This window comes from Erpetoichthys calabaricus, chromosome 10, assembly GCF_900747795.2.
Source record: "Erpetoichthys calabaricus chromosome 10, fErpCal1.3, whole genome shotgun sequence".
Taxonomy (NCBI): domain Eukaryota; kingdom Metazoa; phylum Chordata; class Cladistia; order Polypteriformes; family Polypteridae; genus Erpetoichthys; species Erpetoichthys calabaricus.
In genome coordinates this window covers 129,480,103-129,552,191 of record NC_041403.2, presented here as the reverse complement: position 1 = coordinate 129,552,191, position 72,089 = coordinate 129,480,103, and the positions used below count along the sequence as shown (strand labels likewise).

Here is a 72,089-nt window from a genome sequence, read left to right as displayed (position 1 = left end):
ACTGTACGCAGTACCATTGCTAATCTATTACAACCAATGCAAGTAATTAAGAAAAAGCCAAATTAGAAATTTTGAAATGATCAACGTTTGTAGCCTGGCACTTCTCTATTGGGAAAGCATTCCAGATTTTGTTGCATGAGTACAGAAAGCTGCAGCTTTCTATGGTTGATCTTGGAATAAAAAGCAATGCAACGTTTGAGAAAACAAATGTTGGGAGCAGACACTCCAAAATACAGGCAGGGTCTAAAATACTCAAAGCCTTCTAATTATTTAATAGAACCTTGAAATCAATTCTATGTGAGACAGGCAGCCAGTGTAATGAGACTGAGACAGTTTTCAGAAGAACAAAAAAACAAAGTAGTCCAATACCTCGTGATCACTTGGCAAAGGCACAGCAGATCAGAGCATTAGGTTGAGATGGACAATTCTAGAAGTGCGGGCAGGAGGACCAGCCACTACTTCAACAGGTCTCCTTCCTTCTTCTTTAACTGCTGCCCCATAACACGGCCAGACTCTTCTACTTCACTGTAACTGTTAAAAACATAAGCACAGTAGATATTCACTCACGGAGTTCAAACATTAATAAAGTGTACCCTTACTTCTTGTTCTGCCTCCTTCCTTGGTTCACCTGCAGATCAGTTATTACCAAAGTAAACCATCACAATAGATAACATTCTGCTTAGAGTAAAGTCCAACTACTACTAATAATAATTACTGTTTTTTGTTGGATTTTGAAAGAACCCCAAATTAATTGTCATTATACGTAGCATCATTTTTTTTCTTTTACATTGCACATACACTAGACATTGTGTTACAATCTCTGTATATCTGAACTTCTAATGTGCTGTGCTCAGGTGTCATTACTTACATGAAAACATCTTTGTTTTTCTGTCCTGCCTTAGTTTTGTTTTAAGTTAAAATTAAGTCTCGGTTCTTTCAAAATCCAACAACAAAGCACAGTAACTTAAGAAAATAAATGTTATTTTGCAAAACGGAACAACATCCCTGTTTAGTGACTGCTGGTACTGATTCACCTCAGTCTTCTGTTTGTGAGGATTCACACTCTGAGGCTTTCCTGTCTAAAATTAAAAAGCTCATGTTAGTCACTGAACAGAGTGAGCAAACATACAGTACAGTGTTCAAGGCAGCAAAATATTACAGATCAAGTAATAAATATTGGGAGGCTTTGCAGAAATTGTGCACAAATTACTTCTGAAACTGAAAGCCTCAGTAGTCTTACCCGTAGAAATAGCAAATCTAACATGAACTGCACATCATTTCAAATTGGAAATCTTAAAAGCAGAAGAAAAGAACATCCAGTTTTGTCTCAGAATTCGGGTACACTGGCATCTGTTCAGCCACTTGGAAGGCTGGTTACCACCAGGCATCCTGTAGGGTCAAGAAATAAAATACAATGAAGGGGCATTGTATTTCTAACTGCAGCAATAAGAAAGAAGTTATTTCTAAGGACCAAGCCTTCTCCATTATATTCAGTTAAATGTGTGTGTGTACTCCTCCTAAACCAGCAGCTTAAATGATAAGCTAATGACAAATGACAACAGCAGGTGCCCAGCCTGTCATTGTGCCACATCAGACGCACACCACACTTCTCTTATGGCTTTGGATATACAGTAAATTTTAAAATTGCCTGTTTTCTGCCATAGAATTTTTTCTACCAAACAAGGTTAAAGAAATCCATTTCAAAATTATGAATAAATAGTACCCAACTAACAAATTAATTCATAAGTATGACAGTAATACATCGCCAAAATGTAGTTTATGTACAAATGAAGACAAATCCCCTCTCACATTTCTTTTACTTCTGCTCCTATTCCAAAATGTTGTTTTATAAAGATTTATTTCTGTTACTGTCTTGAATGACAAACCAATATCTCAATGTTTAAGTATTGTTCTTCTTCTGTATACAATTTTGAAGACTAAATGTTAGAAAATGGTAAACTGTGGTTTCCTTGCTTCATAAATTTCCTATTCATAAGTGTAAAGTTCAGAATGTTAGACCCTCTGTTACATCTTTCTGTATGGACATTAATATGCTAGAAATAGCTTTTAAAAACGGAAAACACACAAAAATAATTAAAATCTGTAAGATTCTTATCTGCTTCATTAACAATTTGTAATGCTATTATCTGCATCTCGCTTTCTTGTAATAACTTAGCTGTTGCCACTCTTGTATGTAATTTAGCCTTCATTATTATATATTTGTTAACTTTATTATGGAAAAACTATTGTGATGATGTAATCTGATATCAACATAATAAAAAATACCGATGGCTTTGGAGGGCACATTTTACACCGGTCGAGTGTCAGTCGTGCTCTCCTAATTCTATTCCGAATTCGACACCTCGATTATATTGTTTTGCTTAATTATTAGCATTCACTCTTTAAGATAAAAAATGTGAACAAATGTTAAAAGAAACACACCACCAAATGCTAATAGGGTATTATGAAATACATACATTAACCCAAATATGGAAAATGCTGCGACTTTCACATTTAAACCACGAGATTACGAAGGTCGTATTGCAACTAAAAATGAAAATCCTTATTGCCTTTTTCTATACTAATAAAAGGCAAAGCCCTCACTGACTGACTCACTCACTCATCACTAATTCTCCAACTTCCTGTGTAGGTGGAAGGCTGAAATTTGGCAGGCTCATTCCTTACAGCTTACTTACAAAAGTTAGGCAGGTTTCATTTCGAAATTCTACGCGTAATGGTCATAACTGGAACCTCTTTTTGGTCCATATACTGTAATAGAGTGCACCTCGATGGCCGTGGGAGGCGGACTTGCGTATCGCGTCATCACGCCACCCACGTAATCACGTGAACTGACTGTGAACAAAGTACGTACAAAACAAGGAAGAGCCCCAAAGAGCGCTGAAGAAAACATTCATTACACAATTGAGAAGGCAGCGAAACAATAAGAAGCGAGCGAGTGACGCATACAAGCATATTCATAAGTGCAGCTACTGCGGAAACAAAGCACGGTGTAAACCGTAAGTTTAAATTAAGTTTATAGAAACGCTCCTGCTACCGTTTGCAATACCATATTCGCGACATACAAGTTTAATGAGAAGACACGAGGTATAAATGAGTCTTTGGATCACTTTGTAACGGAGTTAAAATTGCTGTAGTGAGAAACTTTTAAGTGCCGGGTCTTAGCTAACATTAAATTAAGCCGTGGACATCACAACATCACACAAGAGAGCGGCTCACGTGAACTGACTGAACTTTGAGGCAAGATTGCTTTTCTCCTGTACAACTATACATTGCATTCTCAACAGTAAGCTTGCACAGCTTGGTCATATTACAACCGGAGTGCTGAACTGACAATGTGGTATACAAACAGAACTATAACAATCGTAATAAACGAACAAAAAAACAGCAGACAACCCGTGGCTTAAATAAAAAGGCTGCTTCCGTTGGCGAAGCAACGAAAAAGGAAGACCTTATATGGCATTCGTTTATAAAACAGCGGAGAGGCTGTGTGAACTCAGCTTCACAAAAAAACAGATCCTTAACAAATTGTTATTGGTATATTTTCCTTCAATTTAAAAAGGTTTTCTTTTCTTCTTAATAAAAATTTAAAAGCAGTACTTCGCCGGTGCGAAGCGCGGGGATTTCAATGACTGACGCATACAGATATATTCATGAGTGCAGGTACTATGGAAACAGAGCACCGTGTAAACCTAAAGTTTAAATTAAGTTCATAGACCTACAAAAGGTTGCCATTGATTTGAGGCAAGATTGCTTTTCTCCTGTACAACTATACGTTGCATTCTTAACAGTAAGCTTGCATGGCTTGGTCATATTCCAACCGGAGTGCTGAACTGACAACGTGGTATACAAACAGAACAATCGTAAAAACAGCGGAGAGGCTGTGTGAAGTCAGCTTCACAAAAAAACAGATCCTTAACAAATTGTTATTGGTATATTTTCACTCAATTTAAAAAGGTTTTCTTCTTAATAAAAATTTAAAAGCAGTACTTCACCGCTGCGAAGCACGGGGATGTATATATATATACATATAGATAGATAGATAGATAGATAGATAGATAGATAGATAGATAGATAGATAGATAGATAGATAGATAGATAGATAGATAGATAGATAGATAGATGTGTATGTATGTAGATATGTATATATGTGTATATATATGTAGATATGTAAATATGTATATGTATATATATGTGTCTGTATGTGTATATATATATTTATATATATATATATATATATATAGATATGTGTATGTATGTATGTGTGTATATGTATGTGTATATATATATGTTGATATATGTATATATATGTGGATGTGTATATGTATATATATATGTATATATGTAGATATGTGTATATGTAGATATGTATATATAAGTATATATGTTTATGTATATTGTGACAGATTAAGATCTCCGTGACCCCTTGAACCCTCAGACTAGACGTCAGACACCAGGTAAAAATCCAAATAATATATTTATTAATATAAATAAGTGCACAAAGCACCCTCCTCTCCACAATACTCAATAATAAACAGTAATAATCAATAAACAATAATCCTCCACACTCCCAGACACTTTGCTACCCTTCCTCCCAGCTCAGCTCAGTGTCTGGGATTTCCCATCGTCCTTTTATACACCCTGACCCGGAGGTGTTCCTGTCCAATCCGTCCACAGTTCCTTATCCCTTCCAGGTCAGAGTAAAGAGTCCTTTTCTTCAACCCGGGAGCACATCGTATCTTCCTGTCACGTGACCATGACGTACTCCCGGGTTATAGGGCACATAAGAGCCTCCGAGTCCTCCTACAGCGACTCCTGGTGGCCCCCGAGGTATCCAGCAGGGCTGCGTATAAAAACTACATAGTCCATGAGGCCCTGCTGGAACTCGGGGGACGTTCACGCTGTTGGGAGAGCTCCTCCTGGCGGCCTGGGGGTGAGAACCGGAATCGAAAGCCGGCAATCCACCACAATATATATGTTTACATAACCTCTTTAACACAGTACTTCTCCGCTGCGAAGCGCGGGTAATTTTGCTAGTCCATTATAAAATTCACAGACACACATATTTCATTTTGCTCCCTCTTCATTCGATTGGAGTTAAATTTTTCAGGCGACAAATATTCTTCCAAGACGTTATAAAATTCAAAAGTTGCCATCTTTTCCAGTAAGAAGTCCACTTACCGACGGAGATAAACGGCAACACAAAAATGACTCGCAAGTACAATTCAAACCTGACGTGTGTCGTAAAACATTAGACATGCGCAATACAAATCGGGCAGCATCATGAAATCAATTTTTATTAAGCAGTGAGCACGTGTGCAAGACAAATCGGATGGGGACTCGTGTCGCCAAGTAAAAAAACACAGATCGGGCAGGGTCGTAATAGTAAAGCTCTGCGCATGCATGTGCGGCTCAGGTTGCCTTTGTGCGCATGCACCCGCAAATAAGGCAGGCACAGCAGATCGGGTAGGGACATACACCATGTCCTTGTTCATGGGATGACAATGAGAGAAGCTGGACAAAGAGTCCAACCCAATTTGAGCAGATTCTCTGTGGCCAGCATCATCAGAACATTCAGAGAAGAGAACAGGTAATTGTTCCTTGCTGTACAACATTTGACATACAGTACAATATACTGTAAGTACTGTAATGTTCATTACAATGCTGTTCTACTGGCTGTATATGTTTATAAGTGCATTGTTACCTCTGTAGAATTGAGGCACAACCAAATGAGGGTGGAAGGACTGCTCTTTTCTCCCAACAACAAGAAGCACTCATTGTTGACATGGTGCTTCAAAATAATGCTATCCAATTCCATGAAATCCAGCAAAGAGTTATTGTAGACAATGTCAACTTTGATGGAATCAACAGTGTGACTCTGTCAACTACTGACTGTGTCCTCCAATGCAACAGACGTAGCATGAAACAAATGTACAGAGTACCTTTTGAGCACAACTCTGCAAGAGTCAAAAATCTAAGATATCAGTATGTGCAAGTAAGTGTAACCTACACACACCTTCAGCACTGATGCTTCCAGTCCAATTCTATGCTCATACGCCTACTGTTACTGTAGGCTAGTAGTTGCAGTTGCTACCTTTACAGTACTGTGAACTATATTGTAATGTACATAAATCTGGAGTGCATATACTGTAAATATGCTAATGCAGAGGTATGTCTTTTCGTATCACTTACTGTACTAAACTACTTATCTGTTTCTATAGAGAGTGTTTGCACTGGAGTCCATGGAAAGGCCCCATGAATACATTTTCATAGATGAAGCAGGGTTCTATCTAGCAAAAAGGAGGCGGAGAGGCAGGAACATAATTGGTCAACGTGCCATTTTGGAAGTCCCTGGCCGGCGTGGTGGCAATGTCATCCTTAGTGCAGCCATAAGTAACTGGAGGGTTCTACATTGCCGAACATCTCCTTACATTTCTGGGTGGTCTACAGGATATTATGGCTGCGCGTGAGCAGCTTGATCAGCAAGCAGCACATTCTGTATTTGTCATAGTTTGGGACAATGTGAGCTTTCACCGTGCTGTCCTAATACATGAGTGGTTCACTGACAACCAGCTCTTCATAAAGGTCTTCCTCCCACCTTACAGCCCCTTCCTGAATCCAATAGAGGAGTTCTTCTCTGCGTGGCGGTGGAAGGTCTATGCCTGGCAAGGGAAAATATTGCCTGTGACATGAATGAAGTCCTCTGGCCGGACCCTGCACAAACACATGATGTTGGAGAATGAATCTCAATCACAGTGATTGTGCAGTCATGTGCTTGTCATTTACTTTTTTTTCTATTTTTTGTTATGAAAGTGCTGAATGTAGGTATCAATTTTCCTACAATCATTTTTGCTAAATTCATTAACAATAAACATTCTCTGTTACCTACATGCCCTGGATGGTGTGTCCTATATTATTCTATGTAGTGTCTAACAAATGCTCTGTGGTGAATATATTTATACTTGCTGTGCGTATGATCTGAACACATTTTTTGGTTTTGAACACAGGATAACTGGTTTTGAGGTGATAATTTGATTTTGATAGGAAAGTCTGGGGTTTTGTGAATGTAGTTTGAATTTTTGGATTTGTGTTTAAGGTTTTGAGAAATGATGAGACAAAGTGCGGTTCAGCAGACCTTCTATGATGAATAAAAAATTTGGATGCCGTTTTCCCTCGCCCGGACGCGGGTCACCGGGGCCCCCCTCTGGAGCCAGGCCTGGAGGTGGGGCTTGATGGCGAACGCCTTGTGGCCGGGCTTGCACCCATGGGGCTCGGCCGGACACAGCCCGAAGAGGCAACGTGGGTCCCCCTTCCCATGGGCTCACCACCTATGTAAGGGGCCAAGGAGGTCGGGTGCAGTGTGAGTTGGGTGGTGGCCGAAGGCGGGACCTTGGCAGTCCGATCCTCGGCTACAGAAGCGTGCTCTTGGGACGTGGAATGTCACCTCTCTGAAGGGGAAGGAGCCTGAGCTAGTGCGCGAGGTCGAGAGGTTCCGGCTAGATATAGTCAGGCTCACCTCGATGCACAGCTTGGACTCTGGAACCAATCTCCTTGAGAGGGGCTGGACTCTCTACCACTCTGTAGTTGCCCCTGGTGAGAGGCACCAAGCGGGTGTGGGCATACTTATTGCCCCACAACTTGGAGTATGTATATTGGGGTTTACCCCGGTGCACGAGAGGGTAGCCTCCCTCCGCCTTCGGGTGGGGGGACGGGTCCTAACTGTTGTTTGTGCGTATGCACCGAACAGCAGTTTGGAGTACCCACCCTTTTTGGAGTCCCTGGAGGGGGTGCTAGAGGGCATACCTTCTGGGGACTCCCTCATACTGCTGGGAGACTTCAATGCTCACGTGGGCAATGACAGTGAAAACAGAAAGGGTCTGATTGGGAGGAATGCCTCCCCCCCCGATCTGAACCCAAGTGGTGTTTTGTTATTGGACTTCTGTGCTCGTCACGGATTGTCCAAAACGAACACCATGTTCAAGCATAGGGGTGTTCATATGTGCACTTGGCACCAGGACACCCTAGGCCTCAGTTCGATGATCGGCTTTGTGGTCGAGACATCAGACTTGTGGCCACATGTCTTGGACACTTGGGTGAAGAGAGGGGCGGAGCTGTCAACTGATCACCACCTGGTGGTGAGTAGGCTTCGATGGTGGGGGAGGATGCCGGTCAGGCCTGGTAGGCCCAAACGTGTTGTGAGGGTCTGCTGGGAACATCTGGCAGAGTCCCCTGTCAGAAGTAGCTTCAACTCCCACCTCCTGCAGAACTTTGACCACGTCCCGAGGGACGTGGGGGACATTGAGTCCGAATGGGCCATGTTCCGTGCCTCTATTGTTGAGGCAGCTGACCAGAGCTGTGGCTGTAAGGTGGTCGGTACCTGTCGTGGCGCCAATCCCCAAACCCATAAGGAGTCCTACTGCACCCTTTTGTCCTGTTGGACTCTGGAGGCAGCTAATAGGTACCGGCAGGCCAAGCGGAATGCAGCTTTGGTGGTTGCTGAGGCAAAAATTTGGGCATGGGAGGAGTTTGGGGAGGCCATGGAGAACGACTTTCGGATGGCTTCGAGGAGATTCTGGTCCACTGTCCGGCGTCTCAGGAGGGGGAAGCAGTGCAGTGTCAACACTGTATATGGTGGGGATGGTGCGCTGCTGACCTCGACTCTGGACGTTGTGGGTCGGTGGGGGAGTACTTCGGAGACCTCCTCAATCCCACTAACATGCCTTTCAATGAGGAAGCAGAGCCTGGGGACTCGGAGGTGGGCTCCCCCATCTCTGGGACTGAGGTCACCGAGGTGGTCAAAAAACTCCTTGGTGGCAGGGCCCCGGGGGAGGATGAGATACGCCTGCCGTTCCTCAAGGCTCTGGATGTTGTAGGACTGTCTTGGTTGACACATCTCTGCAGCACCGCATGGACATCGGGGACAGTGCCTCTGGATTGGCAGTGGGTGGTGGTGGTCCCCCTCTTTAAGAAGGGGGACCGGAGGGTGTGTTCCAACTACAGAGGGATCACACTCCTCAGCCTCCCTGGAAAAGTCTATTCAGGGGTTCTGGAGAGGAGAGTCCGTTGGATAGTCGAACCTCGGATTCAGGAGGAACAGTGTGGCTTTCATCCTGGTCGCGGAACAGTGGACCAGCTCTACATCCTTAGCAGAGTCCTGGAGGGTGCATGGGAGTTTGCCCAACCAGTCTACATGTGTTTTGTGGACTTGGAAAAGGCATTCGACCATGTCCCTCGGGGAATCCTGTGGGGGGTGCTCCAGGAGTATGGGGTACCGGACCCCCTGATAAGAGCTGTTTGGTCCCTGTACAACTGGTGTCAGAGCTTGGTCCGCATTGCCGGCAGTAAGTCGAACCCATTTCCAGTGAGAGATGGACTCCGCCAGGGCTGCCTTTGTCACCGATTCTGTTCATAACTTTTATGGACAGAATTTCTAGGCGCAGCCAGGGTGTTGAGGGGGTCCGGTTTGGTGGACTCAGGATTGGGTCACTGCTTTTTGCAGATGATGTTGTCCTGTTTGCTTCATCAGGCTGTGATCTTCAGCTCTCTCTGGATCGGTTCGCAGCTGAGTGTGAAGCGGCTGGGATGAGAATCAGCACCTCCATATCCGAGGCCATGGTCCTCAGTCGGCAAAAGGTGGAGTGCCCTCTCAGGGTTGGTATCAAGATCCTGCCCCAAGTGGAGGAATTCAAGTATCTCGGGGTCTTGTTCACGAGTGAGGGAAGAATGGAGCGTGAGATCAAAAGGCGGATCGGTGCGGCGTCTGCAGTGATGCGGGCTCTGCATCGGTCTGTCGTGGTGAAAAAGGAGCTGAGCCGTAAGGCAAAGCTCTCAATTTACCAGTCGATCTATGTTCCTACCCTCACCTATGGTCATGAGCTATGGGTAGTGACCGAAAGAACGAGATCGCGAATACAAGCGGCTGAAATGAGTTTCCTTCACAGGGTGTCTGGGCTTTCCCTTAAAGATAGGGTGAGAAGCTCAGTCATCCGGGAGGGACTCAGAGTAGAGCCGCTGTTCCTCCGCATCAAGAGGAGTCAGATGAGGTGGCTCGGGCATCTGATCAGGATGCCTCCTGGATGCCTCCCTGGTGAGGTGTTCTGGGCACGTCCAACCGGGAGGAGGCCCGAGAGAAGACCCAGGAGACACTGGAGGGACTATGTCTCCCGGCTGGACTGGGAACGCCTTGGGATTCTCCCAGAAGAGCTAGAAGAAGTGGCCGGGGAGAAGGAAGTCTGGGCGTCTCTGCTCAAGCTGCTGCCCCCGCAACCCGACCTCGGATAAGTGGAAGAGGATGGATGGATGGATGGTTTTGAGAAAATGGGTGGAGGTTTCAAAAAATGTGTTTTAGCAACTGGGAAAAACTGTAATGTCTTCCTAAGAAACTGATGCTTGAGGTCTTCAATATTGAACTCATAAGCATTTGCCAAAAGAAGAACATCTTCCTCTCTGAGAAAGCTAGAATAAGATGGATTTACAGTAGTTGGTACTAGAAAAATACTTTTCCAGTTTCCATTTCCCAAATCATGCTATCAATAACTGGATAATACAATTTGATTTGAAAAGCATATTTGCTGTCTAGTTCTCATGCTGAACAAGGCTGGTGGTGGCAATAGCAACAACAACATTTATTTATATAGCACATTTTCATACAAATGATGTAGCTCAAAGTGCTTTACAAGATGAAGAAAGAAAAAAAATATAAAAATAAAATTAGGCAATACTAATTAACAAAGAATAAAGTAAGGTCTGATGGCCAGGGAGGACAGAAAAAAAAAACTCAAGAGGGCTGGAGAAAAAACGAAATCTGCAGGGGTTCCAAAGCCACGTGACCACCCAGCCCCAACTAGGCATTCTACCTAACATAAATAATCTCAATCAGTCCTCATGGTTTTCAGGCTCCACATGAAAGAATTAGACAATGATGGTCATGTGGACTTCTGGCCTTCAATCCATCAATGTAGGGACTGCACGGTGCTTTGATCGGGGGGTGGTGGAGCAGATCGCCACCACAGAAAATCTGAAAACCTGAAAGAGAAAAAAAAACAGAAAACTGGAAAGAGAACAGCAGGGAAAGTAGGGGTTAGTACGAATTTCAGAGCCTCAAAAAAAAAATTAAATGCATATACAGAATATCAGGGTTAGACTAAAATGAAGCTATGATAAAGCCATGTTAAAATAATGAGTTTTTAGCAGTTTTTTTAAAATGCTCCACTGTATTAGCATGACAAACTTCTGTCGGTAAGCTATTCCAGATTTTAGGTGCATAACAGCAGAAGGTTGCCTCACCACTTCTTTTAAGTTTAGATCTTGGAATTATAAGCAGACACTCATTTGAAGATCTAAGGTTATGATTTGGAGTGTAAGGTGAAAGGCATTCTGAAATATAGGATGGAGCGAGATTATTTAAGGCTTTGTAATCCATAGGCAGTATTTTAAAGTAATTTCTAAATGGAACAGGTAACCAATGTAGTGACATCAAAACTGGAGAGATGTGCTCAGATTTTATTTTCTTAGTTAAGATTCTAGCAGCTGCATTCTGCACTAGTTGTAATTGATTGATGTCTTTCTTGGGTAGTCCTGAGAGGAGTATGTTACAGTAAACTAGTCAATTAAAAACAAAAGCATTAGCTAATTTTTCAGCATCTTGCAAAGTTATAAGGGATCTAACTTTTGCTATATTTCTTAAGTGAAAAATGCTGTCCTAGTAATCTGATTAATATGTGATTTAAAATTTAGATCAGAGTCAGTAATTACCCCTAAATTCTTTACCTCTGTCTTGACTTTTAATCCTAATGGATCAAGTTTATTTCTAAAACCCTCCTTATATCCATTTTTGCCAATCACTAAAATTTCTGATTTCTCCTTAATTATTTTGAGAAAATTACTACATATCCATTCAGAAACACAAGTAAGACATCAGGTCAGTGAGCCAAGAGAGTCAGGGTCATCAGGCGCTATTGATAAATACAGTTGTGTGTATTCAGCATAGCTGTGGTAGTTCATGTTTTGCCTTGAGATAATTTGACCTAATGGAAGCATGTAGATTGAAAAGAGCAGTGGACCCAGGATAGATCCTTGTGGAATACAATATGGACAATTATGTGTCTTTGTATAATTACCACAACTAACAAAGAGTTTTCTACCTGTCAAGTAAGACTCAAACCAATTTAAGACATTGCCAGAGAGGCCCACCCACTGACTTTAATGAGAATAATGTGATCAATGGTATCAAAACACAACACAATCTTTGAGTTTTCCAGTTACCTTCAGTGACCACTTTGAGAAGTACTGTGTTGTAGAAATACCACTTCTTTCACATGTGTCAATTACAGTATATCACTCCAGATCTCATCAAATAGGCATTGCTGCGATAATGTGTCATTGTGTCTTTCAGTAACTGAATTAAATCAACAGCCTTAGAAAGATCAAGTGATTTTGACTGTAGCTTGTCTGAGAAAAATTTAGAATCACTTAAAAACTTTTTTGAACACTGCAGTACACCCTACAAAATTCAAATTAGTTTGACCCTGTATTTCTTGTGCTTCAGTAGCTCTCTCTGGATTGTTCTCACATTGAATTTCCTCAAGCACTTTAAGAACAGTCAGCAGTGTGTCCATTACATTGCAACAGGCTATATGTCTGCAAGCCCAGAGTGTATCGTTAAGGTACTGAAGCTCCCTTGGTGCCCCTGTGAAAAACTCACACTACATTTCCAATAATTTTTGATGAACAGAAGAGGGTCCATACATGAATGTGTACCGTTTCTCCAGAAAAACAAAAACACTTCCAGCATCAGGTACACTTCTTACTGTGTCAACTATCACCAAGTTTAAGCAATATGCACTGCAATTGACATAAAATGTAAATTTGGTAACATCTTCATCCTAGATTGGACACCTGAGTGTACCCCACTCATAACTGCTGGTCTATCGTATCCTTGAGCTATAAGGTTTTCTTTATAACCCAAACCATTTCTCTCCAAACAGCCAATAATTTTAGCACTTAATGCACCATCACCCAAACTTTGTGCCTCTTGAAACTCCAGGAAACTGTCATAAACCTTACCATTGTAATAGTATCTCAGGACAAATGAGATCTGCTTTTTTTTAACATCTTTTGTTTCTTTCATGATGACTGAAAACTGTGCACTCTCTTTAACTTCTTTAACTATTTCGTCTTTAACCATGTCAGCCAAACATGCCAGAATTTCATTTTGTATAGTTTTACTGGTATACGTTTAATTTTTGACTTGCTGTTCAAATCTCTTTTTGCTTTTTCTTCTTATTTTACAAAGCAGATACACAACTTTTAACATGTATCTGAAATGGGATTAAAATATGTATTAATTGTACAGCATGCTTACTATATTTGGAATTTAGCTTATTTGTAAGGACAAACCATCCTGGGCTAAAGGGAGCATTATACTTCAGACAGACAAGATGTCTTTTTACCCATGTGCACCGATGGAAAAATACCTAGTGATTGCATCCTATATAAAGCAATGAATGGTATCACTTTAGATTAGGTGTCCCTAATTTTTCTGTCCTTACCATATAATTACCTGTATAATTAGAGTAACTAAGTGTTAATACCTTGCATTTACTGTGCAATACAATGTTATGCAGTGGTTAAGCACTCAATTGAAATTGTTATTCCACAATTTATACAAATACATACTTATAAAAATTGTGGAATAACAATTACAATTGAGTACTTAATTATTGTGTTACACTGTATTACATAGTAAGTACAAGGTAATAACACTTAGATTCAATTACATGGTAAGTACAGTGTAATTAGGGACAATTAATCTAAAGTGATACCCAATGGGTATTATTGTTAAAGGAAAAACGGGCAATATTATACAAACCCATGCAATTTATTGAGCTAAGCAAGCCAGAATGCAGTGTGTCATCTTTGAAATCATGTAGACTTAATGTTTTAAATTAAAATGGCACATGGGTGTGTGTGTGTGTGTGTAATTTTAATGTTTATTAAGTTTGAAAATCATTGTTAATCTCATCTTTTCACTGTTTTTATGTATATCAACACCAGTAACAGCAGATGTACAGAAAATGCAGTGTGCAATGACAAATATTTGTAAGTGTTAGGTTAAAATGAAGTTCTTAAATCATGAGTATAAAACAAGAAAAATATATCCATCCATTTTCCAACCAGCTGAATCCGAACACAGGGTCACGGGGGTCTGCTGGAGCCAATCCCAGCCAACACAGGGCACAAGGCAGGAACCAATCCTGGGCAGGGGGCCAACCCACCGCAGGACACACACAAACACACCCACACACCAAGCACACACTAGGGCCAATTTAGAATTGCCAATCCACCTAACCTGCATGTCTTTGGACTGTGGGAGGAAATCAGAGCACCCGGAGGAAACCCACGCAGACACAGGGAGAACATGCAAACTCCACGCAGGGAGGACCCGGGAAGCGAACCCAGGTCCCCAGATCTCTCAACTGCGAGGCAGCAGCGCTTCCCACTGCGCCACCGTGCCACCAAGAAAAATATATAATAAACAAAATGAAGTATAAAATACTGTAAACATAAAGCATAGAATTACAACATGTAGAAGTAATATAAAAAAAGGACTGGTGTTATTGGCTGGTGTTATGTCAACTTCGGATTTAGTTCTTTTTTTGAGTATACCACTATCTTTAATGATAACTTCAGCTAAGCACCTAGCTGCAAATCACACACACCTCAAAGACCCAGAGGAAAACAAGAGAATTGACGAATTATTTTTAACATTACCTCATTCTTTCATTTGAGACAGATGATCTCAATTTCACAAATTATGCGCCATCAAATTTGTAGCAGCGAAAAAAAAGGATGAAGAGACACAAGTAGTGTATGGAACAAACCATTGTTCTGTCATGTGCAAGTTTACATAGAAGGCTGAGCGCAGAACATGCTTTACGTCAAAAGAATTTTGATGACACTTAAGTTATTAATTACAACTTTTATGTTTACAATGGGGGGGGGGAATGAGCTGGCACATAATTTTGTTAGGGTGGCAAATGCCACCATATGCACCCCCCCCCCCCCCCCATAAATCTGCCCCTGTACACAATTCTGAAAGCGTGAAGCTCATGTACAGTATTAACAACATGACTTCAAACTGCTAAACTCCAAGGACAATTCCATTGGTCTCGCTCAAATATCATTTTAAATCAATCAATTGCATCATTAAGCACACTTTGTTCACCTACAAACATTGGCCTTCAAAATGCAACACCCTGATTATCTTCAATTGGCAGAACAATTCAGTCATGTGTCACAGTATAAAAGAGGCCTCAAGTAACTTATGCAGGTTTTAGGCAAAAACATGGAGCAGCAAGAACACAGAGGAAGAAGAAGAGTGAGAGGAAGAGTGACATGAGGTGAGTCATAGCAGGCAGCGGAGGCCATTCAGGATAAGGAGGAAGAGGAAGGCAAAGGTGCACCAATATTTCCAATGAAACAAGTGCAACTTTGGTGGACCATGTAATCAATCATGGCCTAACCTTGACTGAAGCTGGGCAGTGACCACATCCATATTTGAGCTGCTTCATGGTAACCTCAGTTATGTGGGCCTTTAGAGAAAAGAACAGGTAAGTAACATCTTGAGAAATTTTACTGTACTCTCTACAATATTTTTTTTTTTTTTTGTTCTTTATTTCGCCTTATACAATTTCTTGTATTAGGAATTTGTTAGTTTTCACATACCCCTTGGGGTCAGAGCGCAGGGTCAGCCATTGTACAGCGCCCCTGGAGCAATTACAGGTTAAGGGCCTTGCTCAAGGGCCCAGCAGAGTAGGATCTCTTTTTTGGCAGTGATGGGGATTCGAACCGGCAAACTTCGGGATGCCAGCGCAGATCCTTAGCCTCAGAGCCACCACTCCGCCAGTATACAGTATACCATAACTTTAAAGTTTCTATGGATATGTAAAGTGCGCACAGTAATAGTGTAAGTTTTGTTTTACATTTACATAGCTATACAGTAAAATGTTTACTATAATGCGTGTTTACACTTCACAGAACGGAAAGAAAGATGGCCAGCAAGATGTGTCAGAGGCCAGAAGTTCACAGATGAATAAGAGACCACCATAATCAGCATGGTTTTGGAAAATAATGCCATCACCTGTGGGAAATCAGAGATAGAATCTTAGAAGATAATGTCCATTTTGCAAACATTGACCTGTCCACAATCAACTGACTTGAATCAGCACCAGCTGAGGATGAAATGGGTATATTGTGTTCCATTGGAGCACAACTCTGACAGAGTGAAGGAGCAATGATACCAATATGTGCAGGAGAGAACATCATTCTTTCAGTAGTCTGTATAGACATGTTACTATGTACCTCAGGGTTCCTGTATGTAGGCCTTTTGTCTGATATGCTCATTCTCCCTTGGACTTGATACCAGTGCTGAACCCTATGAATATATATTCATTGACAAGACAGAATTTAACCTACAGAAGACCAAGCAGTGGTGAGGGAGCATCATTAGCAACCATGCCATTATCAATGTCCCTGGGCAGCATGGTGGAAAGGTTACTATGTGTGCTGCTATTGGTTAGCATGGGGTTATATATCACCATGCACAACTTGGTCCTGATAACACTCCCTGTTTCCTTACATTCCTTGATGAATTCAAAATATCCTCATTCTCCCATAGGAAGAGGAACCAGAGAAGCCCACCTTCATTGTCATTTGGTGATAATCTAAGTTTTCACCGGGCCAAACTGTTCCATGACTGATTCGCCAACAACTCATGTTTTGTGGTGCTGTACCTTCCACCATATTCCCCATTTCTAAATCCAGTAGAGGAATTCTTTTTACAATGGCGGTGGAAAGAGTATGAACGCAGACTTTACATGTGTGTGGCACTACTTCCAGCAATGGAGGAGTCATGTGACATCTACACTATGAATACCAGGGATAGACCTGTCATGCCAGGCTTTTTTTTTCCCACTGCTTGGTCAGGGAGAACATCACAGGTGATGTAGATAAGGTCCTCTGGCCTGACAAGGATCAGAGATGGGATGCAGAATGATCTGTTTCATTGCATTTTGAAGTTTTTGTCAGTTCAGCTGAACTGCAGTAATATGTGTCTTGCAGCAATGAATAAATAAATAAATCCACCTTCATTCCTCCCACTGAAAAGGGAATGCTTCCGACTGAGTGAATGCTGGCGCGCCTGACTGCCACTACTCTCCAGTATAATTTGGATTGCAAGTCTTATTTGTTCTTTTTTTCTGTGGAACTGAAAACTGAATAATTTCAACTGCATCAATTTAATCTTGGATTATCCAGTGTTACCTGATTGTTGGATTATTGCTTCTTTTATTTTGGGTTGAGTTTCTGCTTGGACTGAGCTCAGGTCACAGTGTATGTTTCAGTGTCATGATACAGCTTTGCAGATTGCCGACATGGACCCTTCTTTTCTGGATTGCTTTTTCTCCATTGCTGAATTTGGAAGCTTCACTGTTTCAATACCAGCAGCCGAATATTTCCATTTGCTTAGCTCAACCACTGCCAGCACTGCAACTCCATCAAAGCAATGCATATCATCGTCATCCAAAAAACATCCACAGAGAATCTTGTTGGACCTTCAAATACAATGACACCAAACAAATTTGCTCGTTCTGGTCTGTAAACTCTTCCCCCATTTAGGAACTCGGGTCGGACTATTGACTGCAGCGTACTAGCTTATCTATTCAGGTCGACCAACTCCGGGCCCAGAAAGAACAGATTAACTATCAGACTTCTTGACATCTGTTCTATGTCCAATAAAGGTCCTTTAATCTGTGATCTTGTGGAGGATCATAAATTTGATTTACTTTGTGTGGTTGACACCTGGCAGCAAACTAAGAATTTTATACAACTTAATCAGTGTTGCCTGTGATATTGTATAATGAGAACTTTAAAGTGGCTATTCTGTCCTTGCTGCTAAATGCTTCTTTTGCATCAGTAGCTATAAAAAAATAATGGTTCTTCATCTACAATGCTGGCTACTATATATCAGCCACCCAAATTCAGTAATGATTTTTTTTTTCTTTGAACACTTCTGATGGTAGTGTTTTGAATTTATCACATCAGTGTTTATTTGTTGCTCTGTAAGACATAAAAATAGTTTGTGTATTGTTTTGGTAGAAGGAATCAGATTTTGAGAAGACAGAACATGTGTTTGAGTTCTGTGTTTCATTTTGCAAGAGATTTGTTGAGTTTTGACAAAGTAGTTAACTCTTTTCAGTTTGTGTTTAGAGTTTTGAGAAACTAAGCTGCAGTTTCTGGAAATGTGTTTTAAATGTTTGGGGAAAAAATGGAACAATGTCATCAATTATTGCTTGGCCATGACAGAAGAAATTCAACATGTACAGCCCTACTTGTCTCATTTTTTTCTGTGGCTTCCATAATTTGCCATTTAGAACTCAAAATAGGTACAGTAACCAGGGTCTCTTGCACATGTACTAAAAAACTGTTAGTGTGTAGACATTTTGATACAAAGTACAAGTATAAGAAGATTTTGAATATGTCTGCGCAGTTTTGAGAATTATTAGACTTTTACTGTTAGAGTAAAACTATAGCAGCAAAGTACAGTGTAACATTCTATACTTAAAACTAAATGCAGTAATATTTTACAGAACATTACTGTATAGACTATACAAAAATGTATTACATCTGTGAGATGAAGATTTCTGTAGAAATTCAGAATGTAAACGTTTTACTAACCAACAAGGCTAACTGATGAAGAGAAATGAAAAAGGAAAAGGCTATTCTTATGAATAATGATGTCTTTGCTGACATATGCATTTCAACTGCAAATGATTCTTAAAAAAGCACTCTGTAAGTATGAAACAAATGTATATAATACCATTTCAAAGAAATTCTGACTGGAATAATGAGTTAAGGCATCAGTCAGTATGTGTAGGTATATCCACAAGTATTTGGTGTAAACAATTATGGATCCCCAATTTATTTACGCTACAATTTCCATACAGTATCTTATATCAGGTTACTAACAGACACAATCTAATGAGTTTCTTTGATTCATTACAGATACCAAAGCTAGATATTCTTAGTGCTGTGGAACTGGATAAACCTCTGACACTTTCAGAATTAATAGATGAATTAAACTCACTTCAAAGTGGGAAAGCAGTTGGCCCTGATTCTACCCAGTGGAATTTTATTGAAAAAAAAAATCAAATAAGTTAGGTTCACTATTATTAGCAATGTTAATTGAAGCTAAAGACAACAAAATTCTACCTCAAACTTTTCACAAAACATTAATTACTATATTTCCTAAGAAAAATAAAGACTTACTGCAATGTGCATCATACAGACCAATATCACTTTTGAATAATGATATTAACATACTCTCGAAAAACGTTCTAGCCAGAAGGATTGAGAAAGTGCTTCCTTCTGTAATTTCACAAGACAAAACCAGATTTATTAAATTAATATAATATAGTCATCCATTAAATCTAGCACCCCAGAGATGCAGAAAAAGAATTTGATATGGTTGATTGGGACTACCTATTCACCACATTGCACAAATTTGGGTTCAGCCCAAACATATGTGCATGGATCAAACTACTTTATACAAGTTCAGCAGCTGCACTTTGTATTAACAACATTATTTCAGACAACATAAAACTAGAATGTAGTACACGATGAGGATGCCCCTTAGCACTTGTGTGACTTCTATTACTGTCTGTCCATCAAAGATAACATGCTCACTGTGACAGCTGTATTTTAGTTTGTTTTTTTTTGTACCGTGCATAAAATATTGTTATACATATTCATGTAGTTAGTATGCTATGAATTTTGATGCAAATATTTGATTTGGAATTAAGGTTGTGTAGTTCTGAAGTGTTTCATTTTTCTTACAATACATGAAGATTTTTAAAATTGTCACTTTTTTCTGAGAGTTAAAAGTCCTTGTCTGCCAGTGTAAAGTGTAAAGTCCAAGTTATCAATAATAAGCAATGTGTTTCCCACAGAATATTGTCCTTGACAGAAGTTTCAAGGTAAGGAAGCAATACTCACTGGTCATGAATGATAGCGACTACTGGAATTTGATGCTATCGCTGAAGTGCAAGTGACTTATCATTTTATTCATATCTGCTGATACCTATTTCCAGAAACAGTTTCTGTGCTTCACAAATTTTTTAACATGTTTCTCAAAACTGCACAAATATTTTAAAAATCTTTTTAGCAGCTAAAAAACAGAGTTGGCTGTGTGCAACACATATTGAATGCAATGTATGCAAGATCCATCCATCCATCATCCAACCCGCTATACAGTATCCTAACTACAGGGTCATGGGGGTCTGCTGGAGCCAATCCCAGCCAACACAGGGTGCAAGGCAGGAAACAAACCCTGGGCAGGGCGCCAGCCCACTGCAGGGCACACACACACACACCAACACACCAAGCATGCACTAGGTACAATTTAGAATTGCCAGTGCACCTAACCTGGATGTCTTTGGAAAGTGGGAGGAAACCAGAGTACCCGGGGGAAACCCATGCAGACATGGGGAGAACATGCAAACTCCATGCAGGGAGGAAGCGAACCTACTGTAGGTCTCCTAACTGTGAGGCAGCAGCGCTACCCACTGCGCCACCGTACTGCCCAGGCATGCAAGGTATGACATTGTACAGTGTCCTTTGTCACACATGTGCACATGGGATGCAGCTAAATGGACCAAAACAAGGTAATTCCAGACCAGGCCAGGAGGTGGTGGGGTGCACTAAACCTTCCTCTTTTATCTCTGCAGACAGGACACAGGAAATTATGCCTGATTCCGGCCTGATGACATCACTTCTACCTGTCTGCCTTAAATTCAAGACAACTTCCTCTTTAACTTCACTTCTATTTTGGACTCAACTCTGTACACATCTGTGCAATTTATTTTGTCTTTTTGCAGCCAGGCTTCAAGTATACAGGTAGCTGCCTCAGACCTTTCATTGTGTGTCAAGACTGTCCTTTTTCATACCTTAGATTTGTCAGCTATATGTTTACTACATGGCGGCACGGTGGCGCAGTGGGTAGCGCTGCTGCCTCACAGTTGGGAGACCTGGGGACCCGGGTTCGCTTCCCGGGTCCTCCCTGCGTGGAGTTTGCATGTTCTCCCCGTGACTGCGTGGGTTTCCTCCCACAGTCCAAAGACATGCAGGTTAGGTGGATTGGCGATTCTGAATTGGCCCTAGTGTGTGCTTGGTGTGTGGGTGTGTTTGTGTGTGTCCTGCGGTGGGTTGGCACCCTGCCCAGGATTGGTTCCCTGCCTTGTGCCCTGTGTTGGCTGGGATTGGCTCCAGCAGACCCCCGTGACCCTGTGTTCGGATTCAGCGGGTTGGAAAATGGATGGATGGATGTTTACTACAATTTGGGTAATAAAAAATATTTTAAAATACAAATTTGATAACAAAAAAATAAAGAATTTTTGAATGTTTAACAAAAATGAGTTTTCCTGAAAAAAATTCAGCCTACAGTTCATGATAAAAAAAACTTCATCCTCAAAGGAGTTTAATTAAATTCATTTTGTTGGCAAATGAATGCAACATGAGAACTATAAAAATTAATCTACAGATACAATACAATAATAACCATATACAGTACAGTGCATAACACATTTTCTATCTATGCTAAACTCACTTGTCATGCTTTAGGCTTGTTGGCTTCCACAAATACTTGACAGGGTGCGATTAGATAAGTGAAAATCGGGGTTTTTCATATTCATATTAGGTATCAGTGGCTCAGGCTGTTGCACAGTTGTGAAGAGAATGAGCCATTCAGCCCAACAAGTTAATCAAAAACATCAAGTTCAGATTTGGAGGTTCCTAAAGTTCCACTCTGTGCATGAAATGTGCCCTTAACAAGTTTCCAGCTGTGACTCCATGTGACGAGGCGGGTTCACTCCATGCTCCCATTCAGCTTCTGGGAGCCCTTGAACCCGACACCGTCGGTAATGTCACCAATGAGCTAGGCAGTGAGGCATAACAATGAAGCAAGGGGATGGTGCAAAAGTGCCAAGTGCTTTTATTAAAACCAGCAAACAAAAACAAAGTGTCCAAATTAAAGTGCAGTGCATCAAAATCTTTAAATAAATAATCCAATAAAACAAAGGTGAAATCATGGAGGTTAAAATCCATTACAAAAAAACAATGGCTGGAAGCAGTCTTTTAAAACACAACCCGGTGCCTTTCTATTGGCCTTATGCGGTGAGCCATCCTCCTTCCGGTCACTCCCACTCTTCAAAATACTCGAGTAGTATCGACTTGCAGAGCCACAGCACCATACGTCACCGGAAGTGATGTAACTTTCATTTCAGGACTGACTTCATAAAATTACTTTTGGAAGGTTTTGGCAGGTCTCGGCAAAGCCCGGAAAGTAACGTTGGGTCAAAGACCCGTTCAGAAATTAAGCGATAAAAATGAGAAGGAAAACAGTACATCAAACCAAATAATACGCATCATTGTGAAGTTCAGAGGGTTTCTGCCATCACGTCGTGTCATACATCAAACTAAACAATACGGATTGTTTCTGTGAAATACACTATTAACATATACGCTGTGTTCGGGTCTGTGGGAACCATTTAACATGTCAACAAAATTAAAATCATCAAAATCTATGTTAGTTACATTTTTTAAAATGTACAATGCATGTGTGCAATATTGTTCTAAACCAATTTAGAATAAACATTTAAGCCAATCTAATATTTTTAAACATGTATGTGAAGAAAACGGCAATACATATTCTACACTGAATTATGCTATATATTAATTGCCTTATACAGAACTACTCTAATTTTTGTCACATATTATTATAAACGATAGGTCATCAAAAGAAAAAAAATAAAAATACTAATAACACAATTTATTTATATAGCACCCTTCATATGCTCAAAACTCAGAAAGAACAATAGGATCTATATAACATTGGCTACAAATTATATCTTCACTAAATAAAGATAAATACAGGATATACAAAACATTCAAATAGAATAAAACACGATAATGCAGACTAAAATACAACATATAATACTACAAAAAAATCTTGAACAAATAACATAAATTGTGATAAAAATTCAAACCCTGAGTAACTGGACAGATAGAGGAGGTAAACTGAAAGAAAGGGCAGAATGTCAGGTCTGTTTAATGTCTTCCTAAACAAACGAGTTAAAAAAAAAAAATGAATGGTGTCAGCTGAACTCATTAATTTTGAGAGGTCATTCCACAGTCTGGGCGCTATACAGCTGAGGGCCCTGCTGTCACCCACAGAGTGCAGGTTAGTGTGGGGCACAGAATGAGAGGACCTTAGTGGACAGGTCAATAACAGAATTTGATATTCAATCCTGTAAGACACAGGGAGCAGCAAAGGTGCAGTAGGATGGCTGTGATGTATTTGTTGTTGTTGGTTCGTGTCAGGACTCTTGCAGTTGAGTTTTGAATTAGCTGGAGCTGTACTCTACGATTATATTATAAAATTAAGATAACTTAATTATTATCTTATAAATTAAGGCATGAGGGTTGCCCTGGACATGACATAAGATACATGGTGTCTGAAAATGCGTCCAAGGATTTCTTCCCAATACCTAATGGCAGTCAGGGTGTCGTTGTCTAGCCTGTAGAGGTCTGTGCGTCCCTACTTGCATATGCCTTCCCTGACCATCACTGACCCACCACCAAAGCGGTCATGCTGAACGATGTTACGGGCAGCATAATGTTCTCCACAGCTTCTCCAGACCCTTTCACGTCTGTCATACGTGCTCAGGGTGAACCTGCTCTTATCTGTGAAAAGCACAGGGCACCCACCAGTGGTGGACCTGCCAATTCTGGTATTCAATGGGAAATGCCAATCAAGCTCCACAGGGCCCACTAGAGGACGTCAGGCCCTCAGGCCACTCTCATGAAGTCTGTTTCTTTTTGTCCAAGGTCAGAGACATTCACACCAGTGGCCTGTCTACTGGAGATAATTTTGTAGGCTCTGCCAGTGCTCATCTTGTTCCTCCTTGCCCAAAGGAGCAGATACCAGTCAGTCCAGCTGATGGGTTAAGGACCATCTACGAGGGGCCCTGTCCAGCTCTCCTAGAGTATCTGCCTGTCTGTCTCCTGGAATCTCCTCCATGCCCTTGAGACTGCTGGGAGACACAGCAAACCTTCTGGCAATGACACGTATTGGTGTGCCATCCTGGAGAAGTTGAACTACCTGTGCCACCTCAGCATGAGGCCATACCTGGTCCCTACAATCAGTAGTGACACTGACCATAGACAAATGCAAAACTAGTGAAAAAACAGATGGGGAGGGAAAAATGTCAGTGGCCTCCACCTGTTAAACCATTCATTCCTGTTTTGGGGGTCCTCTCATTGGTGCACCCCCTCTAGTGCACCAAAGCAGCTGAAACTGAAGAACAAGCCCCTCTGCTACTTAACTGACCAGATCATTCGCCCAAAAGTTTCATTGACTTGATGCTATACTCGGATTCAAAAGTGTTCCTTTCATTTTTTGAGCAGTATATTTTAAAGTAATATTGTGGTTTTATAAGTCACTACACAGAATACTGAAATACACTCAATGATAGTTTTGGATATCCCCACACTTTGGTCCTTCACAAATGCAGTAGTTTACAAACATCGTATTTTAATTTCTCTTTGAGAAGCATGAAAAATAATTGTGTTGAATCTCAACTTATGATTACATTTTTGCTACATATGTACTATTGAAGGACTTTTTTTTAAATCAGTGTCACTTTATTTTAACAAGCATTGTAAATAACCTGTTTACTCTTTACCCTCAGATCACTATTTGTTTATCAAGCAGAACTGAATATTTTCATTTTCTACACAATACTTTAATAACTGTACAGTTCAGCAGGCTAAAATAACACAGTGACGACACACAAACACATTCACTATGCATACATACTACAGGTGCCATCATTGGTTCCCCTGTGGACTGGGCTGTAGATGCTGGGGTCTTTGGCACTTGTCGTCCCAGTAGCATGTGAGGTGTCACCAATGGTTTACCTTGCTCCTCAAGATGGCTCTGTCTCCTCCCTGTTCCAGTCTCGGTTCGAGATGACAAAAGTATTTTTTTCACTGCACCACCATGTTCCCATGTTTAATAACATGCTTTGATTCCTATCATCATAAAAATGATATCAAGTATACATCTCAGTATTTTAATTATTCAGAGCGCTGTAATATCATGAATGTAATGGATTCTGTGTCCTGTCGGAGGAAGAGAAAGTCCATTTAAGAAGCATGTAGTGATTCACACACATAGAGCACACAGAAGATGCAATACAAAACAAAGCATTTAATGTGCTACTTTAGTTACGATTGTATTTGAGAAACTAGTAAATTAAAAGATTTTAAGATGAAGTTTATGATGTTCTACTTTAATGACAAAATAAACTACGTGATTGAAGTGGAAATTTCGAGCTTAAAGTTGGCATTTCGAGCTTTTTTCTCACTGTGTCCCCATTTTTTTTTCTTTTCTCTGTACCCTAATAAGCTTTCATATGACACTCAGATGGTGGACTACAACTCGCCTTTTCACTGCAACTTTGATATCTGACCACTTCTTTTTTATTTCAGGCACCGTGTGACCTTGTGAACTTGAGCTTTCAAGTTTGTCCGACACTCTGTCACTCGATCAACTTCCTTTTGTTGTTTATACCACTGTTTAAACCAACAAATAGTTAAGTTTTCCTTGCCTCCACTTGGTATTCGCTGAAATTCTTCTATTTTCCCCCATGCTTTTGCCAGTCTTTTCACAGAAGGCTGGACTTAAGGGCTATTTATATTGGTTTGCATATTCAAAGAAGCGTAATTCTGGGAGGAGTTGGGGCAGGACAGCAGGCGCATGCACATGTGTTACTGTGATTTATGTAGCGGAAGAACGTGGAAGTTGGCATTCGCACAGATTTATGCATCTGGATTTTTTTGTGCATACAAACATTTCCACTTTTGTCCGTACGCCATGTTATAGTGTGAATTCTACGCATGGCCTTATACATGAGGCCCCTGGACTTTTTCTAGTGCTGCAATGTTGTTTTGTATATTAGTGAGACCAAAACTGAACACTGACTTCCAGGTGAGACCTCAATAATGCATTCTATAATTTATGCATAACCTCCTTGGATTAGTACGTCACACATTACATGTCAATAACTGGGAGTCCCAAAGCACATACGTCACATAAATAGTTCCATAATTGCCCAATTAAGAGACATTAGGTACAAAGCACAGCAAAACACAAGTAAACACTCCACTCCCTAGAACAGTGATCTCAAACTCCAGTCCTGGACGGCCACAGAGGCTGCAGGTTTTCATTCATTTCATTTAACCCTTTTCTTAACTGGTGACCAGTGTTTGCTAGTAATAAACTCCTTTTCCTTTCATTGGAATTGTTTTTTTGAGATTTGTTCACCTATGAATTGCTTCATTTCTTTCTTTAAATGGCACCCTAACAGAAATGAAATGTGGAGTCCAGAAGGCCAACTAAGTCAGGGCCTCAGCCTCCCAACAACCAATTTCACTCCAACCAGTTGCTTAATTCCATGGCTTGTTGCTACTCTCTTTGTGCAATATCATACATACAAAATTGCTGATTTTCTCTTTTCTGCGAGTACTGTTCAAATGTGTCTGCGTGGGTTTCCTCCCAGAGTCCAAAGACATGCAGGTTAAGTTGATTGGCGATTCTAAATTGGCCCTTGTGTGTGCTTGGTGTGTGTGTGTGTGTCCTGCGGTGAGTTAGCACCCAGCCCGGGATTGGTTCCCTGCCTTGCACCCTGTGTTGGCTCCAGCAGACCCCCCCGTGACCCTGTGTTCGGATTCAGTGGGTTGGAAAATGGATGGATGGATGTTCAAATCTTTTGAGAACCGAGTAGATTATCATTCCTTAAACCTTCATCTTTATTTTCAGATACTGTATGATGGACACAGTTTGCTGGTCCTGTTTTGGCTCTTTTTGTATCTCATTATTGTTTGGCTGCTAATTAAGGTAAAGGAAACAATTAAGGAGTACGAGTCTTCAAGAGCAAGACAATTAAAAGCAGCAAAAACAGGTCACTAATTAAGAAAAGGGTTAGAATGAAAACCTACAGCCACTGCGGCCCTCCAGGACTGGAGTTTATAACCAGCGCTATACAACACTCAAAATGAACTTCCAGGAACAATGGAAGACCCTACATATTTATAGATTGTAGAGCAACTACTGGTGGTGATTGGCAGGTGGTCCTGTCTTTTGGGGAATCATCCACAAAACATAAGGAACACAAGATGGGATTTGGTAACAAAGCAGATAATTACAGGATTATTAGATAAATGGCACAAAAATGGTCAAAAAAAAAAAAACTGAACACCATGTAATCAGGATATACAACCTAGTACTGTATCCCATTACCACTCTTGATCTCTTCAGTTAACTGTTTGGCTGTTTATATATATATATACAGTGGTGTGAAAAACTATTTGCCCCCTTCCTGATTTCTTATTCTTTTGCATGTTTGTCACACAAAATGTTTCTGATCATCAAACACATTTAACCATTAGTCAAATATAACACAAGTAAACACAAAATGCAGTTTGTAAATGGTGGTTTTTATTATTTAGGGAGAAAAAAAAATCCAAACCTACATGGCCCTGTGTGAAAAAGTAATTGCCCCCCTGAACCTAATAACTGGTTGGGCCACCCTTAGCAGCAATAACTGCAATCAAGCGTTTGCGATAACTTGCAATGAGTCTTTTACAGCGCTCTGGAGGAATTTTGGCCCACTCATCTTTGCAAAATTGTTGTAATTCAGCTTTATTTGAGGGTTTTCTAGCATGAACCGCCTTTTTAAGGTCATGCCATAGCATCTCAATTGGATTCATGTCAGGACTTTGACTAGGCCACTCCAAAGTCTTCATTTTGTTTTTCTTCAGCCATTCAGAGGTGGATTTGCTGGTGTGTTTTGGGTCATTGTCCTGTTGCAGCACCCAAGATCGCTTCAGCTTGAGTTGACGAACAGATGGCCGGACATTCTCCTTCAGGATTTTTTGGTAGACAGTAGAATTCATGGTTCAATCTATCACAGCAAGCCTTCCAGGTCCTGAAGCAGCAAAACAACCCCAGACCATCACACTACCACCATCATATTTTACTGTTGGTATGATGTTCTTTTTCTGAAATGCTGTGTTCCTTTTACACCAGATGTAACGGGACATTTGCCTTCCAAAAAGTTCAACTTTTGACTCATCAGTCCACAAGGTATTTTCCCAAAAGTCTTGGCAATCATTGAGATGTTTCTTAGCAAAATTGAGACGAGCCCTAATGTTCTTTTTGCTTAACAGTGGTTTGCGTCTTGGAAATCTGCCATGCAGGCCGTTTTTGCCCAGTCTCTTTCTTATGGTGGAGTCGTGAACACTGACCTTAATTGAGGCAAGTGAGGCCTGCAGTTCTTTAGACGTTGTCCTGGGGTCTTTTGTGACCTCTCGGATGAGTCGTCTCTGCGCTCTTGGGGTAATTTTGGTCGGCCGGCCACTCCTGGGAAGGTTCACCATTGTTCCATGTTTTTGCCATTTGTGGATAATGGCTCTCACTGTGGTTCGCTGGAATCCCAAAGCTTTAGAAATGGCTTTATAACCTTTACCAGACTGATAGATCTCAATTACTTCTGTTCTCATTTGTTCCTGAATTTCTTTGGATCTTGGCATGATGTCTAGCTTTTGGTCTACTTTTCCGTGTCAGGCAGCTCCTATTTAAGTGATTTCTTGATTGAAACAGGTGTGGCAGTAATCAGGCCTGGGGGTGGCTACGGAAATTGAACTCAGGTGTGATACACCACAGTTAGGTTATTTTTTAACAAGGGGGCAATTACTTTTTCACACAGGGCCATGTAGGTTTGGATTTTTTTTCTCCCTAAATAATAAACACCATCATTTAAAAACTGCATTTTGTGTTTACTTGTGTTATATTTGACTAATGGTTAAATGTGTTTGATGATCAGAAACATTTTGTGTGACAAACATGCAAAAGAATAAGAAATCAGGAAGGGGGCAAATAAATAGTTTTTCACACCACTGTATATTGTGACAAGTCCACTAGGACTCCAAAATCCCTCTCATATGGTGTACAGTACTTCCAATATTCACACCTCCCTGTGTATTTAAATAACATTTTTAATTTATACATTTTACATTTAATACATTAAATTTTAACTGCCAAAAATCTGCCCAAGTTCCTAAGTAACAATTGAACTCCACCTGCAAACCTGACCAACTTATTTATTGTATTCTTATCCAGATTGTGTAAATTAAAAGGAGCAGTGGTTCCAATACTCACTTGCGAGGGATACTTTTTTTATATATACACACATACATACATACATACATATACACACACACACATATATACATATATACACACACACATATTCATGGCATTCATAGTCTGTGTCACAATCTGATTGTATGGGGTGGTTACCTACCAGATAACGCTTGTGGTTGGCCAGCAATCTGCTAATATCCGCCACGGTGCACTCAGTTTGTGAGAAGCAGATCATAGAATGGTTGAAATAGTTTTACTGTCAAATAAATGCAAAGAGTACGCGACACGTGTTTCGCCCTAATTCTGGGCTCATCAGGCGTACACACTCCACTGCACTCCCTCTCGGGAATCGAACCTCGGACGTCAGCGCCAGAGGCGATGCCCCTAACGTTGCGCCACGGCGTGTGGTTCGTTTATTTGACAGCATGTAGATCGGGGTAATTACATTCACGGCATTCGTAAACACGTGTCGCGTACTCTTTGCATTTATTTGACAGTAAAACTATTTCAACCATATATTATAAACATGATCCAATTCTAAAAAAAAAGTTATCCTCACACGAAAATTAGCTTGCAATGCAAAGAGTTGTGCCCAACTACAGACTACACCTTTAATTCCCCATTTAAATGTTTGTTCACTTGCCACTGCAGTTCCTGCTGGATTAAAATGCCTTCCATAGCAAGTCTAACGATTTATTGGATAAAAACCACGCTCAACAATTTTTTCACAGAACTTTAATTAAAATTGCAGCCCGACCATTTCAGCTTTATACTGTTTCAGATTTTAGACAGCCAAAAGGCAATGTAGGTAATATATGCCAAATACAATCCATATAGGCCATACTGATCATCAAATCTGTACCAATACAGTGAAGACAAAAATGGAAAGACTAAGCACAAACCACTAATTAAAAATGGATAAAGCCTCTGTGACATCCCATTCTACCACCTGGACAAAAAGGGGTACTGTAGACCTTCCATTCCATGGCTCTCTTGTATGGGCAGCACACTGTTTGCACAAGTGTCTCACAGCACGCAGGCACAGGCAAAACATTAAGGCCACACAGTGGGTATATCAGACTTGCTGAGCTGGTTGTTGGACCATATCACTTTTAGATAATCATGTATTGACTTTTTTTCTGACAGCTAACTATGGTGCCTGAGAGAGCCAACACTGTATGAACTTCTAACAGCTACAACCCCCTTGTGTCTTTTTCTTCCATTCTGTTGTGGTACGAAAAACACGAGACACCAGACAGACCAGCCTCTCTTCTGTTTGCATGGTCCAAAAAACTCTCATTCCTCGTCACTGCATTATATGCATTGGCTGTCAACCATACAGAGCTCAGCCTTACAACTAAATATAAAAATCAATTGTTTTGTGTCAAATCGATCTGTAGGACTAAACTGACTGAGTCATCGGACATGTCACATCACACAAGGAGCCTTCTTGAGAGCACCATCGCCAAATACCACAGACTTGTTAAGATTATGTAAGGCTACAACTTAAAATCACTGGAAAAGCTGCATAATGTGATGAATCATATTCTGAATCTGGAATGAAACCCACCTCTTCATACAAGGTCATTATTGTATAGTCACCACTGATATCCTCCAGAGTATCACATTTTTATACACCGTGTTTTAATTTTAGGTTAACTTACTACTGTATAATCAAGTGTCAAATGCATTATCACTTAGAAATTTACAAGGAGCTATTGAATAGATCTGGCAAGGATGAGGGCTCTCTCTGGGGTTCAAGTTATACTACATTAGCTTTAGACAGCAATTTCCACTTTTTTCTCATGCTAATTTTTTTTTTTTTTTTAAACTAAGAAATTTTCTCCACACTTCCACCTTGTATAATGCAGACTAGCTCCATTTTATGTTTTAAAATGTCCAGAAACATAACCCCTCAAATGCTTCCTGGCTCCACCACCCACTCTTCCCCAGACTCCCACCACACCTCAACCAACTGTTTGTTTCAGCAGCTTTACTCTGAACATCCTTGGGCCTCATTTTGTTTGCTGTGAAAAGCACATGAACATAATACTGTAGCTGCTATTACCCCCTTAACTTTCTATCAAAGGTCAATACATGTATGGAGAAACTAGGCTTTTCCTTTGATTAAAAAAAAAATTTAATGAGTAAAAAATTATAGGTCAGAGAGACACAGTAATGCTTATTGTTCAAATGAGATCTAAAGAAAGCTGCCAATTAAATCTAACTAAAAGAGACAATTTGATCACAGCCCCCTATGTAATAAATACATTAGAATGCGATTGAGAGGCTGCGATTATATAGTAATCATGCTTACCCTTAAAATAGCGAGGTATCAAATACACTATGAAGTGCCCACAGTTAAAACCCTCCGCAAATAAACTGCAGTCTTTTAAACTATAACAAGAGTTCAAGCCAGCCAATGATGAGGCAGAAGTAAGAGTATTAAAAAATCCTTCCTGATGCTAATGCATTTTGAATTAATTTTGAGACACAGAATAACTTCAAATCTCCAAAAACAAAATTAGGCCATTTCTGTAGATAAGCAGAAATGTAACGAACTGTATCATTACTTACAAGAAACCATATTAGGTGATTTTAAGTTATAAAATCTGAGAAAGCAATCTTTACATAATAATCTTAAGAATTAATCTATCCTGCCTTCCATTAATCACACACACTAACCAATTAAGGTTCATTAGGTGCAAGGTGAGAACAAACTAGCCTTGAACTGTGGTGCCAGGCCTTTAGACACCTACAACTATAGACAGGTGATATGCTATTGTGTTGATTTTTTTTTTTTTTTTTTTTTTTTTTTTTAAAGTATTAATCAACTGCTGCCTATCCAACAAGCAATGGACAAACTGTGTGCCGTTCAACGCAAGATGGCAGACCATTTGAATTTTTCCACTTTTGGGGAAACCACAAATCGGCTACATTCTCATAATCAGGATGAAGGGTCTCAAATACAATTTTTGCTTTAATGCGACACAAAAGCTAGGTGGTCTTACATCAGATATACACCAGATTCATGTTAATGTAACATGAATGTGAACAGTCAAATCGGAACTCACTTTTGCCTTTTTGCCTGTACACATGGGCTTAGCGTTGCAATCAGCAGCCAGCACCATGGCAAAACAGCAATAAAAACAGCTGTGGTAAGACATTGTTCCACCATTTCTGGGTCCTTTTCTCATACCCCTAAATCTCTTGGTTCACCCATAACTGAAAACAAAAAGTTAGCCATCTGGGCCGGCCACCCCCCCCCCCCAACAATGTACAGTTCACTATTACTTTTGTATCCATCACATTTTGCTCTAGTGGAGACATTACCTACTAGCGTGTCCACTTAGTTTTAACACCCAAGGTCGTCTTACAAATATGACTTTAGCTGGTGGCGACACAGATGACTTGTACACTTAAACATCAATGAGTGCATGCATGTCATTTCGGAGGACAAATGTGTTAGTTGGATATAGGTCACCCACACTTAGGAAAGTCCTAATTTAGCAAAAAAAAAAAAAATCTGAACTGAGCAGTAAGGCTTATGTAAATGTATATTTGTAGTCTGCTGGTTTTCAGGGTTACAAAGCAGACAATAGCCAAACAGCCTCTCTGGCTCACAACTGATCTTAACACAGTGATCCAACCCCAAGCCTCATTGTACAGTCATGGCTTCTGCAAAAATCAGCTTCTAGCAAATTTGGTACAAGCATTCATTTCTACAGTTGACATCTTCAACCAAGTCATTTACATACATTTGGCCCAAACAAACCTCACATATTGAGCTATCAACATTTAATTTAAACCCTGGTCTAATTTGACTAAAAGTAGCTCACATTTAAGTTTTAAAATGTTAAACACGTTAACCATATAAAGCAGATATGTAATATAAAAATAAAGCAAAAATTCCAAGTTATAAGATGCTGTGAAGACTTTCAAACCCTAGCCATAAGTGATAGTCATTAAACAGATGTATGTAAAGACTTCCCAAACACCCATCTTGTACTACATTTCTTGGATGCTCTATTCTGTATTTAACAACTTCACTTGTGCACATTCATTAATGTTAAAGTAAAAACAGAGGCTGTTAACAGTTAAAAGCAGGAAAACAGCACTAAATATTGGAATATACTGAAACTTTCCATTTGATGCACTTGTATTTAATCATTTTATAAGCTAAATTTATAACCTTTCATTTAATTCTCGGACAAATGTTGAACTGTAGTTTTTTTATTATTAATATTTAAACATTTGCATATAATGTTCAGAACATGAAATCTCCAACTTCTCAAAATTGGCTGGTCCAAATAGGTCCTTCCAGGTTTACATGGCACAACTCTGCATTCAAAACATCCACGACTTGCCATTCCTCATCATCCACTCTGCCAAACCAGACCTCCAGTAATTTTCTATTGTATTTGTTGCTATACTAATCTAGATTATGTGCAACACCTCAGATTTATCAAGGGACTTTTCAATTGTGAAAAGTGGCCATGTTGTGGTGAAACAAGAATTACATCTCATACATTTAAAAAAAGTTTTAAATCAAATGAAGGGGGCTGCAGTCAATCTGTGTGCATCTAAATAAATTCAAAACCATCAATGACAATACAATGCAAAACAGTACACGCCCAACTAAACTGATTAACTTCATAGAAAACATGAAATTAAAAGCAGGCAATTAAAGTTACCTTTAAACAATTAATGGCATAAACATTTTCTACACAAAAAAAAAAAAAAAATAGTTGGTGATGTACAAAAATTGTTAATACACCCAAAACAATTTAAAAATGAAACTGCCTTTAGGAATACTTCTGTGTAAAACACTGTAAAACAACTAAATGGTGGTAAAGACTTACTCCTTGCAATCAAGTGTACCCTCCTGGTCAATACTCAATCGTCTAACCCAGGGGTGTCCAACTCTGGTCCTGGTGGGCCATAATACCTGCAGGTGTTCATTCTAACCCTTTTCCTAATCAGCAAGCAGTTCTCACTGCTAATCAACTCCTTTTTCCTTCATTTCAATAGCCCTGTTTTTAAGGATTCAGTCCTCTGAATTGATTTCTTTATTAAATGGCAGCCAAACATATGAAATGTGAAACGAGCCAACAGACCAATTTCACTCCAACCAGTTTCTTAATGAGAAGCCAATTCTTGTTGTTAATTAAAGATGTTACGGAATATCATGACTTCTTGCTCCCGATTTCCTGTTTTTCTTCTATGACCACTGTCAAGATGTTTTGGTGACCTGAGCAGACCAACATGACAGACTTTCACCTTTATTTTCAGGTTAGCTGATCATGTTGTGGCTTGTTTTGTGTCTCATTATTGACAGGTGGCTCATTAAGGGGAGAGAAAAAAAACAAAAAAACTAAGGGGTCCGAGTCACATCAAGTAAAACTAAAGCTAATGTTAATCAGCAGCAAAAACAGCTAACTAATAAAGATGATTACAATGAAAACCTGCTGCCAATTTGGCCCACCAGGACTGCAGTAGGACACACCTGATCTAACCTGTATCAAGTCTAGGAGAAAGAGTCAAACACTCCGCATGTCAAGAAAAGCCGCTGGATTTCTTTATAGTTGACATATCAAAACCCAGGTCGGGGCCTCTGGATTCTTGTGGGATGGATTTATAACCATCTCAGAATGATCACTGGATGGAGTTTTCACTGGGTAGTCAAGCAGTGCCTTGCAGAACACAATCTCAATATACAATTGCCAATTACTATTAACAGACATCTTTGAAATTTTGGAGAATGACCAATTTACCCAAAACAAAATCCACTCCAACACAGGGAGAACATGCAGATTTCACACTAAAAACAGATCATGATTTTAACCATGGACTCTGAAGCCAGGAGGCAATTGCATGTACCATTAACACAACTGATGTTTTATATGTCTAACTTGGATATCACATCTGTGTAAGGGAAATTCATAATCACTCATAACATATCATTGCAGTAATTGCTTCAGTGCATATGTTCATAATTGAAGCAAAGCTAATGAAATATGCCTGTTAATACTAGAAAATGACTTCTTGGGAAATCGTTCTAAATTGTTGGTCCTGCAAATTCTTGAATGGCTGCAATATAGTAAACCATCCATCAAATTTTATTAAAATTTTGCAAGTAAAAAAAATAAAAATATACAGAATGGTGAATGTAGCTTGTGAAGCCCACTAGTCCCACAGTACAACAAATAAGGAAACTTGAGTTTTCCTGTAGAGTATGAAGAGCTCCTTAGTGCAATCTTAACTTAAGGCCTAGGCGGACGCATGCCTGGTGGAGGTGGTCCTAAAAAAAAAAATAAAAAAAAAAATAGATTTTACAAACATTTATTTAAAGTTTCATCTTGACTAAACTTTGAAAGTTTGGTTACAGTCTAGTAACATTTAGAGTAAGCAGACTTGAAGTTTATGCTACAAAGCATCTGCTTAATTTAAATAGACATTTTTAGCAATCTAATTCAATGCAACTGAGTTATTAGGTCTTTACAGAAAAAAATATCTGATTACCTCGCATTCCAGGTGGTGGAGGCCTCATTCCTGGAGGAGGCATTCCCATTGGGGCACCTCTACCAGGAGGCATTCCCATTGGTGGGCCCATTGGTGGCCTCATGCCAGGTGGGGGACCCATCATTCCTGTGAAAAAGGGAAGATATAAAATGTCTTATTTTCAATTAGTACAAAGAATCCAGGTGTCTACAGTTTCATCTAAACTGGAAGGAGATTAGATTTCAGGGTAACTGAAACATCTATCAAATTCAGGTCTAAAGCAGTAAGTGATGCCATCACTGATTTAGTACACTAAGAGGACTAGTATTTTGACTTCAGTATTGATACCAGCTTTTGGACCCAATGCTGGTATCATAACATTACTAGAGCAAATTAACTTCCCATAACACCATTCCAAACCACCACCAGCCCCAAATCAGGTAGCACAACTGTGAGCTTACCCAATGCACCACACCACTGCATATTGAGCTAGATAATCACATGTCTCCCTGTTCTGGCACGAGCTATGGTTTGAATTCTTCAGCATGTAAGAGAAGGTAGAGGAGAGGGTATGGTGGTAGGGGACTGTTTCACAGTTTATATCAAACCTCACTGCCTTGCTACAAGCAGTGGTTCCATTATGAATTCTGTAGCGTTTTTTTTTTTTTTTTTTTTTTTTAAATCAAGGATTACCATAATGAAAATGGTGTCACAAAGACAAATGGAAACAAAAATAAAAATTATTCATGTTTCCTTTCAAGCATATTTCAAATGTGATTACCAAGATAAAAGGGGAACCAAACCTATTACAACAATACCCCATTAATCCAAAACCATTTATCAGGAGCAGGGTCATGGGGTAGCTGGTGTCTAATCAAGCAAGCATAGGGCACAAGGCAGACACCTCTTCCTGCGTTAACCTGAAGGAACCCCAACTTGAAGCAGTCACTTTGAGATCTGTGTCTATAAAGCCTACTTTTTGCCTTTTCAATGAATTTATTAACTTGTGGTTATTTTCAGTTACACAGTATTCACCTGCAGGTGTTCCAAATCTTATGCTTTTTTGTTTTTTGTTACAACACATACAATACAGGGATTAAACCTATTACTATTACTACCTTAAAATCTATCAGATGGTTGTGGCGAGTGCCCTCTTCTACGCAGTGGTGTGCTGGGGAGGCAGCATTAAGAAGGATGCCTCACGCCTGGACAAACTGGTGAGGAAGGCAGGCTCTATTGTTGGCATAGAGCTGGACGGTTTGACATCCGTAGCAGAGCAACGAGCACTCAGCAGGCTCCTATCAATTTATGGAGAATCCACTACATCCATTAAACAGTGTCATCTCCAGACAGAGGAGCAGTTTCAGCGACAGACTGCTGTCACTGTCCTGCTCCACTGACAGACTGAGAAGATCATTCCTCCCCCAAACTATGCGACTCTTCAATTCCACCAGAGGGGGTAAACGTTGAACATTATTCAAGTTATTGTCTATTTTTTTTTTTTTTTGCCTGCATTTTTTATTACTCTTTAATATTTTTTGCTGCTGGAATATGTGAATTTCCCCCTGGGATTAATAAAGTATCTATCTATCTATCTATCTAAACCAGGGAACAGACTCTTGAGGTATATCACTATCAGTGGAAATGCTTAGTGCAAAATTTAATAAAGCTGAAAGTTATTGCAGAACAAGGATAGGAGGATTTCTGAAAAGATAGTATGAAAGGTCACTTATCCAGGACCATGTGTCAACTAAGGAAGGAAGTAGTTAAAAAATGTAATTGATGCCACTTGCTTACATGATCTTAAATTTAACATTTTTAAAATGAGCTCCACCACTAACCACATTTTTCTACATCAGTTCACAAATTACTAAATGAAATTTGGGGTATAAAACAGTTTAAAAAAAATGCTTTCTTTTTTGAAATTAAGCTTTTTTTCTCTTTTATATGGGCAATTGAATAAATCTTGAAGATGAGACCAGTTTGAAATATTTCAAGTATACCATCTGAGGTTGTTTAATGTCTACTGCTCATTTCATATTTTCTGGTGTTCTTACGGTTCTCGGTGGTCTAACAAACACATATCAGTTGATGGACATAGGACCACTTCATACAGTGAGACAAGGAATTCTTCTATGCCAAGGCACATTAAGTTTAAAGCAAAAATGTTCTTTGCACCTCTGCAACAGATTTGGATTCAACATAGGCCATAATAGCCAGAGATGTTGATCATTTCCACTGAAAAATTGATTTGCATATAACACTGGCCCCCACACACAAACCACTTGACCTTTATAAACACCCTGAAAATAGTCATATCCTAATTCCTCGCATGTTTTCATTTTGACATTTCAATCTAGCACCAGGGAGTTCCTAATCTCTATCCCTTTCTTTTAGGGCGTCTGTGGTCAGTCTGAGAATTTGGCAACCCATAGTTGAACAAACACTGCACTGATGTATCAAAGTGGGTTGGGGGTGTCCCCCACAGAGTCAAAAGAAAGGAACAACAAAATGTTGAGCACAAGGTCTTTCAAGGCTATTTACTTCTGGTACCATAATTCCCCAACTGATAGTAATAGTACCATTACAAAAATTGGAATTTTCGGTACTTTCAGTAACAATATATAACACAATCCTCTCATATCCCAAACAAGCAATAAGTCAATCACTGTCAAGTTTTTTAATGACTTAAGGGCAAGGAAAGGTAATGGGAAAAACAAACGGTCATCTCACAGATCCTACCATTAACAGTGGTTCATTCAACGCTTTCAGTGTGAGTAAGACTGCAAACTCTACCCAAGCACTTAACACTTTAAAAATACCAACTTTATTATCTCAAAGCTGTCACTCCACCCATGTAAGATTACCAGGTAAAGTTCACCCTAAACAAGATGCGTATTAAGAGCTGCTACACTTGCAAAACCAGACAATTACGAAAACTGCAATAAAAAAGCACAGTAATTCCAATCAAGTAGAAGCTAATTCAGTTGTTTCTGCTGCAAACTAATGCCCTGCCCACCACAGTAACATTTAAAACCCCCAGACAACGCAGTTAATGCAGCCAAACTGACAGAGCAGAAAAGTTCACATAATTGGTTCCACAAAACGTTTAATCCCTGTCACTGCAAAAGAGACTGCCTGTAACAACTCAATGACTACCTCTCAAAAACATGTTAATTCATCTCAGTATCCACAATGTGCTTGAAGTTTGCCACCTGCAACTTACGTGAACTCTAAAAATTATTATTATTTTTTTTTAAATGAAGTGTTCAGACGTATTTAAAGCACACAAACACCCATTATGTGGAGGGAACGAAGTGGCTGATCTTTTGCCGTGCAATCACTATGTCTGGAAGAATGTGGAATACAAATTTACAACTCTGTACAAAATCAGACCAGTATTATTTTAGGTACTTCTCAAACCTTAGTACATACAAAATCAACTACATTAAAGTGTACAGAATGGTCATTTTTATTATAGCATTTTAAATAGGGGGGGGGGGAACCATGTACATGATATGGGTCAATGGACACCTGTCTTGTCAGTAGACCACATAATTCTGACCAAGAAAGATTTACAGTACCATATGTATTAACAGTTCAACACATGTATTCAGCCAAATATGGAATATCAGTTTTCTGTTAAGAGAAAAACATGCTAGTTTCTAGAGTACTTCAATACTCAAGACATCTCTGAAGGAATACCAACTTCAATATGAATTTTTTATGGAGCTACCTCAATTTTGATCATAAATGTTGAAAAACAGAACATACCTGGAGGGGGTGCCCCTCTGGCCATTGGTGGAGGTGGAGCACCACGACCAGGTGGATACTGTGTTGGGGCCCCAGCAATACTGGCACCTGCTGCTGCAGCTGCTGCAGCTACTGTACCACGTCCCTGAGGAGTCATCACCTAATAAAGAAATACAATGAGCTACATATAATGAATCTGAAAGGAATTCAAAGCTTCAGATTAGATATTAGAAATAGCAAAAGCATTACAAAAAAGGAAAACAAATTGCCATATAAACAATGTTTCTGAAATCTTTGCTAATAGGTCAAAGTGTGTTAACAAATAACCACAAAAACTAAACAATTGTTTACAGTAGTCACATGTGACCAACATTAGTTGAAAAATTCATATTAAAAATATTTTCAAAAGATTACAAAGATCACTGTTCAGAATTGCATAATATTAAGAAGCACTACACACCTGTTGTGAAGGTCCTCCAACACCACGCACAGGACCTGCAAGTCCTGCTGGAGCTTGAGGCATTGGTGCTCCTGCTGGTACTCCTCTACCAGCAGCCCTTCCCACACCAGGGCCACCAGCAACACCAGCAAGAGGTACTCTAGCAATTCCAGTCTGTAAAGAAAGTAATGATTATCCAACAGATCAAGTCCTTTTTATAACCTATTCACTCACATATCCAAAACAAAACAGTCTTGACTCATTTATTCAGACTTTACTATTCAAGAGTGATCTGACTGTACTTGATATCTACAAATGAAGGGGTATGCAGGCAAGATATTTAATGTTTTATTCTAAGCATATGCAAAGTATCAAAACAGTTCTCCTGTCTAGACTTGAGCATGAACAAAATCTCAAAGTGATATTGACTGGTTTCAAATCACCTTACAAACCAAGAGCAATAATAATTATTTCCGCATTTCTTTTCCTTAACCATTTATCTTTTTTGCCCTATTAAACTCTAATTTAGGCATGTTTACATGCCTTAAGTGTTACTCCTTTGGCCATGCTCTCCTTCGCAGGGGTGGGGTTTGATTTGCTTTTCAATCCTATTTTTTGTAAAAATTGATCTATTTGTACGGAATGATTAAAATAAAAGAAATACATACATTTCATGTGTGCTCCGTGTCTATAGCGATCTGTGCAAATGTAAGATGAAATGAGAGGCAGAAATTGAACACAACTTAAATGTTTTTCATATTTTAGTAAATTGACAAAATGTAGACATGGAGTATAATGTGTGAAGACTGAAGTGCAAATATCAAATACTTTTGCAAAATGTACAAGTTCAAGAACTTAACAGAAAACTAAATCCAGTTAGGGTACGACACTGACATGACAACACATGACATGACAGCTTGGGTGGTGCAGCGGTAAGAACTGCTGACTCGTAATGAAGAGGTCACCGATTTGATTCCAGGCGTGACTGTTTTGAGTAGTGAGCTGTTTTTTATTGTTACTACAGTATTATACAATAAAAAAACAGACATTTGATTTGATCCTGTAACAGCTGGTGTAAATTTATGGCACTTTTAAAAGGTTATTTATTTATTTTTATTTTTTTTAAATTCAGTTTATTTTCAGTCACATTCACACTCCCCCATGATCTGACACTGCTGTTTTCAAATAAAAACATGCCATAACAGAGGAAGGAACTTGGATGTGGATGAGGGCCCCACATTGGAGAAAGAACAGAAGTCCTCCCTGCAAGAAATGTCCACTCACACAAACAAGAACGCAGCTGCACCAAGCGTAAAGGTGAAAGATGGCACTGTTTGGATGAGTCGGGTGTCATCCTGCCAGCCAGTCTGCCCAACATGTGTCCCTAGTCAAAACAGCAAGGTTTTACAAAGCTTGCCAAGATATCAGGCAAAGTCCTGTTTGCGATGGTCTTTATATGAAAAAACATGTTAATTATATAAACACCATATTGTATGTTTACTTCTATTTACCTCCTACAGCATAAAGTCACAAGCAGACTGCAGTGCGACACAAGCTTCCACCTGCAGCTAGACACCAGTGCGTGAGCAACTCCGATGATTTATGTGACCAAAAAAAAGTCTGCATGCATTCTTGTAGCATTGCTTGCATACTGAAGTGTCAGCACTGCACTGCCCGTGAAGATTACACACGGGAAGCTCTGCAGTCTACTTCTGACTTTACGTTGTAGAAAGATAAGTACCTTGTAAAATACCCTGGCAAGCTCTGTAAGCCTTGCTGTTTCAAAAATGGACATTTATGGGGCAGACTGACTGGCAGGATGAGACCCGACCTTTTACTGCATCCAAATGGTGCCATCTTTTGACTTTACGCATGGTACATTTGCGTTCTTGTGTGTGAGTGGATGTTTCTTGCGGGGAGGTCTTCTGTTCTCTTTCTCCAGTGTAGAGCCCCCATCCACATCTGAGCTCACCTCTTATAGCACGGCTGTGTGAAAACAGCAATATCAGATCGGGGGAAGCACGAACGAAGTACCATAAATTTACACCGGCTGTTAGACTCAAATCAAATGTATATTTTTATTGGATAACTAGATGTGTAAGCCCATGCCGTAAAAGCCCAGGATCCTAGAAACTATTGAAATCCTCAAAAAAAAAAAAAAATAAAAAAAATAAAAAAATTATGTACTCTGGGCCAACATGCTCATCTCACTTGTGTGCTAGCGGCAGGAGGAAAAGTAAAAGGGGTACAGTCTTGCCGATGTGCTCGCCTCCCTTGTGTATTAGCAGCTAAGAGAGTTTGTTTCCTCGGAGGTGGAGCTCTTACCCCGACTCCATCTCCCACTTCCAGGACAGACAGAAATATATACTTCCAAGCGGAGACATTTATATACAAGATAGTAACAATAAGAGCAGCTCACTACTCAAAACATTAATTCTGGGAAGGGGCCAGCATCAGAATTCGTCACCTCTTGATTATGAGTCAGCAGTTCTTACCCCTGCACCTTCCAAGCTGTACTCAAACCCAATTTATTTTTCTTCAGTTATATTCTTGAATAAAAGCGCATTTGTTTTGTTATCCATGTACTTTTTGTTTAAGCAATTTGATATTTGGACTTCAGTCTTCACACAAAATACACTTAATGTTAATTTTGCTGTTAATACTATAACGTGAAAAAAACGTTTTAGGTTATATGTTCAACACATGTTGTTGTAGATACAGAACACACATGAAATGCATGCGTTCCAAATAACGCTATATTTTTTGCCCTATACAATTCCAGGGCACACACAGCAGAAATAAGGACTTGAGCTGGGAAAACTCCCCCACCCAAACCCTTGCCATCCCCATACGAATTTTAACTGCAGGGGATGGGTGTTTTGGGGGCTAGGGTATTGGGACAGGCAGGCTCCTTGCGCCTGATCGACACATTCACAAAACAAAACGCTGATGGAGATGAATTTAAGGTGGGCCGGAATTACAATTTTTGTAGGCTTCAGGGATTCTAGTGTTAAAGAAAACCATCTGACAATACCTAAGTTTGACTGCATCTTTACTACAAGTGAAAAATTGTGACATTCTTGACTATACTATTTTGGAACCACTTCAAACAACATCACTAACCTGAACCTAACTACCCCCAATATAATCCTACAAACTGTAGCAGAGAAGTGTAACACTATAATCAAGAAGGCCCATCTTCAACTCTACTCCAAGTGCCATTACACAAACTATAAAAGCCAAAGTACTTCAGAAAGAAAATATAGATTATGTCAATACATAAATTCATATCAATACCCAGAAGCCCGAACCTCAACATTTTATCAATACTTTAAAACCCTGACCTGTGGGATCAAAGAGGTTTATTTATTCTTCTGACCTGGTTCACTGGCAACAAGTGTTAAAACCTATTAAAGAATGCTACCACTTAGTCATGGACTTAAAATATGCAGTTCTAGAGATTTCTAGACCACATCCAAGGGATGGCGACTCTTGAGAAAGCTCTATTATGTAGAGGGATAATCTTTTGGTTTCAGCTGTAAATTTAGGCTGACGCTGTGATCGTGCTGAGCATGAGAATAGTGAAAAAAAAAAAAAGCCAACTTTTTACAAAGTACCATAAATTTACACCCAATTGGACACGGTTTGTTTTCAAGTATTGCATTAGTAAGACGATGTTTTGCGATTGGTACTATTCAGCTCATACAATGATTTCTTCAAAATGTCATATATTTGTCTTTTTTCCCCCCCACTGGCGCTGCATTGACATCATGCACCAGAAGATGTGCAACTTATTTAGTGCGAGCAGGAACACCAGGGTGGCCGGCTGCTTATGCTACAACATGCTTGAGCTGTCGGCGATCAGATGCACATGTACCATGCAAGGGCATGCACAGGCCCACTGAGAAAAGAGTGTTCTTTGCTCACCTTGCAGAGGAACTTCATCATGACAATGTTGCAGAAGAGGATGCAACATTGACAAGCTTCTATTCCAAGACAGCTGCTTCCCCCAGAAAAGCAAAACTCAGTCAGTGTCCGGTGCACCTTCAATGTAATAGAAACCATAGCATACAGAGAAGTGTGTACATTGCAACAGGTACACATGTCGTAAATGTAGGAAGGATGGTCCTCGAGTGTGTGGGAACTGTTAACATTTGAATTTGATGATTACATATAGCGCAGATCTGACCCCTCTGTATGTCCTGGAGTACAAAAACACCTGGAAGAACCAAAATGTGGAGACTGGGCAAGATCCTGGGGGGGGGGGTCGTTGTGGTGGGGGGGGGTGTTGGTTAAAAAAAAAAAAAAACACCATCACCAATTACAACCGCAAAATAGTATGCAAATGAATATGAATAATGTTGCATCAGTGCCTCAATGTTTTCCGAAGTGTACTATGCAGGTCATAAAAAGAATTATTCTGAATATCATATCTATGCATTTTTGTCAGTGTGGTTTTGACATCATGGACCATAAGGTGCATACTAATTCAGCGTAAGCAGGAACACTCAAAACTGAATAATAAAATTCAAGAGACACCGAGATACCAATAAGGCAGATTCACCAGTCTGTGTGTCAGCTTTTATCCATCTAGTTCAGATAATTTCCAGTTCCATTGTCTCAAAACACCACTCACATCTACAGTTATTCCCAGTTTCAAATAAAAACTAACAGCATCAGATCCCTGTGTGGAGTGGGGAAGAGTAGGTATCATGATTGTCGACGGAGAAATAAAAGTGCAGGAAAAAAAAAAAAAAAAAAAAAAGGCGCTTTTACAAGTACTATAATTTACATCGGCCATTACAAACGCAAATCACATGTTTTTATTGTATAATATTAACAAGGAGTAGCTCACTACTCCTACACTAAACTAAATTTGCAAGGTAGTCAGGATCGAACCTGGGGGGACTCTTGATTACAAGTCAGCGTTCTTACTGCTCGCGCCACAGAATTCAGGCATCATATATTATAGAGTTTGTCTATATTTTTGTCATTTATTACTAAAATGAAAAAAAGTTTGTTTTTAATGTTTTTACATAGATTGTTGTAGAAACGGAACACACATGAAAATGCATGTATTCCAAATACGATCTATTATTTCTCTATACAACTCTAAATACCTGACTCCCCAGATAATCAAGGCTTGAGCTGGAAGAACTTTTGTCCATTCTGCAGCGGGGGGGCGGATGGAACAGTAGCGCTGCTTGCCTTGATCGACACATTTACAAGACAAAAGATGCTGACGGAAAAGTGCAAAGGGATTTAAGGTGGGCCGGATTTAAGAGTTTTCGTAGGCTTTGGTAATTCTGTGTTAGACAAACGAATGTGTCGGGGGGGTGGGGAAGAGCTCCTCCCAGGTCTGGACCACGGGCATCGCAGAGCTCCTGGACAGTCTGAGGTGCAACCTGGCAGATAGACCGAAACAATGTCGTAGAGGTGTTCCATTGGTCAGGTGAGCATGGGGTATCAATTCCTTCACCTTCCAGGATCTGCCTGCATACTTTCACCAACATGAGGCCGGCATTGCTCGTGTGTACCAGGAGGAACCCATGCCCCACTGAACCAGCAAAGGGTGCCGACTATGGATCTAAGGATTTCATCCTGATACCTAATGGCAGTCAAGGTGCCATGGTCTAGCCTGTAAAGGTCTTGTGCGTCCCTCTGTGGGGCATGCCTCCTCGCACCAACCGATCCACCACCAACCGGTCATGCTGAATAATGTTACAGGCAGCATAATGTTCTCCACGGCTTCTCCAGACCCATTCACGTTTCTCACATGTGCTCAGAGTGAACCTGCTCTCACCTGTGAAAAGTACAGGGTGCCAGTTGTGGACCTGCCAATTCTAGTATTTTATGGCAAATGCTGGACAGTGAGCACAGGGCCCACTACAGGAAGTCAGGCCACCCTCATAAAGTCTGTTTGGTCAGAGACATTCACACCAGTGGCCTGCTGGAGGTCATTTTGTAGGGCTCTGGCAGTGCACATCCTGTTCCTCCTTGCCCAAAGGAGCAGATACCAGTCCTGCTGAAGGGTTAAGGAACTACTTCTGCCCCGTCCAGCTCTCCTAGAGTAACTGCCTGTCTCCTGCACTCTGCCTTGAGTGTGCTGAGAGATGTGCATTCCTGGAGAAGTTGGACTACCTGTGCAAATTCTATAGGGTCCAGATATCACTTCATGCTACCAAGTAGTGACACTGACAATAGCCAAATGCTAAACTAGTGGGGAAAAAAAAAGGTCAGAAAAGATGAGGGGGAAATATGTCAGAGGTCTCCACCTGTTAAACCATTCCTGTTTTGGGGTTCATCGCATTGTTGACCCTATAGAGCAGCTGTTTAATTTCATCAAGAACATGGACACAGTTGCAAACTTAAGGGTAAATTTCACACAAAAATTAGGAAATTCTTCATTACACAGAGAACTATAGACACTTGGAGTAAGCTATCAAGTAGTGTGGTAGACAGTAAGATTTCAGGGATTTTCACAACTAGACGATATATTTTTAGAAGAATTAAGTGGATAGGACTGGTGAGCTTTGATGGGCCTGTTCTTATCTAGGTTGTTCTAATGTTCTAACAAACAATGGAGCTAGTTTTCATCTGCCACTGGAGAGAGGATATTGACCCTTAAATATGAACAGTAATGTTTAAACTTTCAACCAGAGGTAAACTGTAAACCTGAGGGCCTTGTTCGAGATATTCAAATTATTGGTTTATCAAGTGCCCTTTCTACAGAGACACTAGCCCTTTGAACGGTGCCCATTTGTTTTACTTATTGCCTTTTTCTATTTGGTTGATGTTGATATAGGTTTGTGTTCTAGCTTCAACATTTTGCAGATTGAGGGTATTTAATGATATCTGTATGATGAGTTGTCCTTTTTATAAATGACAAATCTGGCACCAGAATTGCTATATTGTGGAGATGCAGTTCCATTATCAATGATATTAATCGATATACTGTGTCTCCACCCCACCCCCTTCTTTTCTGAAGTACTTTAGCTTTTCATGGTATGTCACCACCTTATCGCTTTTCATTACTAAAACCATATGGCCTATCATATTCACTTTGTTCCTCTCATACCATGTTGCAGGCTCTGCACTATGGGCGACAGAGCATTTAATGTAATGGGCCACAGCTGTGGAAACTCTACCTCTGGAGCTCAATGTGCATACTTCATCCTGCTTTTTAATTTAAACTTAAAATCTATAACAATGCTTACTGTTAAAAAAAAAAAAAAATTAGCTTCTGCTAACCTTGAGCAAAAATAAAAAACAAAAATATACTAAGTCCTTGGGTATTTTAAAAGAGGCTTCCAAGTAAAACGTGTTATTACTGTTGGCCACAGGTGAGATTTCTTGGCATAAAGTCATACAAACTAAATATTGTCAGTTTAGCTATGCATTACAAAAATCAGGACTCATACCTTCTGAAAAACATTACAATTTTAACAATCCAACAAGAGCTTGATACCATATTCAATGCAAGCATAAAATCAAAACTTACATCTTTTGGTGGAGGACCTTCTACTGTCATGGAAACCAAATTTTCCCCACGCAGAAGTACCAATCCAAGCACTCTCTTCTCTTCACGTTCTGGCTGCTTTGAGTTTTTAGGTCTAGAAAAGTTTGTTAAAAAAAAAAAAATTCTTGTAACAATTTCTTTAAAGTTTAACAGCACATTCAATCATCTTCACAAATGATTCAAACAAACCTTATGCTCCAAGACAAAGACAGAAGATGTGGCGGGAAGTCTGTCCAAGTACACCCACACATGCAGAAAGCCCTGCTAACTTTTTAGTGTCACTAAAATTATTTTTCACATACCAATGAACAAAGTAATGTTTCTCCTTTAATCTTAAAGAACTTTCTAATGCCTATACTGAAGAATGCAATGTGAAAACACAAGATGTAGTGTCATCATTACCAGGATATGTCTGCTACAAGAAGCATAGTATTAATTAGGCCCGGGAGTAGTATGACCAAAATTCTATATCACGGTATTCTTCAAAATTATACTGGTTTCACGGTATTGGACGGTATTTTTTTCTCTCATGCATGAGTGGATGTTAACCCCATTTTCCACTGCAATTACTGGCTAAGAATAACCTATTCCACTGTCATGAGAATTGTACAAAAAAAACATTTTAATGTGCACACAAGTATTAATACAGGTGTGCATGGCCCCATAAAGTGATAGTTTTCAAGGGGGGTGGCACTAATGAAGAGAAGGAATCACATTGCATGACAGATGCAGTCAAAACATAGTGCATTTTTATTGAACAAAGTTTGCAAACAACTTAAACTATAATTTTGACAACATATTTAACAATCCAAAGAGGCATTTATCCAGAGGTGCTTGTCAAAAGTTGTATTGCACTGAACAGGTCTTAGAAAAGGAATAAATAGTAAATATTTTTTTGTAAACAAACTACACTTTGTTAATGTTAACCTCTGTCCACAGACCCGTTAGTGACTTTTTAAACAACTTTACTATCATTAAACTGCATAATATTTAAACAAATAATAAAAATACAATAAATAGTGCAATTTTCTGTAATAAAATTACTTCCAAGACTTCAAAGCCCAGGTGCATTACGCAGTATTCACCAAATAAAACAAGTGCAACTTGGTGATGCCATCTTTACCAACCGAACCATCATTAAGGCAAACTGCATTAATATGGACCTTGCTTCAAGCTAAGCTATATACATAAATAATAAAACTGCAACTTGCATTTATAATGCTATTTGTGGTAAAGACCTATGGAAGCTTAATTAGGACCACAGTGAAGAGAAAAAAAAAAACCTGTCGAGATTAAAGTCGACATTTCCACTTTATTCTCGTAGTTTGTCATTAAAATGTCGTAAACTAAACTTCATCCTAAAATCAATGTTTAATTCACTAGATTTTCTCAAACACTGTCATAAGTTAATGTAGCACATTAAATGCTGTGTGTTAAACTGGATATACGAATGGGTATCGCATAGGTTTAACTTAAATATTGTGTAAATGTTGGGTTCGTGATCTAGTGGTCGAAGAAACGAACACAGAATTCAATGGATGTTCTTCTGAGCGGGCTCTCTTTACTGCACGCGTGCAGTCTCTTTCTGACGTATTAAACCCCCAGTCCCTATCCTTCCTTTTTCTTTCTCCACATAACCAATTGCCACGTAAGCGTCCTTGTGAAATTAAAACTAGTTATAAACTTAAGACCACAGAATGGTAAAAAATAAATCTTCGTTATACAAGTTTAATTATATTGTCCATTCAGGGTTGCACCCATCCCAGTAAGCTCGGTGTGCAAGTTAGGAGCAAATCCTGAACGTGGCGCCAGCACATCGCAGGGTGAATACGAGCAACACATACACTAGCAGGGTTAATATAGCATAACAAAACCCCACATCCTACATGACTTTAAAAGGAAACTGAAGCACGCCGAGTAAACCCACCAGAAAAAATATGCAAATTCAAGGCAGGGAACACCCAGGACCCCATTGCTGCATGGCAGCAGTGCAACCTCCACGCCACCGTGCCCCCACATGATTAATACATGCTTTAATGCATTTCATCATGAAAATTATATCAAGTATTATCTTTGCATTCTAAATGTTCAGGAACAGGAATATCATGAAATTAATGTATTCTGTGTGTTGCCAGCGCCTCCTCTTAGTACAAGAGGAAGTCAGTTTAAGAAGCATTAGTGATGAACATGGCTCCGGGAACACTTAAAGCATTTAATGTGCCACAACTTATTATGGGGTTTGAGAAAATCTAGTAAATTAAATATTCATTTTAAGATGTTTAGTTCACGATGTTTTACTTTAATAAACAAATTACGAGAATAAAGTGAACATGTCGACTTTAATCTCGACAAACGGCGAGAATAAAGTAGAAAAGTCGATTTTACTCATCATAAATGTCGAGAATAAAGTCAACATGTCGTCACACTATTACACAGTACCCAGGTACATTACACAGTATTAAAAAAAAAAAAAAAAAAAAAAAATTCAACATGGCTTGCAGTATTATCCAGCAGTATAGAAACAATACTCACACATTTGAACGTAATGTTCCACATCCAACCTTTTAAATCTAAAGTATCTCCAGACAACAGATGTGACTCCTTTTTCCAGCAAAAGTTCTTCTGTGTCATCATGTTCAACTATCGTCTGCTTCAGTTTCAGTTTCGGAATGTTCTCTGTCCATTTTCACCGCGCAATACCTCATGTAATCCATTGTATGCTTGTTTAGCGGTGTAGCATTGAAAAAGAGACCCTGCGCAACACTTCCACTAATGCATGTACTCCATTACATGTGTTTAGCGGTGTAGCAGTGAAAAAGGTCCCCCTTAAACAGTTTCAGGGTTGTGCCACGTTCCGAACGTTGCTAAGGCAATTTAAACCGGTGCTGCGGTAGAAGAAAAATCTATATCATAACAAAAAAACGGTATATATTACTAGTGCTGGGCGGTATACCGGTTCATACTGAAAACCAAGGGTGGAGACAATAGTTTAAAATATTGTCAGTCGTTGATTGAAAGGCCAAACAAACAATTGCAGAAATCTCCTCAAAGTCTTTTTTTTTTTTTTTTTATAAATCTTGAATACCTTACAAGAAAGCTGCCCAACACTCATAAGGCATTTTCTCACTCAGTCCATTTGCTTTTATTTTATCAGGGGGTGATTCAATACTTGGCTGCAATTTCCAGTTAGCCGTGTTGCATTTCAAACTGCAAACTGTCAAGCGAACTAAAACACCATGTGGCCACATCCTGAATGTCTTTCACTAACCAGAAACTTTTTTACCAGGGGAAAAAAAAAAATACCATGGAGGGTTAACAAATGCATTTGCGACTTTGCACATTGCTGCATTTTCACTTAACTTTGTTTATTTACCAAACACAGCCGTGAGAGCAAAACACCTATTGAACAAGTGGAAGACTACTTGCAAAATCATGCGTTACTACAAAAAGGACACTTCAAAGAGGCGAGAGTACAGAAAAAGCTAGCTCTGCCGAAGACACTTGCTTAAGTTTTATGACAGTACATGCAACAGTGCAATTAATGTATGATGTTCCATGTTAAATTTCCTGTAACCAACATATGAACGTAACCTCAGTTTGGTTTCTCAAACCAGGTGTCTGCTATTATAACGCTGGATATTAAATGTTAATTTTGAACTGTTCACAATTATTGTGAAAGATACTGCACGGAACAAGGATGTCCTACCTCACCTACATGCATTACTCTTAGTTTAAGATTAGGGGGTTTGTTAATCAGTCTTCAAGGAACATCTGTTTATTTCTCTCCCCCTATGTAAGTGGTTTGATTGACCCTATCAAAAGAGAATTTACAACTGTTGTCCGACTGTACGCATCAGAACTGGCGAGATCCATAGGGTATTTGGGTTGCTCCAATTCACTGGTAACTGCGCAAGCTGTTTTATGCGGATTGAGTTACACTTGACCCTATGTGCATTTTTATTTGTACCTTTAATTTTTAATGCTCCACATTAACCCTTAACTCATTTTGCTGTGAAAGATTCCCTATTACTGACCGCTATCACTTAGCATAACTACCACAGCATACTTAATTTTACATATAATACACAGTACTTCATGTAGTTATTCCCCAGTGTCTGATCATATTCATACCTCATGATAACCACTTCAGATTTCACTTAGTACTACTGCACAGCAAACACCCTTTCGAAAGGGTCTTGGTATTATTCTTTTGGTCCATACCAGGGTGCATTTGCTATCTTCACATCTACCTAAGCAAACCAGACTCATGGAAATTGGAGTTTAAAAAATGTCCAAACAAAATAGTTAAGAATACCAATAATTCATAACAGGAAGTGTGTGAATTAAACCACACCCTGGCATAGACACTGCGGTGCATAGGTAGAGTAGGAGAGCTAATTTATAATCCACAAGCTCCTCTCTAGTTCCTCTGCACAGGCAACAGTAACTTACATGGTTAATGTTTGGAAAAGTTAAAATTAAGACATCACAAGTCCCTAATGTACATCCCCCTCATCAGCTTAATGATGCACCCGCCAATATTAGATGATCCAGCATCTTAGGTATTTAAACAAGTGTGGAAACTAGTCAAGAAAAAGGTATCAAAAACTTAACTTAAAAAAAAAATGAATGCAAAAAATACACAGCTAACTAGTTAACAGAGCTTAAGTCTTTTGTTTGACCTGAAGTGAGAATATTTGCTTTATTTTTAGAATTCATGCTTTTTCTAAAGTATTTTTAAACATCTAACATTTCAATGGAAGCTTCTACAAAACAGTTGATCTCAGACTGCTGTCAGTTGGCATCTTTTCCAGGATAATTTAACATCAGCAGGGTGTAGTGAGCAACAAGCCCACTGCTTCTCTTAACTGTTATTATCCCCTTAGTAAAACTAAGTCAGTAACTAAGGGGCAATGGCAAAGCCCAAGAATGTTGAAGTGCTGCAAACCAGCGAAATACACATCAATAATGGAGAAATGCTCATCTTCAAAACTGCTAACATACCTAGTGGACTTTTATACATGAAGTTGTACAAAGTTCTTACAGCAGGAAACTTTATAAGAGTTTAACAATACATAACCATAAGAAGTGGAAGCAGAGAAATATAAGTGAAACATGTTTACAATACTGAACAGGACATAAACAGCTTTCCATGCATCAATTCAATTATATGTTAATCATTTCATAAACTTAAATCATTAAATGGTCAAAAACTTACTTGATCTTTCTGAATTCATCACAGTCACACAAAATAAGGTTCATATGCTTGTCAAAGGCTTTGAAGGTACCTATGAAGATCCTTCCATCCTGAAGTATGCAGCGCATCCTATAGTCTATGTGCTGCAGCATCTTGCTGCTTTTACCTACCGTCTGCAAATGAAACCATAATTAGAAACATTGAAAATATGAATTAAATTCCATAACCAGGGTTAAATTTTAATACAGTGTGATACATTTATTCTCACAGCTGGACAGACCACCAACGAGAAGAAAAAAAGGTTACGTTGTTTTAACTCAACAGGTACTGTCTCGACAAGTGTCCCAAAACAATTCAATGAATTATCGAACACCATTTACACGGAACGCAACCAAAGGTTTTCCAGCTATTGTACTCACAAGACTTTACAAAGTTCACTCCAGAAATGTAGAAGTACTCGCACCCGAATACAGCAGCCGCAGACAGTGTTCATACCAGCTGCCTAACGCCTCAATTCGAAGATACAAAATGCTTTTAAAAATTGCATGCTAATCTTTGAAATGGCCAACTAGGCGACTGTAATACTTACAAATAACGCATCGTTCAAGCTGCACATCAAGGACTTTTTAAACGCTTGACTCGCGTGTTAAAATAAACCCTGTGGCCATTGGAACCAACACAGTTTAAAATGACATTAAAACCTTAAACTGTCAGGAATGTAATCTGCACCCCAACATCTATGCCCTCAATAAAAGCTCGTAAGTTTAATATTTTCTGGTAGAAAGCGGAATAATTACGGTTTTGACAAATTCTCGCACGGTTACGGAGATCGTATTTTCACGACAAGAAATTCTTAAAACTAAAAGCGAAAAACTTTGCCAAACACAAGCTTCGCGTGGCAGCAGCAAAAGTAATCATAATTAAGGCCTTTTGGCGCACAAATCGAAAAGCATAGACAAGTACCTTGAACCTAGATGCAAAAAAGGCCATATTTTAAGATTTCGACGCTCATCAACGACCAGGTGAATTTTACACAAAGGGAATTCAGTCTTAAAACCATATTCGCAGGAACAGCTACAATTATGAATAAATGCATACGAGAAAAACGTCGCTCATGTGTTATACAGCACAAGTAGCGCCTACTGCATGGAACAGCCGCCCTACTACATATCGGCTTTCCGTTTTGATGTGCCATATCAGTACAATGAATCTGAAACATTATCACAAAATATTCCTGACACTTAGACCATCCGTGACTTTAACCACGATATTATAAACTCTTACCATGATTGCCGCTTAGTTCGCACCGATCAGTTACGGATTCACCAAGTGGACAAAGAAAAATTGATCCGTGCAGCGCGAGCGCTTGCAGGACCTGCTTTATTACAGCGAGAGGCCGGAAGTATGTGCATCACGACAAAAATATCCGACTAGAAACTTTTTTTTCAGCAAAGCGGAAGAAAGGGGAGCATAATTTTAGTGACACCCCTAATTGTAAATACAGTAGTGTAAGCACGCTTGTTATTTGAGATATGTAAAATCCACACAGCCCTAATCTTAAACATGATGTAAGCAGACGCATCGCCTACCGTGGACCTCCACACCTTCTAATGGCATTTTAGACATAGGTAATTGTCCTTTTTTTTGGGTGTTGTGAAGATATCTGTGCTCCGTGGAATTTAGTGCGCGAAAAACGAGGAAGTCCGTGACAATCACACCTAAGTGCGTCAGTGCCAAATCAAAAGGAACACTCATAGCAGGCGGACTGTGCGTAATTGTATCGTGGATAAGTAAGAAATATACTATCTGCTGTGTATTGAACTGCTTAAAAAAAGTTTTCATCGAAGGATTATAAATTTAAGTACGAACTGAATGATGCCTATTTAAAACGTGCTGCATTTTTGGCGTGGGATAAACTTCCTGGCCACAGGCAGCATTTGGACGAAAGCAGTTTATTTACCTACTTGCAAACATAGATACAACACCGGCTAAGTCGCTCAATGATAGCTTGGATATTTTTGCCGACGATATTACTAAACTGATATTACTGACAGTGACATAAATACACAAAAAGAGAACAGTTTGGCCGGGTTAGATCCAGTTGTACAAGCAAAGTGCCACGAGATAGGTGCCACAAATATTGAAGAAGCATTTGTAATTCCCAGACGATGTGAACAGGCAGGAGAGGCACTCATATTTTCATATTTATCTTCCAAACATTTTCAAGAAGTTAAGCACTCTACAGGGCACAGTATGCAAAAGTCTATTGTTAATATTGTGTCCAGGGAGAATTGGCTTCTGAGATCAGTGTCAGATTTAACAACAAAAGCTGACAATTTACAAAACGAGGTTGGGCAGTTAAAAGCATCTAGACAAAAGGAATGTGCAGTTCCAAGTATAGGATTGCAGTGGGAGGCAATCTTCTCCACACCAGTGCGAAGACGAGTACAGCCACAGGGGTAGATGAGTGTTGCACTCATCTGTTCAGTGCTGCTCTAGGCCACCAATCAGGGTCACCCATTTGAAAAAGGGACCCAGGGCCGTCTTAATGTATGAAAACAATGGACGCTGGCCGTAGGCCTCAGGAGGCCACAATGTTTCTGATGCCTATGTTTCTGTTTTGCTATTAATACGGGCCCCAGTGCACTGCTTTGCCTGGGGACCTATGATGATGTTAAGACGGCCCTGAAGGGACCACACTGGATCATTCATCACAGGATTATCTGGACAGGGATTTTCATCCTAGGGAACCCCTGAGTGTCCACAGAGATGCCAGGAACTGTCACTCTAGACAAAGCTCAAGCCCAAGATCAATAGGTGAATATACTGATAGAGAAGAAAACAGGAGTATCTGATTTCTTTTACCAGAGTTAGCTGCAGTCCCTCACATGCAAATACACAGGAAGTTGGGATTACTGAAAATATTGTATGAGCCATTAAGGAACACTTTTATACATGGTTCCCCTATTTTCAGGGGCTCAAAAGTATTTGGACAAAATAACATAACCAGAATTATAATGACCATTTTGAATATTTGGTTGAAAATCCTTTATAGTCAATGACTACCTGAAGTCTAAAACCTATGGCCATCTCCAAATGCTGTGTTTCCATCATAGAGATGCTTTGCCAGGCCTTTACTGCAGCTGCATTCAGTTGCTGCTTGTTCGTTGGACTTTCTGCCATCAGTTTTGTCTTCGGCAAGTGAAATTCATGTCCATTTGGGTTGAGGTCAGTTGATTGACTTGGCTATTTAAGAATGTTCAACTTCTTTGCCTTGAAAAGCACTCGGTTTGTTTTCGCAGTATGTTTTGTCCATCTGTACTATGAAGCATTGTTCAGTCAGTTTTGCAGCTTTTGGTTGAATCTGAGCAGATAATATAGCCCTTCAGAATTCATCCTGCTACTTCTGCCAGCAGTCATACTGTCAATACTAACTAGTAACTGACTTCCATTGGCAGACAGGCATGCCAGTGCCATAACACTGCCTGCACCGTGTTTCACAGTTGTGGTGTTATATATCAGATTATGAGTCATTCCTTTTCTTCTTCACACTCTTCTTTTTCCATCATTCTGGCACCTATTGATCTTAGTTTCCTTTGTCAAAAGAAAACTGTTCCAGAACTGGACAGACTTTATAAAAATGTTTTCTGGTGAAGTCTAATCTGTCCTTCCTGTGCTTGAGGTTTACCAGTGGTTTGCACTTTGTGGTAAACTCTCTATATTTACTTTCATAAAGTTTTCTTTTGATTGTAGACTTTGGTAATGATAGGTCTACCTCCCAGAGAGTGTTTGGCTAAATGTTGTAAAGGGGTTTTTCATCACCAAGGAAAGAATTCTGCAATCATTCAGCACAGTTGTCTTCCATGATTGTCCAAGCCTTCTGGAGTTGCCAAGCTCACCAGTGCATTCCTTCTTTTTAAAAATGTTCCAAATGGTTCATTTGATCACTCCTTGTGTTTTTGTTATCTCTCTAAAGGGTTTGTATTGTTTTCTCAGCCTAATGATTCACTATTTTTACTTGCATGGACAACTCTTTGGCCCTCATATTGAGAGCTCACAGTGATAGTTTCCAAATTTCACATTTTGAATCAATTCTAGACCTTTTACCTGGTTAAAAGTTAATGAAATAATAAGGGAACTGGTCCCACCTGGTGTGGTGGATGGCTGGGGATTTTGCCCAGCCGGGACGCCTGGAAGGACAGGGAGAGTGACAATACCTCACCTGGGCCTCCGGCCAGAAGGACTCGGCAGTGCAGGTAAGCAACACACGTGCCGTATATAAAACAGGAGTGCTGAGCGAAGGGGCAACGGTACTGCATCGTTCCGGTTGTCAAATGGCCATGCCTCCTACAGTGGACGTTGCGATGAGAGCTGATCGCGCGGTCGGGGTGGAAATGGCACGGGCACATACAAGACGCTGGCTGGTGAGTGTCGGTTGTCAAAGTGCCCCGCTCCAAGAGCCGACGATAGTCTCATGCTGCTCTACCGGGCGCAGACAGCGCAGGGTCATTTTTTCTTCCGTCAGGACAACCTAGAGAAAGAGGGGGACCTGGAAAAGAAAGACCTGGTCACCCGATAATAAGAAGCCTGAGCCAGGGGGCTCACGTGAGTGAAGAGGTCGCTCTCTGCAGGGGCAGAGAGAAGACCCAAACTCAGTTGAGGAACAATTGGGCAGTTGTTCCCTCCTGGTTTCATGTTCCAAGGGCATAGGTAAAAAAGGGGGATCGCTGGTGTTATGAATGCCATGGTACCGGTCATGGGTGAAGACGTTGTCCGTACGGTGGGACAGAGGATGCCTGGAGGTGGCGTCGATGCAACGTCTCAGCGCCTTTTTTCTATATTTGTGTTTCAGGACAGGACTTTGGCCTGAAGTATGGCGGCACCCCGCCATGGAGCAAAACCAGCCCTAGCAGGATGCGCTGCTTTGCCCTACGGGCCTCAGCTGATCAAGGGGCAGTGTGGCAGACGGCTGGGGATCCTGCCCAGCCAGGACGCCTGGAAGGACTGTGAGAGGGAAAATACCTGTCCTGGGCCACGAGAGGGTAGCCGCCCTGGTCTGCATGGGGGCCATGGGATCAGAGCTTAGAAGTTCATCCCAGTTGGGGCCTGTGACCATCAACAGGGGGTGCCCCTGGACTGCAGCACTTCCTCCACAACTGGAAGTGCTGCTGGAAGAGATTCCAGGCAGACTTGAAGTGCTTTTGGGTGCTTATGCGGCACTTCCGCCACACCAGGAAGTACCGTCAGAAGATCTTCAGGAAGCACCTGGAGTACATCCAGGGCAGTACAAAAGGGGCCGCCTCACTTCATCAGATGAGCCGGAGTCGGGGGAAAGAAGGCAGAGCTTGTGAGAGGAAGAGTGAGGGCGATAGACTTAGAAAAAAGAGAAGAAGAGACTATGAGCATTTGGGCTGTTAAGGTATTGTGTGTTGGTGTTAAACAAACAAAAGAAATTAAACGTGTGTGTTTTGGACGTTTGGAGTCTGTCCGTTTGTGTACAGGCGGCTGTTCTTCCACACTTACTATGAAACAGCTTGTCAGTCAAATGTTCAAATACTTTTGAGCTCCTCAGAATGGGGTCATGTATAACAATGTCTGTCATTGCTAAATGGCTCATACGATACTTTTGGTAAACCCCTTAAATTAAAGCTGAAAACCTAAGTTTCTCTCGCATAATAATTGTTTTTTTTGTTCAAATCCATTGTGGTGGCCAAAATTATAAAAACTGTGTCACTGTCCAAATACTTATGGACCTGAATGTATGTGACTCCTTCTCAGGATGTTCAGACCACAACTCAGTTTATTTAGGGTCTTGCTGAAGGGACACTTATTGATATTCTAATTAACACAGGCTCTCGTGTTTTGTTAATGAGCAATAACTTAAAAATGAGTGTACCTGCCTTGAGGAAGCATTCCCTGTCTAAAAACTGTATTTTAGCCTTAGCTGTAAATGGGCAGTTTGTGGACAGTTTAGGCACAATTAACTTAACAGTACACTGTGGTTCAGACACCTGGCAGCATGAAGTGCTTGTAGTATATGGCTCTACGCAGTCTTTGCTATTGGGTTGGGACTATATTGTCAAGCATCATGCAGTTATTGAAACAGTTGTGTGTGATCTGAAGTAGTGGATTATATCTACTCCATTGTTGTGTGCAACAGATACGGTGCCGGACTGCTGTAACATGACTATTATGTCCCCTGTTACTGTGCCACCTCTAAGTGAAAGTAATTGTGCCAAATTTCTTGGAGTCACCTAGTTTTGCCTGATAATTATATAAGCTACTTAGAACCCAGTACTACAGAGAATGTTGAGTTGGTGCTGGCACACACAGTTGCATTAGTAAATAAGGGGGCTGTGGCAGCTTATCTCCTCAACCCTACTGAAAAGGATATACACCAAGGCTCCATATTGGGCCAGTTCTACAATACATTGGAGGAGGATGTTATTTAAGCATCAGCTGATGTGTGAGTGTTTCTGAACCTCCACCTTTTATAGCATTGGACTAACCTGTTCTTTCCCCAGAGCAGAAGGAACATTAATCTGCCTTGCTTCAAGAGTTCAGTGTCATTTTTTGCATGTCTCCAAAGAGTATGGATCACTGTAAATTGATTAAATACCATATTAGAACTCCTCCTATAAAACAGCAAGGTAACCAAACAACACCTGTTAAATGTCAGCAAATTGACAGACACATCTCAAAGATGCAATCTGAGGGTGTTGTAGAGGAGAGTTCTAGTCCCTGCTATTTGCCAGTAGTATTAGTTAAGAAAAAAGTATGGTGAATGGAGATTTTGTGTGGACTATAGAAAACTCAACAGCACTACAATAAAAGACTCCAATCCATTTATAACATATTAAAGCATAATAGTGCTGGTCTTCATTTTTCCAGCAATTACTGTCAGGTAGAGGTTGCCGAAGGAGACAGAGAAAAGACTGCATTCAATACTGGCTGTGGGTCTATACCAATTTAGAGTCATGCCAATGAGGCTGACTAATGCACCTGCAACATATCAAAGCCTAATAGACCTGGTGATGCGGGGCCTTCAATGGCAGGTGTGTGTTGTTTATTTAGATGATATTCTAATTTATATTAACATTTTTGAAGTTCTTTTGGACCATCTAAGAGAAGTTTTTTTCCAAGATTAAAAGTGCTGGGTCCCAACTTAACCTAACAAAATGCCACTTAGCTTGCAATCGTGTTGCCTTCTTGGGACATGCCATCTCCAAGGGAGGCCTGAGACGTGATCCTAGGAATACAGATCATGTTAAAACATGGCCAGTCCCACAGTCAGCTTCAGAGGTTCATACATTTTTTTGATGTTTCTCTTATTACAGGAGATTTGTTAAAGACTTTGCTCATCACGCTGCTTGTCTGCATTACCTTATTTGGAAAAAGATTCCTTTTCAGTGGACAGAGTATCATGCATCCTTTATCTACACCAAGCTCTAGCGCTAGAGCCAGTTACTGTAATGCCTGACTGGCACCTTTTTTTGTTCTTTATACAGATGGATTGCTTACAGTGGTGGGGGCAGTACTGGCATAGGCACGCAATGGAATGTACTGTAATTAATTGATTGTCTGGTTTTGAGAGAAGACCTTTGCACTGGAATCTGACTAACACATTAACAACACTGACTCAACTGTGGGTTAAGTATAAACATCTCACCTAGGTTGATGGTATTCTGAATCATACAGTAATGGCTCCAGATATCCAATCACAATGGACTGAAGTAGTTGTTTCCAATAATTTTGTGCCAGAACTCCTGACACATACATTACTATATAATCCAAAGTCATATAGCATTGTTGGAAGATTCAACAGAACCCTAATAGTTCAGTTGGCAAAAATCTCACACTCTGATGAATAAGATGATTATTTGTTTCAATATGTTTTTGCTTAAAACACCTCAACACAATCTTGGTACTAGATATACCCCTTACTTCCTCACACATGGGTATTAGGCTAGGGTGCCTTTAGGTGTCATTATTGGTCACCCTTGTCCAGGAATTGTGGCTTCTGAATCCCCAGCCATGTTTGCTCCTGGAATACTGAGTCAGAGACTGCTTTTAACCTAACATTAAAAAATAAGTTTATTACAAGTGCTAAACAAAGTCTTATCATGATGCTAAAACATATCATGAACCCTACAATGTAGGTGATCTAGCATGGTTAAGCACTCTTTCAGAAAATAAATAAAAACTTGCCCCTCACTGGAGAGGACCCTTTCAAATAAAACACCAATTGGACCCTGGAAATGGTGAAATTGGCATTGCATATCAAATTAATTGTTCAGTGGACCCTCATCTCTGTATTCAGTCTGTTCATTACAATAGGCTCAAGTCATACACCGTGCCTTTATCACCTACCACTAGAGACAGCTTGTCTCTTATATCTTCACCTAACATTGAACTTCCAGCATCATCTTCTCTGGAAAACTGGAACTTTTTAGATCCGTCAATTGATATCACTAGTCTGACTGTTTGGGAGACAGGATATTGCTGAAAATTTACCAACTCGGCAGCCTGCTACACAGCATGTCACTTTGAAATATATTAATATATATATTATTATATTATATTAAGTTATCTGGTTATTTGAAATATTTTGTAGCATAAATGTTATTTATTTTACTCTGAGTTTACTATAAAAAGGGAAGGGGAATGGTACCTGTTTTAAAATGTTAATTTTTTTCTAAGTACTCCCAACTAGGAAAGCATTTTGGTCTATTTGCACCTCTATGTCAACCTAAGCAATGTATGTTATGTTTTCTTTTACTCTCTGAGTCTGTGAGTTCTAAATAAAAGTTGTAAGTGTTGTTGCATATTGGACTCCATGCAGATCTTTCTGTTCTAAAGTCCATTTGCCTTAGTTAACAGCGACATACTTAAATTAGCACTGCTATTGCCAGGTTCCATGAAATCAAGGCATTATAACTAAAAATGTATAACAATTTTTAACTAAGAAGGTGGAACATTTCCAGTAAGGAAATAATCAACATTAACTATTTTGCCAAATAATTATTTAAGTGTTCATTTGAGCATGTGAACATTCATGGTAAATCTTTTTAATTCGGTAAATATTCCATTATAAGCTCTACTTCATTCTAGAAACACAAAGCAGATGAAAGTTTGACCAAGTAAGGTTGTCATGAACAGAGTAGGTTCTGATTATAAGATTACACTACATCTTAGACATCACATTTCATCTTTATCAAAGGAGAGAATTAAAACTGAGTGCCATTATGAATTGTGCACATCCTCTCTCTGATACACGAAGACTGGGTACTTTCAGCTAATAAATTATTCAGCAAAAGTGTCAAGTAATGCTACTGGGGCTCCATTATACCAACAACAATATGTCTGCATAATGCCTCATTGGGACTGTAACTTCCAAATCAGAAGCTTTCTTTATTTTAAATTTTTTCTTTCCCTTTTAGTTATCCTGGTATGTCTGCAGACCATAGTGCGTGTGTATGTATATTTATTTATCTGTCTATTTATTTAATTGTTTTAAAGAGCCCTTTTAGGGCGGAGTAGTGGCTTTGTGACTATGGATTTGCACTGGTATTTGGAAGGTTGCTAGTTCAAATCCTGTTAGTGCCAGAAGAGATTGTACTTCATTGGGCCCTTGCGCAAGGCCCTTAACATGTGTGGGGAACAGCCCGGACACAGACAGGTAGACATGATGGTTTCACCACACACACGTTTATTTACAGTATTTACAGTAATTAAAGTGCACAATACCCAGTGCCGCAGCACTAATCACCCCTTCAGTCCTGGCCACACAACACAATGCCTTCACAGTCTCTGGTCCGCCTCCACTCCTCTCCATGTCCCTCCAGATGACGACACTGATGGGACCGCCTGCATTCCTTTCTTCTCCGCTGACTTTGGGGAGTGGCCCTTCTCTGGACGTGCGCACCCAGCTGCACATCCCTTCCTATCGGAGGAACCGGCATTCACCCCTCGATTCTTCCTATCACTCTGGGACGCCATGACGGTCTGAATCTCCTTATTGCATAAAAAGAGACTCCTTCCCGTCTGCGTCCCTGTAGAGCGACGTGAGACTGCCGCTGACTCGGAGCGTAGGGCACTAGGACCTGGGGCACATAACAGCCCATGTCCTGCCAGCCCTGTCGATGACTTTCCCCTTGTCACGCACACAGCACTCTGCACCGCATCCACTGTCGGAGATCCACCTACTTGGTTCCATTCAGAAACATCCCAGGCCCCTTCGGTGGGATCTCCCTTTTCTTTTACAGGGACGGTCTCACTTACCTTCCCCGCCGCGTCCCTCCGGCTGAAGACTCCAGCACCGCGCCAATCCGCCCACTGTCGCAGCGTCATCACGGACGAATCCGCCTTCACCTCCAGCTCCTTCAACCCTTTACGGAGGATGCGTACCACCTGGAACAGCGACTCAGCGGGCTGGAGGCACTCCTCCAACTCACACAGAGCCGCTAGCAAGCACAGATCATCATTCGGCGGTTGCCTTACCTTTTTGTCAGGCATATCCCCCGGCTGCTCTCTGAGGGGCCTTCCCACAGGCCCCGTCGGGTCCTTCCTCGGCCCAGGATGGACATTCCTTGGGCCCGCCTCCATCCAATCATCGGCGGACACGCAAGACACACTGCACAATCCCTTGCCTGTCCCGTGGAGGGACTTCCGGTCCGCGGCCATTTTGGCTCTGTTTCCTCTTCTCCTGGTGCTGCGATGTGCTTCCGAGGAGCCGAGCAGCTGCTGCGGCCTGTCAAGCTGCAGCGACTCCTTCCTCGCAGCATCTCGTGCTGCCGCCTCTGCGCTGACGACAGCCCAAGGCTCAGTATGTCGTTGCCACTGACACGGACCTGGGCAGTCCCTGCCTGCAACACAGAATTTATAGTTTTCCCCCGCAGGGCCGATCGCCGTTGGGCAGGGCACTTACTTCCCAGGTCTCGTCTGTCCATGGCGCCGTCCTCGCTGTGCTGCCGTCTCGTATGTCCTCGGAAAATGGCCGTTTGGTGGACCGGTGGCGGTCCGTGAGGTGATTCGCTCACGCGGGGTTGTGCAAGCGCCGCGTGTGTGGGCTAACCTGCTGCTCCGTACTACCCACAAAATTATTTGTTTGGTGTCCCTGCCTTGTAACAGGCAAAGAGTCCCATCTGGGATGCCATTGTGGAGAACAGCCCGGACACAGACAGGTAGACATGATGGTTTCACCACACACACGTTTATTTACAATATTTACAGTAATTAAAGTGCACAATACCCAGTGCCGCAGCACCAATCACCCCTTCAGTCCTGGTCACACAACACAATGCCTTCACAGTCTCTGGTCTGCTTCCACTCCTCTCCACCGAGCTTCGTCCACTTCCACCTGACTCTTGCCATTGAATGGAGGGAGGCAGCCCCTTTTATACACCCCCAGATGGGCTCCAGGTGCTTCCCGACACTCTTCCATCGACACTCCCCTGTGTGGCAGAAGTGCCGGCTGCGCAACCGGAAGGACTCCGGGTGTCCCTGCTCCTCTTCCCCCCAGCACCTCCGGGTGTGGCAGAAGTGCTGAGGTCCAAGGTTCCCAAGGCACTGGGGCGCCCCCTGGCGGTTGCCACGGGCCACTACAGGGTTGAGCTTCCCAGCTCCCAAAGCAACTAGGGTGGTCGCCCCCTTGTGTTCTGGAGGAGGTACAAGCCCTCCTCTGGTCCTCCTGGGCATCCCGGCTGGGCATGAACCTGACTTCCAAAAGGTCATGTGCAAAGACAATTTCTCTGTGGGGATCAAAAAGTCTATCAAATCAAAAAATCTAAATAAAAAAAAAACAAATTTCCCCCAAGGGACAAATGATGTTCTATTTAACCTGGTGTACCCTACTTGTTTGGCTACGTTACAACCAGATGTAGAAGCTCGGGTCAGCACTGCCCCCCATGATTTTTGCTCTGCAGCCCCACTCTGCCCACCAAATAAAAGGAAAGAAATGATATGAATGTTATATAGCACATATCCCAAGCCTCAGCACAATCATTAGTTCTCACAACTGGTCCATAATATTTGAGAAATTGCCCCCTGCACAGTAAATTTATAAGTAAATGATGAAATTAATTTTATGCATTTTATTCACATTTAACATTCTACATAGCAGTTTTCTGGAACTATTGTTATATTTTGCGTTGCTTGGATTGGTGCAATGTATAACAACTTATTTAGTATTTTCTTCAGTTACAAAAATAAATGTACATATTACAGTTGTATTTTTCTGTTTTAGCAATATTGACAGAAAAAGGATTTGATGCCAAAGTTAGTTTTACTGCAACTTTTACTTCATCGTAAAACAGATGTTTAATTTACTAGAGTTTCTCAAACCCCATTGTAACTAAAGTAGCACATTAAATGCTTCGTAGTCTAAGTGCTCCCCGACCCAGTTGTTAATCACTGTGTGCTTTTTAAACATGCAGGCAGTGGCTGTCTGAACATTTAGAATACTAAGATGTATACTTGATATCGTTTTCATGTTGAAATGCATTAAAGTATGTACTGTATATTGCATTTTATAGATAAATTGTTAATTTAAATAATTAATACTGTTAATAATTAAACATGTGGGAGGCACATGTGGGAGGCACAAGTGGTGCAGCGGCAGCACTGCTGCCTCGCAGTGAAGGGGTCACATCCTGGGTGTTCCTTGCCTAGAGTTCATATATTTCATTGGTGGGTTTCCTCTGCATGCTTCCTTCCAAAAGGAATACAGGTTAGTGATTCTATTTATTTCTATTAATGCAGAATAAAAGTGTAATCTATAAGTCAAAATATACCTGTCAATGAATTTATTTTTCTACATTAATTACCATGGATGCGATGAACTCTACGCTTCTATTAAGCTCATTTGAACTTGTTTCATTGATATTTATTTATGTATTGATGTACTGTATTTATTTATTTATTTTCACTTAGAACCCTTTTTGCAGTTTATCATATTTTTTCATATGCTGGTCAGTTGCTGATATGTTCTACTGTATGTAAATGCTTCAGTAATTGATGTAGTGATCAGTTTAGTGTATTATTATTTACAACAGACAAGGTCAAGCTAATATTATCTTAATATACACCAGTATTTTAAATTTAATATCTAAGATGACTGCATGATGTAAAAGTTATAGTTCATGTCTGTACATGGTAGAACAATGTTTTCAGTAGAAATTTGAAGGCAAAAAAGTGGTTTTAAAAAATAAGTTTGTTAATTACATCTTTTGTGTGTATAAATTATTTTTTAATTTACTTGCGATTTCCATTTCTGCAGATGACTACCCTCTACTATGGGTATCAGCTGAGTTAAATTCAGCACAGGAAGCCCATTTGTCACAGATGTGTATCTGTATTTAACTCAGTTACACACAGACTCCGCGATCTTTAACTACAATAGTTCACATTATAATTTCATCTAAATAACTGCATCTTGCCAGGGCCCTGTCTAAGGTACTAGTGTCACTTCAGAAGAATGATGATATAGAGTCGTATCTCCTGATTTTTAAACCTACGACAAACTGACAGTGTTAGGCAAGGGGGAGACACAAAGGGCATATTATGACCTTGGGACTGAGGAGGCAGCTGACTATGATCTTCTAAAGGCCAAAATCCCCAAGAGGTATGGTGTTTCTGCAGACCGGCAGGTGAGGTGGTGCTTGCTAGACCGCAGGCTTGTAAGTTGTGGTGTAAGACAGGGTGCTTACTACGGCCAGATGTTAACAGCACTAAGCAGGTCATAGAGCAGGTGGCCTGTGAGTTTCTACTAAATGCCCTCCCCAATTTTTTCACCCAGTCAGTCCGCAGACAAGCGTTTAAAAACCTGGACATCCTCATTGATATTATAGAAAGGCATAGAGTAGCAGCCCAGCTCGAGTGCTCAGAAAAGCCTAAGTGCTGAAGCCAACAGGAGTGTGTCGTCTCTTCACAGCCTACACCTCACATTACGGAAGCTATAGCCTGTCCCAAGGAGAAGTGATCATCCAACCCACGCTGCTACAAGTGCAGGGAGGTTGGGTATACAATCACAAATTTCTGCAACTCAGCAGGCCTGGGGATTGTGGTTGGAATCGAGGTGAGAGGTACTGTGCTGTTACTAACCGCTTATCTTTCCCTTGAACACAAGTGGTGGTAGTCAACAGGCATAAGGTTTCCGCACCAATAGACACCGGCAGCCGTACTTCCATTGTAGCTCGTTGTTACCATGACAATAGCTTAAGGGACAAAGCAGTTTAACCTGTATTCATGGGGAGACACAGTGGTATCATTCCGGCTTCTGTATATCACCAGTTTTGACAACTCCATAAGGACCTTACAGGTGGTGGTAATTCCGCACTTTCCCATGATCTTGAGTAGTGACTGGTAGGAAAGTAAAAGCGGTATCACACAAACTACTCAGATCAAATCGTTGGGCCTGGTAATGGACAGAGATGATCCAACCCAAACTGGCTCAACAACAAAGGGTTACAACACCAGACTCTCCGACACCCAGGCCGTCAACGTTGCAGATGGATGCTCCGCCCACTGAGGTCATTCTGGAGTTTGGAGTTTATATATTTTCCTGGTGGGTTTCCTCTGCACACACCCTACAGTTTCAGCTTAGGTAATCCTTTAAACTGGAACAGTGAAACAACGAATCCCATAAGTTTGCCAAAAATGCAGTAGTCTCAGTAAATGGTCAACACACCTTACATCCCAAGTCATCAGGACCCCAACTTTGTTATTAACAATGACTTATTATACCAGGTAGCTGAGCACATGGAAGAGGAGAGGTCACTGTTACTAGGTCTGTGCATCGGAGCTGCGGGGTCCTCTACAGCGCATCTTCAACCTGAGCCTGGAACAGGGGAGAGTCCTGCGGCTTTGGAAAACATCTTGCATCACCCCAGTCCCAAAGGTATCACGTCCTAGTGAGCTGAATGACTTCTGGCCTGTTGCTCTGACATCACATGTGATGAAGACCATTGAGAGGCTGCTGCTTCACCACCTGAGGCCACAGGTTCAACACGCCCTCGACCCTCTGCAGTTTGCATATCAGGAGAAGGTGGGAGCGGAGGATGCCATCATCTACATGCCACACTGATCCCTCTCCCACTTGGACAGAGGCAGTGGTGCTGTAAGAATTATGTTTCTAGACTTCTCTAGCGCCTTCAACACAATCCAACCTCTGCTCCTTAGGGACAAGCTGACAGAGATGTGAGTAGATTCATACCTGGTGGCATGGATCGTGGACTATCTAAAAGACAGACCTCAGTATGTGCGTCTTGGGAACTGCACGTCTGACATTGTGGTCAGCAACACAGGAGCGCCACAGGTGACTGTACTTTCTCCATTCCTGTGCAGCCTATATACATCGGACTTCCAATACAACTCGGAGTCCTGCCACGTGCAAAAGTTCACTGACGACACTGCTATCATGGGCTGCATCAGGAGTGGGCAGGAGGAAGAGTATAGGGGCCTAATCAAGGACTTTGTTAAATGGTGTGACTCAAACCAAGGAGCTGGTGGTGGATTTTAGGAGGCCCAGACCCCTCATGGACCCCGTGATCATCAGAGGTTGACTGTGTGCAGATGGTGCAGACCTATAAATACCTGGGAGTGCAGCTGGATGATAAATTAGACTGGACTGCCAATACTGATGCTCTGTGTAAGAAAGGACAGAGCCAGTTATACTTCCTTAGAAGGCTGGCGTCCTTCAACATCTGAAATAAGATGCTGCAGATGTTCTATCAGACGGTTGTGGCGAGCGCCCTCTTCTACACGGTGGTGTGCTGGGGAGGCAGCATTAAGAAGAAGGACACCTCACGCCTGGACAAACTGTTGAGGAAGGCAGGCTCTATTGTTGGCATGGAGCTGGACAGCTTGACATCTGTGGCAGAGCGACGGGCGCTCAGCAGGCTCCTATCAATTATGGAGAATCCACTGCATCCACTAAACAGTGTCATCTCCAGACAGAAGTGCAGCTTCAGCGACCGACTGCTGTCACTATCCTGCTCCACTGACAGACTGAGAAGATCGTTCCTCCCCCAATCTATGCGACTCTTCAATTCCACCCGGGGGGGTAAACGTTAACATTATACAAAGTTATTGTCTGTTTTTTCCTGCATTGTTATCAATCTTTAATTTAATATTGTTTTTTGTATCCGTACGCTGCTGCTGGAGTATGTGAATTTCCACTTGGGATTAATAAAGTATCTATCTATCTATCTATCTATCTATCTATCTATCTATCTATCTATCTATCTATCTATCTATCTATCTATCTATCTATCTATCTATCTAGTAACCTGCACCTTCCAGCAGCAGGTCTTTGAACTTGCACACACCCACTTCCTAGGCGCCCATTTGGGAGCTGACAAAACACTGCAGAGAATCAAGCTCTTGTTCCATTGGCCGGGGATCCAAGAGGAGTTTTGACATTTCTATGCTTCATGTCTGGAGTGTCATTCACATCAGATTCCTAAGAAGGACCATACTCCATTGGTTTCCCTTCCCCTAATTGACATCCCATTCGAACACATAGGGTTCGACATCGTAGGACCCCTTGATCCCTTTGCTAGAAGACATAAATAGATTCTCATCCTTGTTGATTATGCTACCCATTATTTTGATGCTATCCCCAGGAGAGAAACCAATTCAAAAACTATCATATGGGAGCTGGTAGAGGTCTTTGCGTGAGTCAGCATTGCTAAAGAAGCCTTAATGGACCAAGGGACGCCTTTTACCTCGAAGACGTTCAGGGAAGTTGCTAAGCTGCTCAAAATTAAACATTTAAAGACTGCAGTATACCATCCTCAAACTGACAGTCTTGTAGATAGATTTAATCAAACTCTCAAACAAATGATTCATAAGGTGGTCAGCAAGGATGGGAGGAACTGGGATCAGCTCCTCACCCTCACAACTTTTTGCCTATTGGGAAGTGCCTCAAGCCTCCTCGTTCTTCTACCCTTTTGAGTTACTACAGTATATGGATGTCAACCCTGAGGAATACTGGGCATTCTAAAAGAAGGATGGGAGGAAGATGCCAAAATTAGGCCAATATTAAAAGAGAATATGGAAAAGGCTCAAGCAGTGCAGACCCAGTGTTACGATGGTGGGAAGGTACTTCGGGAGTTCCTCCCTGGAGACAGTGTCATGGAACTCGTGTCCTCCTTGCCCTCTAAATTACTGGCCCATTGGTAGGGCCCATACGAAGTGAAGGAGTAAAAAGGGCTTGTTGACTATCTTGTGAAACAACCCAATTGTCGACTGAGTGAATAGATTTATCATGTCAACCTACTAAAGCCATGGTGGATAGGGAGCCCAATCCTTACTCCTGCCAGCCCCATTCTCTTTTCACTTATAAATATTAATAATAATACCGGTAATAATAATAATACATTTTATTTATACAAGGCGCCTTTCAGAGAACTCAAGGACACCGAACAGACAATAAATAAATAAATAAATAAATAAATAAATAAATAAAAGACACAATTATAAACAATTTAAAACATCAGAAAATCTAAAAATTAAAACCAAACAAAACCACTATAATCAGGAGGAAAAAGAAAAAGCCATTTTAAACAGATGTGTTTTAAGTTTACATTTGAAGGATGAATATGATTTGATATTTCGGAGATCCACAGGTAATGAATTCCAGAGCTTGGGAGCAGAACGGCTGAAAGCTCTGCTCCCCATGGTGGTTAGACGGGCGGGAGGGATGGTCAGATGGGTGGAGGAAGAAGATCTAAGGTTAGGGGATGGAATGGCAACATGAAGAAGGTCAGACAGATATGGAGGGGCGAGGTTATGGATGGCCTTAAATGTTAATAACAGAATCTTAAAATCAATACGAAACTTGATCGGTAGCCAATGAAGCTGCTGCAAGACCGGAGTATTATGGTGAATAGATGGGGTTCGAGTAATGATACGTGCTGCAGAATTCTGGACTAACTGAAGCTTATGAAGAGATTTATTAGGGAGACCAAAGAGGAGTGAATTGCAATAGTCCAGCCGAGAAGTGACAAGACTATGAACAAGAATGGCAGTGGTATGAGGAGTGAGGGAGGGGCGAATGCGATTAATATTACGTAGGTGGAAGTAAGCAGACCGGGTGATGTTATTAATGTGACATTGGAAAAATAGAGTACTGTCGAGGATGACACCCAGACTCTTGACCTGAGATGATGGGGAAACAACAGAGTTATCAATAATAAGAGAAAGATTATTGGTTTTGGATAATGATGATTTTGAACCAATGAGGAGAACCTCAGTTTTGTAACTGTTTAATTTAAGAAAATTCGAAGAAAACCAGGATTTAATTTCAGCAATGCAGTCAATAAGCGAGGGTGGTGGAAAAGAGGAGGTGGGTTTACTAGCAAGGTAGAGCTGGGTGTCATCAGCATAACAGTGAAAATTAATGTTATATTTGCGAAAAATATTGCCAAGGGGAAGAAGGTAAATAATAAAAAGAAGAGGCCCCAGGACAGAGCCCTGGGGCACACCAGAAGTAACAGCGGTGGGTTGGGATGTGAAGGTTTTAAGCTGTATGAACTGAGTGCGGCCTGAGAGGTAGGATCTAAACCAATCAAGTGGAGTGTGAGTAATGCCAATCAAAGATAATCTATTAAGAAGAGTGGTATGACAAATAGTATCAAAGGCCGCGCTCAGATCAAGGAGGATGAGAATAGTGATTAGACCAGAATCAGCAGCCATAAGGAGGTCATTGGTAATTTTAACAAGTGCCGTTTCTGTACTATGAAGGGGGCGAAAACCAGACTGGAACTTTTCATATAGATTATTGTGAGATAAGTGGGTGTGAAGTTGGATAGCTACTATTTTTTCAAGAATTTTGGAGATAAAGGGCAAGTTAGAAATGGGGCGAAAATTATTGAAATTAGTAGGATCAGCACCAGGTTTTTTTAGTATTGGGGTTATAGCAGCAGTTTTGAAAGATGAAGGAATAATACCAGTAGTAATAGAAGAGTGAATGATGACAGAAATGAGAGGGACTAGAGAGGGGAGGCAGGCTTTAACCAGAACTGTAGGCAGGGGGTCCAGCTGACAAGTAGATGACTTGGATTTGCAGATGAGATCTGAGATTTCAGAGGAAGTGGGAAGCTGGAAAGAAGAGAAAGAATGAATAGATGAGTGTAGTTCAGAAGGAATATAGAGAGGATCTGGACCAAGGTGCTGATGTATCTTTTGGATTTTCTCATTGAAAAAAGACATAAGTTAATTACAGAAAGCAGTTGAGTAAAGGTGAGATGGTAAAGAGTCTGGAGGTTGTGTAACATTATTAAGTAAAGAAAACAAAGACTTGGTGTTACCTGTATTACGAGTAATTAACTGAGTGTAATAA

The 72,089-nt window shown here is 40.6% G+C and overlaps 1 protein-coding gene across 1 annotated transcript; it reads right to left on the bottom strand.

Annotated features, from left to right (window-relative positions):
• Positions 1-35,434: 35,434 nt before the first annotated feature.
• snrpb (small nuclear ribonucleoprotein polypeptides B and B1) lies at positions 35,435-54,181 on the bottom strand. Its single transcript, XM_028811900.2, has 7 exons — positions 54,032-54,181; positions 52,769-52,920; positions 47,533-47,644; positions 40,053-40,205; positions 39,614-39,752; positions 35,861-35,986; positions 35,435-35,639 (listed from the first exon to the last, which is right to left on the bottom strand). Exons 1-7 carry the CDS (start codon positions 54,032-54,034, stop codon positions 35,602-35,604), a joined length of 723 nt encoding a protein of 240 aa, XP_028667733.1. The 5' UTR covers positions 54,035-54,181; the 3' UTR covers positions 35,435-35,601.
• Between the last annotated feature and the right edge of the window lie 17,908 nt (positions 54,182-72,089).

What these genes read in the sequence shown, in the direction of transcription:
- snrpb (XM_028811900.2), bottom strand. An exon ending in TTGGAGGACCTTCACAACAG is followed by an intron (nt 39,753 to 40,052) that starts GTGTGTAGTGCT and finishes TTTCTTTATTAG; the next exon opens with GTGATGACTCCTCAGGGACG. An exon ending in CAGAGGGGCACCCCCTCCAG is followed by an intron (nt 35,987 to 39,613) that starts GTATGTTCTGTT and finishes CCTTTTTCACAG; the next exon opens with GAATGATGGGTCCCCCACCT.